The sequence below is a fragment of the Zingiber officinale genome, chromosome 6A (genome assembly GCF_018446385.1).
Source record: "Zingiber officinale cultivar Zhangliang chromosome 6A, Zo_v1.1, whole genome shotgun sequence".
Lineage (NCBI taxonomy): Eukaryota > Viridiplantae > Streptophyta > Magnoliopsida > Zingiberales > Zingiberaceae > Zingiber > Zingiber officinale.
Genome location: NC_055997.1, coordinates 91,785,621 through 91,857,709, shown reverse-complemented (window position 1 = coordinate 91,857,709; position 72,089 = coordinate 91,785,621). Strand labels below are relative to the sequence as shown.

General features: G+C 39.0%; 1 protein-coding gene and 1 long non-coding RNA gene across 2 annotated transcripts; both read left to right on the top strand.

The window, feature by feature from the left end:
• The first annotated feature begins 44,551 nt into the window (after positions 1-44,551).
• On the top strand, positions 44,552-44,962 carry LOC121994184. Its single transcript, XR_006115628.1, has 3 exons — positions 44,552-44,638; positions 44,713-44,839; positions 44,905-44,962. It is a non-coding gene; the product is annotated as an uncharacterized LOC121994184 (long non-coding RNA).
• A 6,882-nt stretch (positions 44,963-51,844) lies between these two features.
• LOC121994183 (pectin acetylesterase 7-like) lies at positions 51,845-54,367 on the top strand. Its single transcript, XM_042548305.1, has 11 exons — positions 51,845-52,045; positions 52,136-52,218; positions 52,519-52,645; positions 52,754-52,833; positions 52,921-53,007; positions 53,072-53,196; positions 53,270-53,330; positions 53,410-53,541; positions 53,631-53,736; positions 53,841-53,977; positions 54,077-54,367. Exons 1-11 carry the CDS (start codon positions 51,916-51,918, stop codon positions 54,182-54,184), a joined length of 1,176 nt encoding a protein of 391 aa, XP_042404239.1. The 5' UTR covers positions 51,845-51,915; the 3' UTR covers positions 54,185-54,367.
• The last annotated feature ends 17,722 nt before the right edge of the window (positions 54,368-72,089 follow it).

The following is a 72,089-nucleotide window of genomic DNA, read 5'->3' as shown; positions in this document are numbered from 1 at the left end:
TTGGTCGATTGGTACTCTTTATCAGTTGGCTGAATCTTTATTTCCTCTTTTACTGGATCTGGATCTGATATATGCCTATTTGCTTAAATTGGTTGACCGATTCATCCTGTTTGATCGATTGAACCCTTTGGTCAACTGAAGTCTTTGTTTATTTGAAAAACAAAATTAGCACAATAGATATTCTAAATATAATATTAATCCTGTGAAATAGAGCTAGAAACATATAAGTATATATGCATTAATCTGATAGTTAAATCATCTGATCTCGACTTAGAAACCTCCGTTGATTTTTTCAATTGGATCAATGCTTAAGGTTATCCTCAAAATGAGAACATGTCCTCACACCTTCTTTTTAGAAGGACTTCTCTTCTTGATATTCTCACCTTACTTACTCGCCGAACATCCTATTTGACTAATATGTTTGGACTTCTTCTTCTGCTCAATGTCCGATCGCCCCACTAGGACTTTCCTTATTTGATGTCTGGTCCAGTTGACCCATCAAGTGCTTTGCCAGATCAACTTATCTAGTGTCACGCCCCAGGTAGTCCCTGTCCGAAGAAATTTCGGCAGCATCTCCCCTGTACGGGTGACAATATGAACCCAGAATACATATATCTCTATACCTCGGCCACACACGGCCGGAATAATACAATACAAATAAGAAACATCCACGCAGTTATATTCAACATGTCCACACAGATATAATATGAACAATCCACGCAGTTATATAAAGAAAGAACGATATAGAATCCTCGAAGATATATGTAAACATCCTACTCCACTACAACGAAGAAAGACAAAATCCACGAAATAATGAAAATATATTCGCAGCGGAAAACCAAAAGTAGTAAACCCAAGTGTTCGATATAAAGTCCACAATACAAAACCCACATCACAAGTATATAAGATGCAAATGCAAAACAGATCCCGACAACAGGAAAGCCTCGCGATAAAGGGGCTAGCGACTGGAATCTCTCCTGACGGCCTCAACCTGAAAAATAGTAACAACGGGGTGAGTTCAAAGAACTCAGCAGGTAATCCAATAGATATGTACAACAACATATAACTACTAGCAATATCCTAAGGTACAGTCTCCTAAACCATAGGATCTATAGTACAGTTTCCTAACAGTACAATCTACGGTACAGTCTCCTAACAGTATAACAGATATGCATACCTGAAATAAACTGTAATAACCAACAATAGGCATAAAGTACAGTCTATAACAAGAATAATAAGAAAATGCATAACTGAAATAAACTGTACTCACCTGCGAGGCTTGGGCGAATGACTGTGGACATACACAGATAAAGATAGTCAGAGCAAATACGCATGTATCCTGTATGTATGTCAATCATATGCAGTCACCCAAGTGCACCATCCAATATGCAACAATCACAATAAATGCAATCTGTGCACATGATGCAATATGACATGGTCACCCCTGACGCTAGTCAGCATCTCACACACAATGGTGAGACCGCGTGGGTAGGGATGTGACATCGTGCACTCTGCCGTCACTACCCCTGAAGAGTGACCGAGTGGACGGGATGCACCAGAGTACACCTATCCTCCAACCTCAACTATAGTGAGGGAGCGTCATGCTCTCATCTCCCGGTACACAATGACGGGGAGGGACCCCTGTCTTGCTACTACGCTGCGTCACATTAACCCATGAGTGTACCAGCGGAGCCCTCGACAGAGCAACCTACCATACACACCCTGAGTGATGTGCCACTACCCATGTAGTGATCACGTGTGTAGAGGTCCATGTAGCCGGCCGACGAGCTCAACAATAATGGAGTCGTCAATCGCCCAGCATGCAATCATGCGATATGGTGCGTGCGGCTACAGTATGTCATACATGAACATATCCTCCTCCATATGCGTAGATGCCAATAAAACAAACGCATATATATAACAATGATATAAGCAATGCAAATCCAACAACATATAACAAGTATCTCTAGCTACTAATCAAGTGTAGATAAGCATCATAAACATCCATCTCTATGAACATATATACACATGGCAAAAGATAAAAGCATCCAGTTCTAAAGTAAAGCAACTAACGGAAGAAGCATGTGATAAGTATCAACTAAGGCAAGACCAGGGAAAAGATAAATCTACCATCTACCACTAGTAATTATATATAAACTATACATATCACAAGATAGTATCAAAAGATAAGTCAAAGAGTACCCGCCTCAAATAGAAGGTACAATCAAGCGATCCAAAGTCGAGACGACCGTCTCGAATCAGAGTCCTAAATTCCTAGCACTGTTCTGTTGATTCACACAAAGAAATGGTGCTGCCAAGAAAGGTAGCTGCTGTCGAAGAGTTGCCGGAACTAGAAATGCTGCTGTAAACCACTTCAATGACCACAATTCCAACATCACAGCAACACAACCTCGCTGCTCAAATCCTTCCTACTGATCGGATGAAGATAACATCTCAGGCGATCAAGAAATCAACACTATAGAAATGGAACAGAACCTCACCTTGCTGCTATCAATCGGATCAAGCAGGAGGTCAAGCGGCGGAGATCACCAATCAAGCAAGAACTCTCCTAGCCTCTGCCGACAGCTCAAATGATCCCATCATCTTCAACCGAGACCCCCACATAGTCGCCAGTAGAGGAGGACCAAGCTTGATCAGGGGAGAACAACAATACAATGATCCGAGACTTTTCCCTAACCCTGATAAGAAGAATCAACACAGAAATAGAACCCTAACCTCCAAGATCAGCGACAACCCGAGAGAGAAAAGAAGGAAATCAGTCGCTTACCTTCGAATCCATAACTGCCTCTCCACACCGGCGATCGGTGGATCTAGCTAGATCCCACAGCACTGGAACGGAACTAGGGCTTGGCAAGAACCATCGAACAGGATCGGAGAGAATCGGGACGAAGAAAACCAAAGGAGGGGAAAGGGAAGATCGATTGATTGGGAGACGGTGCAAATCAAACCTTCTGTTGATGCCCTAGCCGCCGTGCTGTCGACGCTCGCACAGAAACCTCCGAAACATATAGACTCTGCTGGTTTCGGTCGAGCTCCGGTGACTTCCCATGGCAGCCTGCAGCCTACGGTCAGTAATCGTCGAAGAAGAGAAGGCAGAGAATGGAAAGAGAGATCGGCGCTAGAAGAAGAAGGGAGAACTTGGCTTCGAGCAGAGGGGAATTCGGCGTCGGGGAAGGAGAGATCGGGATCGGCAGTGGTTTGGGGGAAACGGCGATTTGGGGAGGAAATAAAAGAAAAAGAATTATATAATAAAAACATTTCCTCCCTTAAACGGGTATCCCAACCAGGCTTTATCCGTACCCGAAATTAATCCCCTCAAAACTCGTCGTACGAGCTCCGAAAAATTCTCAGAAAATTTCTAAAAATTCCGAAAAAATTTTATAAGGCTATTTCTCAAATAACCCTATTTATTTTAAATTTTCCAAGATCTCACATCCTCCCCTACTAATAAAAATTTGGTCCCCAGATTTCGCTATAACCAACAGCCAACACTATAACATAATCAAACAGTATAAATGCTGAAGATACTCTAACTCACATACGTCAAATAAAAAGATGGGGGTATCGAGCTCGGATCGTATCCTCCAGCTCCCACGTAACCTCCTCGTCAGAATGATGCTGCCATCCGATTTTAACCAGTCGGACCGTCTTGTTCCGCAACTGACGCTCTCTACGGTCCAGAATCCGTACCGGAACCTCCTCGTAAGTAACATCAAGCTGAATAGGAACAGATATATCTGACAGAACATGTGTCAGATCGGATACGTATCTCCTCAGCATAGATACATGGAATACATCGTGAATGCCAGCTAGAGATGGTGGTAGCGCCAGATGGTAAGCTACTGCTCCAATCCTCTCCAAGATCTGGAATGGTCCAATATATCGGGGAGCTAGCTTACCTCGGAGACCAAATCTCTTCACCCCTTTCGTGGGTGAAACTCTAAGAAATACATGATCACCAATGGAGAACTCCAGGGGTCTCCGTCTCTGATCAGCATAACTCTTCTGACGGTCCTGAGCCTCTGACATTCTCCGTCTGATAGTGCGAACTAACTCTGCATCCTGCTGAGCTCTCTGAGGTCCTACCAACTAGGCCTCCCCAACCTCTTCCCAGAGGATGGGTGTCCGACAAGGTCTACCATACAACGCCTCAAACGGTGCCATCTGGATAGCCGAATGATAGCTGTTGTTGTAGGCGAACTCCACTAATGGCAAGTGGTCCTCCCAACTGCCTCCGAAATCCATAACGCAAGACCTCGAGAAGTCCTCCAATGTCCGAATAGTCCGCTCATCGCCCATCCTGCTGCGGATGGAATGTCATCAAACGCAGCAAGTGTGCCCAAGGCTGCCAGATCGCCGTAATCGGGCGTGAACCGTGGGTCTCTCTCGATAGAATGCTCAAAGGAACACCATGTAATCTAATAATCTCACGCAAGTATAACTCGCTAATTGATCCGGAGAATCGGTCTTCGGATTGCTAAAAGTGTATGCGGTTGGTTAATCGATCAACGACACCAAATCGCATCATGGCCTCGTCGAGTCCTAGGCAGTCCTACCACAAAATCCATAGTAATATGCTCCCACTTCCACTCTGAAATAGGGATCCTCTGAAGTAACCCAGCAGGTCTCTGGTGCTCAGCCGTCACCTGTTGACAGATAAGACATCTAGCAACAAACTCCGCGATGTCCTTCTTCATACCGTTCCACCAATAGGAACGCCTCAAATCTCGATACATACGGGTCCCACCTGGGTGGATAACAAATCTAGAACGATGAACCTCCTGAAGTAACTCCTTCATGACCGGGTGAGACTGAGGTACACATAATCTACCTCAGAAATAAACAATCCCCTCATCATCTCGTGTCAACTCGGTCTGCTGTCCGGAAGCTATCTGGCTGCTAATGAACTGTAAATGTTGATCTCCGGCCTGGGCCTCTCGAATCCTCATCCTGATCGACGACTGAGCCACCATGGTAACAAGAATACCCTGCTCTGTCCGTCCCTGCTCCTCAAGGCCCAACTCGGAGAATCCCTGAATCAAGTCCGTGACTAAAACTCGGTGACAAGCTAAAGTCCCTCTGGACTTCCTGCTAAGTGCATCAGCAACCACATTAGCTTTACCCGGATGGTAGCTAATAGTACAATCATAATCCTTCAGGAACTCCATCCATCTCCTCTGTCGGAGATTGAGTTCCTTCTGTGTGAAAATATATTTGAGACTCTTATGATCAATAAGAATCTCGAAAGTAATACCATAAAGATGATGTCGTCAAATCTTCAAAGCAAAGATAATAGCGGCTAGCTCTAAATCATGTACTGGGTAGTTCTTCTCATGCTCCTTCAACTGACAAGAAGCATAAGAGACTACCCTACCCTGCTGCATCAATACAGCGCCCAAGCCCTGAAGAGATGCGTCTGTATAAAGTATGAATCCGTCATCACCAGAAGGTAGAACCAAGACTGGTGCTGATACTAATCTCTGCTTCAGCTCCTGGAAGCTGGACTCACAAGCCTCTGACCACGTGAATTTCACGCCCTTCCGGGTCAGACGTGTCAATGGCATAGCAATGCTGGAGAAACCCTCAACGAATCGTCGGTAATATCCAGCCAAGTCCAAGAAACTGCGAATCTCCTGGACTGACTTCGGCTGCTCCCAGCTGGTGATAGCCTCGATCTTCTGAGGATCTACTGAAATACCTCGGCTAGAAACCACATGTCCTAGAAAACCAACTGAGGGAAGCCAAAATGCACACTTACTAAACTTCGCATACAGATGATGTCGTCGCAGAGTCTCCAAGACTATACGAAGATGCTGCGCGTGCTCCTCCTCGGAACGCGAATAGATCAATATATCATCGATAAATACAATAACAAACTGATCTAGGTACTCCAGAAAGATACGGTTCATCAGATCCATAAATACTGCAGGAGTATTGGTAAGCCCAAATGGCATTACCAAAAACTCGTAATGTCCGTATCTGGTGCGGAATGCTGTCTTCTGAATATCAGAATCTCTGACTCTCAGCTGATGATATCCAGACCGCAGATCAATCTTAGAATACACTGATGTATCTCTAAGCTGATCAAATAAATCCTCAATCCGTGGCAACAGGTACTTATTTCTTATAGTCACAGCATTCAGCTGCCTATAATCGATGCACAACCTCAGAGTATCATCCTTCTTCTTGACGAATAGTACAGGAGAACACTAAGGCGGAATACCGTGGGGTTCTCCACAAGGACACCGAAATGCTCCTGCCCATGCATGTCATATGCAGTTGCTGCAGGGGGAGCTATCCTCTGCTGACAATGTGAAGATTGGGCTTTCGGCCCGCCTCGCTGAGTCCCGGACTGACCAAACTATCCTCCCGGAACAGAAATCCCGGAAGCTACATGCTGAGCCTTCAGCGAACAGTCTTGGCTCAAGTGTCCAGACTGTTAGAGTGTATACTAAAAGCCTAGCTTTTGGTATAAACATTTATCTAGAAATAAGAATCACATAGGTCAAATGTCTACATTTGTGATAAATGTAGTTGTTCAATTAATTTATATTGTAGATAACATGGTGTGTGGTGTCACACACAGAGGATCATGTTATCAGTACCTTATAAATTATAAACAGTAGCTCACGACCAAGATGGAAAGGAACAAACCATTTGAAGGTCGTAGTGTAATTAGATATTAGTTTATCTTAACTATATAATTACACTAGTACACTTAGAGTGTATTGAGTAGGACCATTAGAGGTCGTTTCTTTTATACTAACTTTATAAAGAAACAAAGACCTCAGTTATTATGGAAGTGTGTGCTCTTAATCCTAATATAATAACAAGCACATATATTTGATATTTATTTCTTTAATTTGTCAATGGGTGAGATTTAGTTCGATGAATCAATAAGCCCGATAAGTTGGGAAATGATATCACTTATAGTGTGTGTTGTTGATTATAGAAGGAAACTGTGTCCTAGAAATACTAGGTTGAGAATGTCCCCAAGAGGAGCTCAAAAGGATTGTCATGTTAAACCCTGCAGGTGGACTTAGTCCGACATGACGATGAAGTTGAGTGGTACTACTCTTGGAGCTAGATATTAATTAAGCGAGTTGTCAGTAACTTACTTAATTAGTGGACATTTGTTATCTTAAACACAGGGAGACTAACACACTCATGATAAGAAGGAGCCCAAAATGTAATTTGGGATTGGTGCGGTAGTTCAATAATAGTTTTCTAGTGGAATGAATTATTATTGATAAAATTAAGTTGTGTGTTCGGGGCGAGCACGAGATGCTTAATTTTATCGGGAGACCAAAACCAATTCCTCCTCTCGGTCCCTATCGTAGCCTCTTAATTATAGAGTACTATACCCACCTTCTTACCCATCCTATAGGGGGCCGGCCAAGCTAGCTTGGAGACCAAGCTAGGGCCGGCCATGTTTTGGTTCATGGGTGAATTCATGTGGCCGGCCCTAGCTTGAACTCAAGCTTAGGTGGCCGGCCCTATTAAAATAAAAAGGAATTTTATTTTAAAATTTTTCTTATGTGGATAACATGATTTAAAAGAGAGTTTAAAATTTTAAATCTTTCCTTTTATAAGATTCTACAAAAGATTAAGAGAAGAGTTAAATCTCTTTCCTTATTTGTAGATTAAAAGGTTGATTTTAATTTTGGTAAAAACTTTCCTTTTAATCATGTTCATGATTTAAAAGAGAGTTTAAAAATTAAATATCTCTTTTATAAAGCTTCTACAAAGATTAAGAAAAGATTAGATATCTTTCCTTATTTGTAGATTGGAAGAGATTTTAATTTTTAAAGATAACTTTCTTTTTAATCCACATGTTTAAAAGAAATATTTTAATTTATAAAATTTCCTTTTTATTGACCATCATGAAGGGAAAAATTTTTAGAGAAATTTTTTATAAAATTTCCGGAAACAAATTAGGAAAGTTTTAATTCTTGATTGAATTAAATTTCCTTTGCTTGGTTTAAAGTGGTGGCCACATTGTTGATGAGAAAAAAATATTTTTTAATTAAATAAATTTTCCTTATCAATGGCAAAAGAATTAAGGAAATTTTTATTTAAATTTCCTTATTTGCTAAGGCCAAGGATTATAAAAGAGAGGGTAGAGGTGCCTTCATGAAAAACAACTCTATTATTTTTCCTCTCTCTTTTTCTTCCTTGGTGTGGCCGAACATCCTCTCCTCTTTTCTTCTCTTTGATGGCCGAACCTCATCCTTCTTGTGGAGACTCATATGGTGGCCGGATCAAGTTTAGAAGAAGGAGTGAAAGAAAGCTTTGTTTCTAGCATCCCTTGGAGCATGGTGGTGGTGGCCGAACCTCTTCATCCTAGAAGAAGTTTTGATGGCCGAAACTTGCAAGGAAGAAGAAGGTGCTTGGTGGTTCTCATCTCGGAAGATCGTTGCCCACACAACGTCCGAGGTTAGAAGAGGAATACGGTAGAAGATCAAGAGGTTTTTCTAAAAGGTATAACTAGTAATTTTTCTTTCCGCATCATACTAGTTATTTTTGGAATAATGCTAAATACAAGAGGCCATACGTTCTAGAGTTTTCGAATTTGTTTTCGATATAGTGTTCTTTTGTTTTTTTTTCCTTGTGATTTGATTGTTCTTTTCGGTTAACCTAAAGTTATTTTAGGAAATTAAATATTAGCTTTCTATAAAAGGTTTTGTCTAGTCGGTGGTGGTTGCTCCCATATCCAAGAAGGCCATGTGCCTCGCCACGTCAGTACTGGGAACCGATTATGGAAATTAATATTTAATGGAATTAATAACTTAAGGTGACTTGGGTCGAACGTGTTAAGTTCCGCAGGAGATCCAAGTCAAAACCTAAAAGAACAAATAGATTAAGTTTTGGATCAAACGTGTTAAGTTCCGCAGGCGATCCAAAATTTAATTTAAAAGAACACATGGTAGCTAGGAAAAGGTTCAGACCTTTGTACAAAATTTTTGTACAGTGGAACCTCTAGGCTTTCCGAGTAGCAACCAACAATTGGTATCAGAGCTAGGGTTTTGCCTCTGTGTATTTGGTATTAGTTTAATTATGCACATGTCATACATAATTTAGGCGGGATGATAGTAGGATGTGCTAACTTTGTGGATCAGGATCCAACTATTATGGCTTATAGTTTTATGTGTGATTGGACCCTTGGACATGTCAAGGGCATTTATATGTGTGTGCATGATTGTATTATAAAATACAGCAGGAGTTGTATTTAGTTTTATTAGGATTTTATTTTTGATCTAGATACATGTACATTCCTTTTATGGAATATAGGATCAAAATTGTAAAATTCTATTTATGTCGCGGATCGAATCTTGCAAAGCGTGGAACCTTCTAAGGACCAGAGGCGCAGCGGAACAAGGAGCAAGATGGATGCGACAGCTAGACCCGGTGGCGGTGGCCAAATATGGCAACAGCTTGGGATGACAACACACGGAGGACAACTAGAGATAAAAGCCATAATAGTTGAAAATTAGATTTTCTATTTATTGCTTTTATATTGTGCTGTGTGTGCATATTAGTTTACAAGTTTAGTAGGCTAGCATAGTTAAAATTCCTCATTAATAAATAACTAAATGGGAGAGGAATTTTTAAGTAAATCCCATGGTCTCCATTACTGGTTTGTAAGTGATGCAAACAAGCTTGCGTTGGCTCGAGTGCCTTCCTCCATAATGATGATCATCTCCCTCAGACTTCCATTTTGGATGACTGAATTAAAGAGCGTGTGATCTTCCCCAACGGAAGGGGCATAATCTTATTAATGGACTTAGTGTCAAGTAATGGTATACACTTAGACACATCTAATAGTATCCTCCCCATCGGAGTCACTTTTATTATTTGTGTGACCAAATGAAACCAACTATTAATTTGTCATAAAACTAGGTTGACAAGATAATAAAATTAAAGGGTTAAAACTCCTCTTACAAATGATTGATTTTGTATACGTCCACACTAACGTGGCATACAAAATTAACGGTGCTTGAGATAATTTTATTTGTCATAAAGTTACGTTGACAAGATAGTTAATGGGTAAAACCCTCCTCTTACAAATGTTGATTTTGTATACGTCCACACTAACGTGGCATGCAAAATTTACGGTGTTTTGAGGTGTTGGTAAATTTAAATAGTATTGTTAGAGGAATCAATATTATTTTAAATTTAGAAGTCTTTACCAGATATTTGATTAAAGATAGACCAACTATTAATTTTATTCGTCATAAAGTAAGGTTGACGAGATAATAAAATTAAATGATAAAATTTCCTCTTTGAATTTGTTTACGTCCACACTAACGTGGCATAGAAAATTCATGGGGATTTTTAAGGAGTTGGTCTTAACCAAATATTTTTGTGATTCTTAGGATGATGGTCAATCCCTAGCTGATATACTTTAGGATAGACTTAGTGGTCCCAATTATAATTGATTGGAAATAGGATTTGGACATTAAGGTAGACTGTCCTCTTAGAACTAAGAACAATATAGGTGTATTTTATTCATTAGTTGAAACATGTTTAGTGGTGTTATCTACCAGAACCTGGAGTGTAGATACAGATGTCATTAATCATGTCCACAATTCATTGCAGGGTTTCAGGAAATCCGACAACTAAATGAAAATAAAAACACCGTCCACATGGGCACTGCTATAAAAGTGGCAGCTGTTGCAGTGGGAGATGTTTATCTTTTGATAAAAATAAAACATGGATTTTTAAGTAATTGTCTTTACGCACCAAGTTTAGAAAGAACTAGTTTTCAGTTTCTAAACTATTCAAAGAACATGATATTCTGTCTCTTTTAATAACAAAGTTGTTATTAAGAAAAAGAGGGAAGTTATCTGTTCTGGTACATTGGTTGGCAATTTATAAATCCAATAACTCTCACGATGCAACAAATGGAAATTAGTAACACATCTTCTAACTTTAAGAGAAAGTAACCTTCGGAAATGAACCATTTATATCTTTGGCATCTAAGGCTAGGTTATATTAACTTGAGTATGATTCATTGGTAGCTGATGAACTTTTGGGTTCATTAGTAGTGGAAATCTTTCCAACCTGCGAGTCTTACTTGGAAGGAAAAAGAACCAAGAAGCTTTCAAGTCTAAGGGGTATGGAGTCAAAGATATGTTGAAATTGGTTCATTCTGATTTGTGTGATCCTATGACTATCCAAGCAAGAGGCTGTTTCAAATATTTTGTCTATTTTATAGACAACTATTTGATATACGGATACATTTACTTGATGTGCCACAAGTCTAAGTGCTTTGATTAGTTCAAAGAGTATGAGGCTGATGTGGAAAAATGTCAAGGTAAAAGTATCAAGACACTACGGTGAGATCGTAGTGGCAAGTACCTCTTGGGAGAATTTAGGAGTCACTTATCAGAAGTAGAGATTCAATCCCAACTAACTACACCTAGGTATATCCCAACAGAATGGTGTAGAAAAAGGAAGGTATAGGACTCTTATGGAAATAAGTAGATTGATGATGAGTTATTTAGAAAATTACCAAATTAATTTTAAGGATATACTCTGGAAATGGAAGTGAACATAGTACCTTCCAAATTCATAACTCTCTACTCATATAGAATTGCTGAATAAGCGTAAGCCTATTTTGAAGCATATTCGGATTCAGGTAGTCCAGCACATATGCTGAAGAGAGACAATGATAAGTTGGACAGGAATTCACTTGTTTGTGGGTTATCCTAGAGAAATGAAAGTAGGTTTATAGTCTTAAAAATCAGAAGGTCATTATTAGCATCAATGATCGATTTTTAGAAAAGAACTATGTAATAAACCTCATGCCCATAAGAAAATTTGTTCTTAAGGAAATAATAAAAGACATGTCTAATCTAGTACCAACTGTACAAGATGAGATACCACAAGGAAACTGCAACACGTATCACAAATGATACACAATTGCGAGAAAGTGCCTCATCGTAGTGGGAGGGTTGTTAGGCAACCTAAAAGATTTATGTTTTGGGAGAGTTTTGGACTCGATCCACGGAGGACATGAATCGATCTCGGACATATAATGAGCACTCAAGATAAAGATACAATATCTTGGCAAAGAGTAATGAATAAGAATTAGAATATATGTATTCTAATAAAATCTGAAGCTTATATAACCACCAAATGGTATAAAAGCCTTTGGGTGTAAAAGATCTATATTAGGAAAAGAGGATAGACAGGAAGGTAGAAACTCTCAAAGCAAGGCTAGATGAAAAGGAAACTTTTTCACTGGTATAAGTCTATCCGGTTCTTTTATCTATTTGGCAAGTGGATGTCAAGACGGCATTCCTTAATGGAAGTCTTGAAGAAAACATCCATATAAAGCAACCGAAGGGTTCATTGCAAGGGCTAAGAGCATCTTGTGTGTAAGCTCAATCAAGTCTATGGACTGGGCAAAGCTTCAGGTCTTGGAACATCCGGTTTATCAAGTAATCCGGATCTATGGAGTAACCGGATAAGTCTTGTGTATACAAAGATGTGATGGAAGCGTGGTGGTATTTCTTGTACTATACTTAGATAACATTTTTGGTAGTTGGAAACAATATCAAAATGTTGTCGAAAGTAAGGGTATGGTTGTCCAAACAATTCGATATAAAGGACTTGGGAGAATGTATATATTCTTGAGGTCAAAGTAATAAGGGATCGCAAGAAAAGAATATTTTACTTATCCCAAGCTTCATACATCGGAAAAACCTTGCTCGTTTAAGCATACAAAACTCAAGAAAGGTTTCTTACCTTTTAGGATGGAGTAACTTTATCTAAAGATATGTCTGTAGACATCAAAGGAGATAAAGGAAATAAAGCAGTTCTTTATGCTACGGTTGTTGGAAGCCTAATGTATGCTATACGACAGCAATCTGTTTTGCCAAGGGCATAGTTAGCAGATATCAAAGTAACCTGGACAAGGACAATGGACTGCAATAAAGCATATATTGTAGTACCTTAGAGATTATATGCTAGCTTACAAGACAGATTAATTTAGTCCTTGTGGGTTGCATGGATTTTGACTTCAATCGGATAGGGGCAATAATAAGTCAACCTCGGGGTTTTGTGTTTACTTTGGAGGTAAAGTCATAACTATGGAAGAGTGATAAGCATAGGTATTTTTGGACTCCACCATAGAAGCTTAGTATATGGCAAGCCTCGAGGTAGCCATAAAAGTGAATGACTCAATAACCTCAAGATAGACTTAGATATGATTTGTTTGTCAAAATTATTACAATTTATTGTAATAATGTTGGTGCGATAACAAACTCGAAGAAACCATAAGTCTATAAGGCAAGTAAACACAATAGTCAAGTACCACCCAATACGAGGAATCGTATAAACGAGGAGAAGTTGTTGCCGCCTAGATTGCATCAGGTGATGACCTATAGATCCTTTCACTAAGGTCCTTAAGGCAAGAGCTTTTGATGGGCATGTTGAAGGGATGAGAATCAGATGTATGGCAGCAGATATGGCAGCTTAGTCTTTTAGTATAAGTGGGAGATTGTTAGAGTGTATACTAAAAGCCTAGCTTTTGGTATAAACATTTATCTAGAAATAAGAATCACATTGGTCAAATGTCTACATTTGTGATAAATGTAGTTGTTCAATTAATTTATATTGTAGATAACATGGTGTGTGGTGTCACACACAGAAGCTAATGTTATCGGTTCCTTATAAATTATAAACAGTAGCTCACGACCAAGATGGAAAGGAACAAACCATTTGAAGGTCGTAGTGTAATTAGGTATTAGTTTATCTTAACTATATAATTACACTAGTACACTTAGAGTGTATTGAGTAGGACCATTAGAGGTCGTTTCTTTTATACTAACTTTATAAAGAAACAAAGACCTCAGTTATTATGGAAGTGTGTGCTCTTAATCCTAATATAATAACAAGCACATATATTTGATATTTATTTCTTTAATTTGTCAATGGGTGAGATTTAGTTCGATGAATCAATAAGCCCGATAAGTTGGGAAATGATATCACTTATAGTGTGTGTTGTTGATTATAGAAGGAAACTGTGTCCTAGAGATACTAGGTTGAGAATGTCCCCAAGAGAAGCTCAAAAGGATTGTCATGTTAAACCCTGCAGGTGGACTTAGTCCGACATGACGATGAAGTTGAGTGGTACTACTCTTGGAGCTAGATATTAATTAAGCGAGTTGTCAGTAACTTACTTAATTAGTGGACATTTGTTATCTTAAACACAGGGAGGCTAACACACTCATGATAAGAAGGAGCCCAAAATATAATTTGGGATTGGTGCGGTAGTTCAATAATAGTTCTCTAGTGGAATGAATTATTATTGATAAAATTAAGTTGTGTGTTCGGGGCGAGCACGAGATGCTTAATTTTATCGGGAGACCAAAACCAATTCCTCCTCTTGGTCCCTATCGTAGCCTCTTAATTATAGAGTACTATACCCACCTATACCCACCTTCTTACCCATCCTATAGGGGGCCGGCCAAGCTAGCTTGGAGACCAAGCTAGGGCCGACCATGTTTTGGTTCATGGGTGAATTCATGTGGCCGGCCCTAGCTTGAACTCAAGCTTAGGTGGCCGACCCTATTAAAATAAAAAGGAATTTTATTTTTAAAATTTTTCTTATGTGGATAACATGATTTAAAAGAGAGTTTAAAAATTTAAATCTTTCCTTTTATAAGATTCTACAAAAGATTAAGAGAAGAGTTAAATCTCTTTCCTTATTTGTAGATTAAAAGGTTGATTTTAATTTTGGTAAAAACTTTCCTTTTAATCATGTTCATGATTTAAAAGAGAGTTTAAAAATTAAATATCTCTTTTATAAAGCTTCTACAAAGATTAAGAAAAGATTAGATATCTTTCCTTATTTGTAGATTGGAAGAGATTTTAATTTTTAAAGATAACTTTCTTTTTAATCCACATGTTTAAAAGAAATATTTTAATTTATAAAATTTCCTTTTTATTGACCATCATGAAGGGAAAAATTTTTAGAGAAATTTTTTATAAAATTTCCGGAAACAAATTAGGAAAGTTTTAATTCTTGATTGAATTAAATTTCCTTTGCTTGGTTTAAAGTGGTCGGCCACATTGTTGATGAGAAAAAAAATATTTTTTAATTAAATGAATTTTCCTTATCAATGGCAAAAGAATTAAGGAAAATTTTATTTAAATTTCCTTATTTGCTAAGGCCAAGGATTATAAAAGAGAGGGTAGAGGTGCCTTCATGAAAAACAACTCTATTATTTTTCCTCTCTCTTTTTCTTCCTTGGTGTGGCCGGCCATCCTCTCCTCTTTTCTTCTCTTTGATGGCCGAACCTCATCCTTCTTGTGGAGACTCATATGGTGGCCGGATCAAGTTTAGAGAAGAAGAAGAAGAAGGAGAGAAAGAAAGCTTTGTTTCTAGCATCCCTTGGAGCATGGTGGTGGTGGCCGAACCTCTTCATCCTAGAAGAAGTTTTGATGGCCGAAACTTGCAAGGAAGAAGAAGGTGCTTGGTGGTTCTCATCTCGGAAGATCGTTGCCCACACAACGTCCGAGGTTAGAAGAGGAATACGGTAGAAGATCAAGAGGTTTTTCTAAAAGGTATAACTAGTAATTTTTCTTTCCGCATCATACTAGTTATTTTTGGAAATAATACTAAATACAAGAGGCATACGATTTTAGAATTTCGAATTTGTTTTCGATATAGTGTTCTTTTGTTTTTCTTTTCCTTGTGATTTGATTGTTCTTTTCGGTTAACCTAAAGTTATTTTAGGAAATTAAATATTAGCTTTCTATAAAAGGTTTTGTCTAGTCGGTGGTGGTTGCTCCCATATCCAAGAAGGCCATGTGCCTCGCCACGTCAGTACTGGGAACCGATTATGGAAATTAATATTTAATGGAATTAATATCTTAAGGTGACTTGGGTCGAACGTGTTAAGTTCCGCAGGAGATCCAAGTCAAAACCTAAAAGAACAAATAGATTAAGTTTTGGATCAAACGTGTTAAGTTCCGCAGGCGATCCAAAATTTAATTTAAAAGAACACATGGTAGCTAGGAAAAGGTTCAGACCTTTGTACAAAATTTTTGTACAGTGGAACCTCTAGGCGTTCCGAGAAGCAACCAACACAGACAGTTTGCAATAATAGCAAACTGACTATCCCAGGGTGCATGCAGAGGTGATGTGATCTCGGAACCCGCATCTAGTGCAGTGAGAGTCACCGGTGGACAGTTTTCGGTTCTACTGAGAAGACCGAAAACGTCCTGATGAAGATCGTCTGGACTTCTAGGGTCGGCCAAATGACCCTGAAGTACCCTGACCCATCTGAGTGCGACTGCTCTGCTGTTGTCCCGTAATCTGTGGCTGCTGGATCTGTCTGAAAGTCTGATCAGTCTGCTTCCTCTTCTTGTCCGCATTTGCTCTCCGATGAGTAGACTCAATCATGAGAGCTCTATCCAGTGTCTCGGTGTATGATGAAGTACTAAAACCAGAAATCTTCAGCTGAAGATGCCCGTCCAGTCCTTGGAGAAACTGAAGCATGCGAGATCTATCCTCGACAATTAACTCAGGACAGAATCTTGCCAACCAATTAAATTCAGCATTATACTCCATCACTGAATGGTTATTCTACCGAAGACTCAGAAAATCCTGCCGTCGTGTCATCTGATACGCCCGGGGAAAATACTGACTCTCAAATGCCTCCCTAAATCTCGTCCAGGTATGTTGCTCGCCTATAATCGAGCACTACGTGTCACACCAGATCTCTGCCTCATCTCGTACCTCAAGTACGCAGTAGTAGGCACGACTGGAGGGGGTGTCAGGTATACTGAAGGTGATACCACTAATGGTACAGTCGAGGTGTGTACCTCTGATGTCGAAACCGTCGGGGTCTTATAATCCGACGTGCCTATAATATCCTGACGAGTCTGTCCCTAACGGACAAGCTCGACCCTAGCAGATCTCTCTGGAGACTCTATCTCCAGAGATTCTATCGACCTCTTACGTGGATGACCACGTCTCAGTATCGGAACACGTATATGTACCATATCTGTAACAAAATGTTACCTAGATATCACTACAGGAATGAAAACTATAAAATTACCTCATTTACCTATTTGCCGTCTGGAGATGTCATGTCGCTGCTTAGCCCCAAATAGAACCAATAAAACCTCGTCAAAATACCTTGAAATTCCGAAACGAGAAAATCGACGGAAATCCGGACAAATCCGAAAATATCGAGAAAGGCTCACGAAAGTAAGCATCGTAAATCCGAAACCCGACAAGTAGGTATCGCAAAACTTTACTCTGATACCAAATAAATTGGTATCAGATAAAATCCCAAAAATCCAGATACGCTCGCAAACTCCAGGACACAAAAATCTGAAATCGGAGCCTAGCTCTGATACCAAATAAATTGTCACGCCCCAGGTAGTCCCTGTCCGAAGAAATTTCAACAGCATCTCCCCTGTACGGGTGACAATATGAACCCAGAATACATATATCTCTATACCTCGGCCACACACGGCCGGAATAATACAATACAAATAAGAAACATCCACGCAGTTATATTCAACATGTCCACACAGATATAATATGAACAATCCACGCAGTTATATAAAGAAAGAACGATATAGAATCCTCGAAGATATATGTAAACATCCTACTCCACTACAAAGAAGAAAGACAAAATCCAAGAAATAATGAAAATATATTCACAGCGGAAAACCAAAAGTAGTAAACCCAAGTGTTCGATATAAAATCCATAATACAAAACTCACATCACAAGTATATAAGATGCAAAAGCAAAACAGATCCCGACAACAGGAAAGCCTCGCGATAAAGGGGCTAGCGACTGGAATCTCTCCTGACGGCCTCAACCTGAAAAATAGTAACAACGGGGTGAGTTCAAAGAACTCAGCAGGTAATCCAATAGATATGTACAACAACATATAACTACTAGCAATATCCTAAGGTACAGTCTCCTAAACCAAAGGATCTATAGTACAGTTTCCTAACAGTACAATCTACGGTACAGTCTCCTAACAGTATAACAGATATTCATAGCTGAAATAAACTGTAATAACCAACAATAGGCATAAAGTACAGTCTATAGCAAGAATAATAAGAAAATGCATAACTGAAATAAACTGTACTCACCTGCGAGGCTTGGGCGAATGACTGTGGACATGCACAGATAAAGATAGTCAGAGCAAATACGCATGTATCCTGTATGTATGTCAATCATATGCAGTCACCCAAGTACACCATCCAATATGCAACAATCACAATAAATGTAATCTGTGCATATGATGCAATATGACATGGTCACCCCTGACGCCAGTCAGCATCTCACACACAATGGTGAGACCGCGTGGGTAGGGCTGTGACACCGTGCACTCTGCCGTCACTACCTCTGAAGAGTGACCGAGTAGACGGGATGCACCGGAGTACACTATCATCCAACCTCAACTATAGTGAAAAGCGTCATGCTCTCATCTCCCGGTACACAATGACGGGGAGGGACCCCTGTCCTGCTACTACGCTGCGTCACACTAACCCATGAGTGTACCAGCGGAGCCCTCGACAGAGCAACCTACCATACACACCCTGAGTGCTGTGCCACTACCCATGTAGTGATCACGTGTGTAGAGGTCCATGTAGCCGGCCGACGAGCTCAATAATAATGGAGTCGTCAATCGCCCAGCATGCAATCATGTGATATGGTGCGTACGGCTACAGTATGTCATACCTGAACATATCCTCCTCCATATGCGTAGATGCCAATAAAACAAACACATATGTATAACAATGATATAAGCAATGCAAATCCAACAACATATAACAAGTATCTCTAGCAACTAATCAAGTGTAGATAAGCATCATAAACATCCATCTCTATGAACATATATACACATGGCAAAAGATAAAAGCATCCAGTTCTAAAGTAAAGCAACTAACGGAAGAAGCATGTGATAAGTATCAACTAAGGCAAGACCAGGGAAAAGATAAATCTACCATCTACCACTAGTAATTATATATAAACTATACATATCACAAGACAGTATCAAAATATAAGTCAAAGGGTACCCGCCTCAAATAGAAGGTACAATCAAGCGATCCAAAGTCGAGACGCCCATCTCGAATCAGAGTCCTAAATTCCTAGCACTGTTCTGTTGATCCACACAAAGAAATGGTGCTGCCAAGAAAGGTAGCTGCTGTCGAAGAGTTGCCGGAACTAGAAATGCTACTGTAAACCACTTCAATGACCACAATTCCAACATCACAGCAACACAACCTCGCTGCTAAAATCCTTCCTACTGATCGGATGAAGATAACATCTCAGGCGATCAAAAAATCAGCACTATAGAAATGGAACAGAACCTCACCTTGCTGCTATCAATCGGATCAAGCAGGAGGTCAAGCGACGGAGATCACCAATCAAGCAAGAACTCTCCTAGCCTCTGCCGACAGCTCAAATGATCCCATCATCTTCAACCGAGACCCCCACATAGTCGCCAGTAGAGGAGGACCAAGCTTGATCAGGGGAGAACAACAATACAATGATCCGAGACTTTTCCCTAACCCTGACAAGAAGAATCAACACAGAAATAGAACCCTAACCTCCAAGATCAGCGACAACCCGAGAGAGAAAAGAAGGAAATCAGTCGCTTACCTTCGAATCCCTAACTGCCTCTCCACACCGGCGATCAGTGGATCTAGCTCGATCCCACAGCACTGGAACGGAACTAGGGCTTGGCAAGAACCATCGAACAGGATCGGGACGAAGAAAACCAAAGGAGGGGAAAGGGAAGATCGATTGATTGGGAGACGGTGCAAATCAAACCTCCCGTTGATGCCCTAGCCGCCGTGCTGTCGACGCTCGCACAGAAACCTCCGAAACATATAGACTCTGCTGGTTTCGGTCGAGCTCCGGCGACTTCCCATGGCAGCCTGCAGCCTACGGTCGGTAATCGTCGGAGAAGAGAAGGCAGAGAATGGAAAGAGAGATCGGCGCTAGAAGAAGAAGGGAGAACTTGGCTTCGAGCAGAGGGGAATTCGACGTCGGGGAAGGAGAGATCGGGATCGGCAGTGGTTTGGGGGAAGCGGTGATTTGGGGAGGAAATAAAAGAAAAAGAATTATATAATAAAAACATTTCCTCCCTTAAACGGGTATCCGAACCAGGCTTTATCCGTACCCGAAATTAAACTCCTCAAAACTCATCGTACGAGCTCCGAAAAATTCCCAAAAAATTTTTAAAAATTCCGGAAAAATTTTATAAGGCTATTTCTCAAATAACCCTATTTATTTTAAATTTTCCAAGATCTCACATCTAGTCTTCTACTTGATATTTGTTCCTTCTGATCCACTAAGACTCCTTGCCTAGTGTCCGATCTTCCTAATCCACTAGGTTTTTCAGATGCATAATGTCCGGTCTTCATGACTTATTATGACTTTCCATGTTAAGTGACATGTACACTTAACTAACATATCAAATATATAATGTATAATTTTAAACCCTTTGCAAGATATCAAAATGCAAGTTTAATTATCGATGTTGATGGTACCAACACTAAAAATATATTGATAGTGTTGATTAGTGAGTATTATTGTCTTATACTTTATAATAAACCATGATAAATTTTATTAAATCTTTATAAGTTTTTAGATTTACTATTATCAATTTATATACTGAATTCAGGTGCGAGGACATGGATACATTAAGGAAATTTCTAGAAATACATTGATTTTGATTTAAGTTATTCGGAGTACTAGTGGACCTAAAAAATTCTGAATCACATCAAACTAAAACTAATATACTCCTATAAACCTCCTTAATGTATTCATGTATTTAGATTTGAATTCTATAGTATAAGTTGAGAGCAATAAAGTTTTAAAAACTTAAAAAAATTTGTGCAAAAACTATAGAGATGCACGTATGTAAATCTATGTAAATATTTCATATAAAGGAATAAGGATATAAAGGAAATGTATTATATATTTTTGCAATTATAAAAATTAAATACGGATAATATCGAAAGTTTTTTTACATAAAATGCTGATTTAAAATTAATACGTTCAAAAAGTTACCCTTACAATTAACTATTTTTTTTTTAGAAATCTAGGTATTTAATTTTTATAGTCGGACTAATTTTGAAAATGATCAATTTAGTTATATGAAGATTTTTTATTGATCATTAAGATAAATTAAAAATATAAATGGATCATGACAGATAATCCAACCTCATAAGTTTTTAAAATTCCAGTAATGTGTTCTGAATGATATTTGAACCCTCGTTATCAGAGTTAGTCTCACTTTTTATCACAACTTGGGATAATTACTACTGAGCAATTAAAACTATCGACATATTCGTACAATAGACTTATATTATTTAATAAAAGTAACTTAGGGTCAACGATGTAGTTGTTAGACTATCCAAATAGTTAATTAGACATTTAATGATCAAATTTCAACTACGGTGTACTATAAAGATTTTTCTCTAATAAGATAACAATTCTGAATGCTAGACACTTAGGTGAGTTTTACAAGTATTTCTTTATTTACCTTGATGATCAAGTTGATCATCTTCAAGATTAATCAATTCCAAAAGTTGAATATTTAGATTTAAAAAAACAAAAGCTTGTCTTTTGGGAAGCAGAATTTCTTGGATCACTTTTTATATTCCAGGGGATGTGCCACTCGTATTTGCGGTCGGATCGTGATCGTGATCGCGATCCGACCGTAAATGGTTGCGATTTCTTCTTGGGTTCACCGTCCCCATCAGGTTATAATTTTTGTTCGGAGCGGGTGGTCGGAGGCCATCCGGAGGATACCCTTGTTCGGCGCCCAGTAACCTGACCACTTATCCACCACCGAAGGCCTCCGGGCAGCCTCCGATCGTCCGCTTCGAACAAAAATTATAATCTGGTAGGTACGGTGAACTCAGGAAGGGATTACAACAATTTGCGACCAGATCGTGGTCACGATCCGGCTATAAATACGAGTGACACATCCTTTAAATTATAAAAAAAATAATCCAAGAGACCTGTGCTCGTCCTTTGGCCATTATCACTCTCATGACTTGCCATTGCTACATTACGTGCAACATAATTCTCTGTCACCAACGTCAGTACTCTCTTTCTGCTCTTTGGAAACCTTGGAGCTTCTATAGCCGATCGAGGTTGCGGACGATGTCATCGTTGCTGCGGAGGCTGCAAATAAGCAATCACATACTCCGGAATCAGGCCAACTTCAGTCCTTGGCTCATATATGTGTTCCTCTTGTTTGTGATCCTCCTGGTCATCCAATACTCGTTAAGTGTCTCGGGAGTTCCCTCAACCTTTTCCTAGCTAGGAAGATAAGCCATCACTCAAAATCTGCTGCCATCCAGACATTAGACATCGAACAATAGAGTACAGAAATTATAAATCAGGATATAACATTTTAAAAATAAATTAAATTAAATATAACTGAACTCTAGAATAGAAGAATCAAGTGCATGTAATTGGATCCCCCTCTTCGGGAAGCATATACAGGTTAATGGTAAATATGTTGAAATTAATATATAGAGAAAAGAAATAATATAAAGTGTTTTGATAATCTTATTAACGTCAATAAACTTATTTATATAAATTATCTAAAATAATAATGAAAAAATTAAATAAGACATACAATTATAATAATTATAAACATAGTAATATAATAGATTTAGAAATATTATTTTTCCTATTTGATTCATGTCGATCTTGATTGTGTGCCAAATATAATAAATCTCAATTGATTGAAATCAATTAGAGATTATTTTCATTATTATTATTACCCTCCGACAAACTCAACGGGAGTACTTGAACGTTGAATTTGAGTGCTAACTTGGTAAAACGTTGTCTTGCTAACGACTTGGTAAATATATCAGCAATTTGATCTTCTGTAGAAATATAAGAAACTGAAAGTTGTCGAGTCATCACACGCTCGCGAACAAAATAAAAATCAATCTCTACATGCTTGGTACGAGCATGGAAAAACAGGTTTTGCCACAAGATAAGTTGCTTCAATATTATCACATCATATTTTGTGAGATCACAAAAAATTTAAATAATAGGATTATTTGGAAAATAGCCTTATAAAATTTTTCCGGAATTTTAGGAATTTTCTGGGAATTTTTCGGAGCTCGTATGATGGGTTTTGAGGGGATCAATTACGGGTACGGATAAAACCTGTTTGGAATACCCGTTTAAGTGAGGAAAAGTTTTAATATAAATACTTTTCTTTTCTTATTTCTTTTCCCTAAACCTATCGCCGAACCCGAGCTTCTCTTCTTCCCCGTTCCCTTTCTCTGTTCTCTCCCTCTCTCACGGATGAAGTAAATCCGATGGACTTCCGGCGATCGTCGACCTCGACCCAGTGGAGCAGTCGCCGGACGGACTTCCGGCGATCGTCGATCTCGACCCAGGGGAGCAGTCGCCAGAACAGATCCGGACGTGGGTGATTTTCTCCAGCCCTAGGTGAGAGCGCTGATCTTCTCTCGGCGTCGTCGGCGCAGATCGGAGCTCGGAGCATAAGGGTTCCGATCCTCTCCTCCTCTGGTTTCCTTCAATCTCCGATTTCTTTCTTCTCAGCTGAGTCTGCCGATCCTTTTCTTCCCTGATCGACGCCACTGGATCGACTCGGTGCCAACCCGATCGTCGGCGAGGGCTTCTACCGGAGGTTCGAGATAGGGGCTAGCTTCACCTGAGTCATATTCCTTGCATAACCGTGACCTAGATCTCCTCTGTCAGCTCCGATCAGTCATCGCGAAGGCAGAGGTGTGCCCTAGCCGTAATCTTGAAGGTAAGACATCGCCGATTTTTATTGATCCGATTGATTCCAATCTTGATCTCACCTTGATTCGAATGGTAGGGGAGAAGTCCAGCAGGGAGGTTGTGTGTCCTGGAGGTGATCGATAGGGATCTTGGACCTTATCTTCCTTGCTACTGATTGAGGTCACGATTGAGGTAGATTAGGTTATTGTTTGGATTATGTGATCTCCATTTCTTGATCTCACTTTGAGCTGATCAGTGAGTTTGTTCTTGAGCTGTTGGGCAGAGTCTAGGGTTGTAATTGATCAGTGATTCCATCATCCCGATCCGATCCAGTGCGGGTTTGTGAAGGTGATCTTGGTTTCCAGCAACTTCATTGGTTTCGGCAGAACCTGCAAACCAGCAACATCTCCTTCTGGCAGCAATATTACTTGGTGCTGTGGATCAACAGGACAGTAGCTGGGAATTGAGGTAAGGTGTAGGGTAATTGTTTCATGTATTGATGAATTAGATTCATGTATTGGATTAGGAATACATTGGATTAATCCATGATTAGTTGATACATGATGTGTAGATTTGAATTAGGGTTATGTTGATTGTGATTAGATGTAATTGCTTAGATTAATCTAATGGAATAATTAGGGTTAAGACACTTAACCCTAGTCAACTATTAGATTTAATCTAAGTTTAGATTTCTAATCTATTGGTGATTAGGGATTAGGTAACTAATCCTAATTAACCATTAGATTAATTAGGTAGATTGAGGTTATGTTGATTAGGGTTTTGCCCTAATTTAGTTTTAGGGATTTTATTTAGCTATTCATTTGATTTAGCTAAATAAAACTGTTTGTTTGACACAGGACTCTGATTCGAGACGGGCGTCTCGACTTTGGATTTGGATTGTACCTTCTATTTGAGGCGGGTACCCTTTGACTTATCTTTTGATAGTGTCTTATGATATGTGCAGTTTATATATATTTACTAGTGTCGCTACTGTTGTCTGCTATACATTAGTCTAGTATATATATGACTAGTGGTATTGGTAGCTTTAGCACCTCCCTGGTTTAGTTATTTGATACTTGATACATGTTGCTACTGTTATCTGCTATACTTTCGTCTGGTATACCTTTACTGCTTACCATGTGTATGTATGTTTATAGAGATGGATATTTATAGTGCTTATCTACACAGGATTTGTTGCTGTAGATACTTGTTATATGTTGTTGGATTCATGTTGCTTATATCTTTGTTATATATGCGTTTACCTTTTTGGCACCTACGCATATGGAGGAGGATATGTTCAGGTATGACATACTGTAGCCGCACGCACCATATCGCATGATTGCATACTGGGCGATTGACGACTCCATTGTTGTTGAGCTCGTCGGCCGGCTACATGGACCTCTACACACGTGACCACTGCATGGGTAGTGGCACAACACTTAGGGTGTGTATGGTAGGTTGCTCTGTAGTGCTCCGCTGGTCCGCTCATGGGTAGTGTGACTGCAGCGTGGTAGCAGGCAGGGGTCCCTCCCCGTCATTGTGTACCGGGAGATGAGAGCATTGCGCTCCCTCACTATGTCTGAGGTAGGAGGATAGGTGTACTCCGACAGCATCCCGTCCACTCGGTCACTCATCAGGGGTAGTGATAGCAGAGTGCACAGTGTCACAGCCCTACCCACTCGGCTGGTTGACAGGGGTGACCATGTCATATTGCATCATATGCACGGATTGCACTCTTTATGATTGATGCATTTTGGTGATTGCATATGATTGCCATGCATACAGGATACTTGCTTTTGCCCTGACTATTTTTATCTCTGTATGTTGACAGTCAGTTGCCCAAACCTCGCAGGTGAGTATAGTTTATTTAAGTTATGCATTTTCTTATTATTCTTGCTATAGACTGTACTTTATGCCTATTACTGGTTATTACAGTTTATTTCAGCTATGCATATCTGTTATACTGTTAGGAGACTGTACCGTAGGTTGTACTGTTAGGAGACTATACTGTAAGCTCTATGGTTTAGTGTACTGTACCATAGGATGTTACTGGTGGTTATATATTGCTGTACATATCTATTGGATTACCTGCTGAGTTCTTTGAACTCACCCCTTTGTTACTATTTTTCAGGTAGAGGCCGTCGGGAGATATTCCAGTCGCTAGCCCCTTGGTCGCGAGGATTTCTCGATATCGTTTTCTGTATTCGCTCTTATATGTATACTTGTGATGTGGGTTTGTGTTGTGGACATTGTACATTCGGGTTTACTACTTTTGTTTTCCGCTGCGGATTTTCTCACTACTTCGTGGATTTTGTTTTCTTCGTTGTAGTGGAGTAGGATGTTTACATATATCTTTGAGGATTCTATATCGTTTTTCTTTATATAACTGCGTGGATTGTTCATATTACATCTGTATGGAAATGCTGAATATAACTGCGTGGATTGTTTCTTATTTGTATTGTATTATTCCGGCCGGGTGTGGCCGAGGTATAGAGATATATGTATTCTGGATTCATATTGTCACCCGTACAGGGGAGATGCCGTCGAAATTTCTTCGGACAGGGACTACCTGGGGCGTGACAATATTTTTGGTATCAGAGCAAAGTTTTGCGATACCTACTTATCGGATTTCGAATTTACGAGGCTTACTTTCGTGAGCATTTCTCAGTATTTTCGGATTTGTCTGGATTTCCGTCGATTTTCTCGTTTCGGAATTCCGAGGTATTTTGACGAGGTTCTATTTGGGGCTAAACAGCGACAGGATATCTCCTGACGGCAAATAGGTAAATTAGGTAATTTTATAGTTTTTATACCTATAGTAATATCTGGGTAACATTTTGTTTACAGATATGACACCTACACGTGTTCCGATACCGAGACGTGGACGTCCACGTAAGAGGTCGATAGATTCTCTGGAGATAGAGTCTCCGGAGAGATTTGCTCGGGTCGAGCTTGTCCGTTAGGGACAGACTCGTCAGGATATTATATGCACGTCGGATTATAAGACCTCGATGGTTCCGACTTCAAAGGTATCTACCTCGACATACCACTAGTGGTATTACCTTCAGTATACCCGGCACCCCCTCCAGTCGTGCCTACTATTGCGTACTTGAGGTACGAGACGAGGCAGAGATCTGGTGGGACACTCAACGCTCGATTATAGGCGAGCAGCATATTATTTGGGCGAGATTTAGAGAGGCATTCGAGAGTTAGTATTTTCCCCGGGCGTATCAGATGACACGACGGTAGGATTTTCTGAGTCTTCGGCAGAATAATCGCTCAGTGATGGAGTATAATGCCAAATTTAATCGGTTGGCCAGATTCTGTCCTGAGTTAGTTGCCGAGGACAGATCTCGTATGCTCCAGTTTGTCCAGGGACTGAACGGGCATCTTCAGGTGAAGATTGTCGGTTTTGGTAGTTCATCATATACCGAGACACTGGATAGAGCTCTTATGATTGAGTCTGCTCATCAGAGAGTGAATGTAGACAAGAAGAGAAAGTAGACTAATCAGACTTCCGGACAGATCTAGTAGCCACAGACTACTGGACAGCAGCAGAGTAGTCGCACTCAAACGGGTCAGGGTACTTCTGGGGCATCTGGTCGATCCCAGAAGTCAGGACGATCTTCATCAGGACGTTCCCGGTCTTCTCAGCAGAACCGGAAACAGACCACTGGTGAACCTTTCTGCACTAAATGCGGATCCCGAGATCACATCATCTCTGCATGCATTCTGGGACATTCAGTTTGCTATTAATGTAAACTGCCGAGGCACATGAGCCGAGACTGTTCGCTAAAGGATCGGCATGTAGCTTCTGGGATTTCTGTTTTGGGAGGATGGTTTGGTCAGTCTGGGACTCAGCGAGGAGGGTCGAAAGCCCAATCTTCGCATCATCAGCAGAGGACAACCCCTCCTGCAGAAGCTACATATGGCATCCACGAGCAGGAGCATTCTGGTGTCCTTGTGGAGAACCCCACGGTATTCCGCCTTAGTGTTCTCCTGTATTATTCGTCAAGAAGAAGGATGATACTCTGAGGTTGTGCATCGATTATAGGCAGTTGAATGCAGTGACTATCAGAAATAAGTATCCCTTGCCACGGATTGAGGATTTATTTAATCAGCTCAGAAATACATCAGTGTATTCTAAGATTGATCTGCGGTCTGGATATCATCAGCTGAGAGTTAGAGATTCTGATATTCAGAAGACAACATTTCGCACTAGATACGGACATTACGAGTTTTTGGTAATGCCATTTGGGCTTACCAATGCTCCTGCAGTATTTATGGATCTGATGAACCGTATCTTTCTGGAGTACCTACATCAGTTTGTTATTGTGTTTATCGATGATATATTAATCTATTCGCGTTCCGAGGAGGAGCACGCGCAGCATCTTCGTATAGTCTTGGAGACTCTGCGACGACATCATCTGTATGCGAAGTTCAGTAAGTGTGCATTTTGGCTTCCCTCAATTGGTTTTCTAGGACATGTGGTTTCTAGCCGAGGTATTTCAGTAGATCCTCAGAAGATCGAGGCTATCACCGGTGGGGCAGAAGTCATCCGGAGATTCGCGATTTCTTGGGCTTGGTGGATATTAACGATTCGTTGAGGGTTTCTCAAGCATTGCTATCCGTTGACACGTCTGACCGAAGGGCGTGAAATTCACGTGGTCGAGGCTTGTGAGTCGTTCCGGTGGCGGAGATTAGTATGCGGCTCTTGGTTCTACCTTGAGATGATGAATTCATACTTTATACTGACGCATCTCTTCAGGGCTTGGGCGTATTGATGCAACATGGTAGGGTAGTCTCTTATGCTTCGTCGGTTAAAGGAGCATGAGAAGTAACTACCCATGATTTAGAGCTAGTTGCTATTATCTTTGCTTTGAAGATTTGGCGACATCATCTTTATGGTATTACTTTTGAGATTCTTACTGATCATAAGAGTCTTTTCATTCAGAAGGAACTCAATCTCCGACGGAGGAGATGGATGGAGTTCTGAAGGATTATGATTGTACTATTAGCTACCATCCGGTAAAGCTAATGTGGTTCTTGATGCACTTAGCAGGAAGTCCAGAGGGACTTTAGCTTGTCACAGAGTTTTAGTCACGGACTTGATTCGGGGATTCTCGAGTTGGGCCTTGAGGAGCGGGACGACGAGGCGGTATTCTTGTTACCATGGTTGCTTAGTCGTCGATCGGGATGAGCATTCGAGAGGCCGGGCAGGAGATCAGCATTCTGATTCATTAGCGGATAGCTTCCGGACGTGATGAGTTTACACGAGATGATGAGGGGATTGTTTATGTCCGAGGTAGATTATGTGTACCTCAGTCTCACCCGGTCATGGAGGAGTTACTTCAGGAGGCTCATCGTTCTAGATTTGCTATCCAACCAGGTGGGGCCCGTATGTATCGTGATTTGAGACGTTCCTATTGGTGGAACGGTATGAAGAAAGATATTGCAGATTTTGTAGCTAGATGTCTTGTCTGTCAGCAGGTGAAGGCTAAGCACCAGAGACCTGCTGGTTTACTTCAGAGGATCCCTATTCCAGAGTGGAAGTGGGAGCATATTACTATGGATTTTGTGGTAGGATTGCCTAGGACTCGACGAGGCCATGATGCGATTTGGGTAATCGTTGACCGATTAACCAAATCCGCACACTTTTTAGCGATCCGGAAGACTGATTCTCTGGATCGATTAGCTGAGTTATATTGTCGAGAGATTATCAGATTGCATGGAGTTCCGTTGAGCATTATATCTGATAGAGACCCACGGTTCACGTCCCGATTCTGGCAGAGTCTGCAGCAGGCCTTAGGCACACAGCTTCATTTTTGCACGGCATTCCATCCACAGACAGATGGACAGTCAAAGCGGACCATTCAGACTTTGGAGGACTTACTGAGGTCTTGTGTTATGGACTTTGGGGGTAGTTGGGAGGACCACTTACCATTAGTGGAGTTCGCCTACAACAACAACTATCATTCGGTTATCCAAATGTCACCGTTTGAGGCGTTATATGGTAGACCTTGTCGGGCACCCACCCTTTGGGAGGAGGTTGGGGAGGCCCAGCTGCTAGGACCTCAGAGAGCTCAGCAGGATGCAGAGTTAGTTCGTACTATCAAATGGAGGATGTCAGAGGCTCAGGACCGTCAGAAGAGTTATGTTGATCAGCGACGGAGACCCCTGGAGTTCTCTATTGGTAATCATGTATTTTTTAGAGTTTCACCCACGAAAGGGGTGAAGAGATTTAGTCTTCGAGGTAAGTTAGCTCCACGATATATTGGGCCATTCCAGATCCTGGAGAGGATTGGAGCAGTAGCTTACTGTCTGGCGCTACCACCATCTCTAGCCGACATTCATGATGTATTCCATGTATCTATGCTGAGGAGATACGTATCAGATCCGGCACATGTTCTGTCGGATATATCAGTTCCTATTCAGGCGGACGTTACTTACGAGGAGGTTCCGGTACGGATTCTGGACTATAGGGAGCGTCAGCTCCGGAACAAGACGGTCCGGCTGGTTAAAGTCGGATGGCAGCATCATTCTGACGAGGAGGCTACGTGGGAGCTGGAGGATACGATCCGAGCTCGATACCCCCATCTTTTTATTTGAGGTATGTGGGTTAGAGTTTCTTTCAGCATTTATACTGTTTGGTTATATCCTAGTGTTTGCTACTGGTTATAGCGAAATTTGGGGACCAAATTTTTATTAGTAGGGGAGGATGTGAGATCTCAGAAAATTTAAATAATAGGGTTATTTGGGAAATAGCCTTATAAAAGTTTTCCAGAATTTTAGGAATTTTCTGGGAATTTTCCGAAGCTCGTACGATGGGTTTTGAGGGGATCAATTACGGGTACAGATAAAACCTGTTTGGAATACCCGTTTAAGTGAGGAAAAGTTTTAATATAAATACATTTCTTTTCTTATTTCTTTTCCCTAAACCTATCGCCGAACCCGAGCTTCTCTTCTTCCCCGTTCCCTTTCTCTGTTCTCTCCCTCTCTCGCGGATGAAGCAAATCCGATGGACTTCCGGCGATCGTCGACCTCGACCTAGTGGAGCAGTCGCCGGACGGACTTCCAGCGATCGTCGATCTCGACCCAGGGGAGCAGTCGCCAGAACAGATCCGGACGTGGGTGATTTTCTCCAGCCCTAGGTGAGAGCGCTGATCTTCTCTCGGCGTCGTCGGCGCAGATCGGAGCTCGGAGCATAAGGGTTCCGATCCTCTCCTCCTCTGGTTTCCTTCAATCTCCGATTTCTTTCTTCTCAGCCGAGTCTGCCGATCCCTTTCTTCCCCGATCGACGCCACTGGATCGACTCGGTGCCAACCCGATCGTCGGCGAGGGCTTCTACCGGAGGTTCGAGATAGGGGCTAGCTTCACCTGAGTCATATTCCTTGCATAACCGTGCCCTAGATCTCCTCTGTCAGCTCCGATCAGTCATCGCGAAGGCAGAGGTGTGCCCTAGCCGTAATCTTGAAGGTAAGACATCGCCGATTTTTATTGATCCGATTGATTCCAATCTTGATCTCACCTTGATTCGAATGGTAGGGAAGAAGTCCAGCAGGGAGGTTGTGTGTCCTGGAGGTGATCGATAGGGATCTTGGACCTTATCTTCCTTGCTACTGATTGAGGTCACGATTGAGGTAGATTAGGTTATTGTTTGGATTATGTGATCTCCATTTCTTGATCTCACTTTGAGCTGATCAGTGAGTTTGTTCTTGAGCTGTTGGGCAGAGTCTAGGGTTGTAATTGATCAGTGATTCCATCATCCCGATCCGATCCAGTGAGGATTTGTGAAGGTGATCTTGGTTTCCAGCAACTTCATTGGTTTCGGCAGAACCTACAAACCAGCAACATCTCCTTTTGGCAGCAATATTACTTGGTGTTGTGGATCAACAGGACAGTAGCTGGGAATTGAGGTAAGGTGTAGGGTAATTGTTTCATGTGTTGATGAATTAGATTCATGTATTGGATTAGGAATACATTGGATTAATCCATGATTAGTTGATACATGATGTGTAGATTTGAATTAGGGTTATGTTGATTGTGATTAGATGTAATTGCTTAGATTAATCTAATGGAATAATTAGGGTTAAGACACTTAACCCTAGTCAACTATTAGATTTAATCTAAGTTTAGATTTCTAATCTATTGGTGATTAGGGATTAGGTAACTAATCCTAATTAACCATTAGATTAATTAGGTAGATTGAGGTTATGTTGATTAGGGTTTTGCCCTAATTTAGTTTTAGGGATTTTATTTAGCTATTCATTTGATTTAGCTAAATAAAACCTATTATTGTGACACAGGACTCTGATTCGAGACGGGCGTCTCGACTTTGGATTTGGATTGTACCTTCTATTTGAGGCGGGTACCCTTTGACTTATCTTTTGATAGTGTCTTATGATATGTGCAGTTTATATATACTTACTAGTGTTGCTACTGTTGTCTGCTATACGTTAGTCTAGTATATATATGACTAGTGGTATTGGTAGCTTTAGCACCTCCCTGGTTTAGTTATTTGATACTTGATACATGTTGCTACTGTTATCTGCTATACTTTCGTCTGGTATACCTTTACTGCTTACCATGTGTATGTATGTTTATAGAGATGGATATTTATAGTGCTTATCTACACAGGATTTGTTGCTGTAGATACTTGTTATATGTTGTTGGATTCATGTTGCTTATATCTTTGTTATATATGCGTTTACCTTTTTGGCACCTACGCATATGGAGGAGGATATGTTCAGGTATGACATACTGTAGCCGCACGCACCATATCGCATGATTGCTTGCTGGGCGATTGACGACTCCATTGTTGTTGAGCTCGTCGGCCGGCTACATGGACCTCTACACACGTGACCCTTTGCATGGGTAGTGGCACAACACTTAGTGTGTGGTAGGTTGCTCTGTGGTGCTCATTGGTCCGCTCATGGGTAGTGTGTTGTGGTGTGACGGGGTCCCTCCCGTCATTGTGTCTGGGAGATGAGAGCATTGCGCTCCTCACTATGTCGAGGTAGGAGGATAGGTGTACTCCGGAAGCATCCCGTCCACTCGGTCACTCGGGGTAGTGATGGCAGACACAGCCCTACCCACTCGGTCTCACCATTGTGTGTGAGATGGCTGACTGGTTGACAGGGGTGACCAACTCATATTGCATCATATGCACGGATTGCACTCTTTATGATTGATGCATTTTGGTGATTGCATATGATTGCCATGCATACAGGATACATGCTTTTTCCCTGACTATTTTTATCTCTGTATGTTGACAGTCAGTTGCCCAAGCCTCGCAGGTGAGTACAGTTTATTTCAGTTATGGATTTTCTTATTATTCTTGCTATAGACTGTACTTTATGCCTATTGCTGGTTATTACAGTTTATTTCAGCTATGCATATCTGTTATACTGTTAGGAGACTGTACCGTAGGTTGTACTGTTAGGAGACTGTACTGTAAGCTCTATGGTTTAGTGTACTGTACCATAGGATGTTACTGGTGGTTATATGTTGTTGTACATATCTATTGGATTACCTGCTGAGTTCTTTGAACTCACCCCGTTGTTACTATTTTTCAGGTAGAGGCCGTCGGGAGATATTCCAGTCGCTAGCCCCTTGGTCGCGAGGATTTCTAGATATCGTTTTCTGTATTCGCTCTTATACGTATACTTGTGATGTGGGTTTGTGTTGTGGACATTGTACATTCGGGTTTACTACTTTTGTTTTCCGCTGCGGATTTTCTCACTACTTCGTGGATTTTGTTTTCTTCGTTGTAGTGGAGTAGGATGTTTACATATATTTTTGAGGATTCTATATCGTTCTTTCTTTATATAACTACGTGGATTGTTCATATTACATCTGTATGGAAATGCTGAATATAACTGCGTGGATTGTTTCTTATTTGTATTGTATTATTCCGGCCGGGTGTGGCCGAGGTATAGAGATATATGTATTCTGGATTCATATTGTCACCCGTACAGGGGAGATGCTGTCGAAATTTCTTCGGACAGGGACTACCTGGGGCGTGACATATTTTAGGCGTAATAGTTGGAAAAAAAGTGTAATTCTGAAAGAAGAGATTGTAGCCAAATAATTTCTGACGTTGCGTTAGCGATAACTTTATATTCAGCTTCAGTACTCGAGCGAGAGATTGTAAATTGCTTCTTTGAAAGCCAGGAAACAAGATTTCACCCAAGAAATATAGCATATCCACTAGTAGAACGTCTATCTTCGGGAGATCTAGCCCAATCTACATCACTGTAGGCAATCAACTCTTGTGAAAACTGACGATACACTACAAAAAAACTTAATTTTGGGGACAAAAGTTTGGAACGAAAATAATTCGTCCCAAAATTGGGACAAATTTAGGGCCGAAAATAAATTTCGACCCAAATAACCAACAAAATTTGGAACAAATAAATTTCATTTCAAGTTTGCAACATAAAAAAAATTCGTTGCTAAATTCGTCCCCAAATCTGGAACGAATTAAAAATTTGTCGCAAAGTTAGGGACAAATCCTGGATTCGTCCCAGATTTGGGAACGAATCGAGAATTCGTCCCAAAATTTGGGACGAATCCAGGATTTGTCCCAAATTCTGGGACGAATCCAGGTTTCGTCCCAAAATTGAAAATATTTTTAAATAAATAAAATCAAACACCTAAGGCTTAAATATGGACCTAGAGACATCGGAATTTGATGAAACAAGTTTCTATGCATCCATATCGTTGAGCTGATCGTAAATACGTCATCATCCATAATTTTTAATTAATATTTTCAGCTATTTGAATTTTTAACACCAAATTAGGTCAAATTAGGATTAAAAAATTCCAAAAATATATATATTTGGTAAAAAATATTTTTATTGATAGATTTACGATCAGGATAAAGATACGAGCACATAGAAACTTGTTTCATCAAATTCTGATGTCTCTAGGTCCGTATTTAAGGCGCCCAATTTTGTTTTTTTTTTTTAATAAATAAATTTTTGGGACGAATCTCTGGATTTGTCCCAAAATTTGGGACGAATCCAGAGATTCGTCCCAAACTTTGGGACGAATTCCTGGATTCGTCCCAAAATTTGGGACGAATCCAGTATTTGTCCCAAAATTGAAAATATTTTTAAAAAATAAAATCAAACACCTAAGGCCTAAATATGGACCTAGAGACATCGAAATTTAATGAAACAAGTTTCTATGCATCCATATCGTTGAGCTGATCGTAAATACGTCATCATCCATAATATTTAATTAATATTTTCAGTGATTTGAATTTTTAACACCCAATTAGGTCAAATTGGGATTACAAAATTCTAAAAATAAATATATTTGGTAAAAAATATTTTTATTTATGTATTTACAATCAAGGCAACGATACGAACGTATAGAAACTTATTTCATCAAATTCCGATGTCTCTAGGTATATATTTTTTAAAACATATATACGTTGATAATAACTAAAAATGTGTTGTGTAGTGAACGGTTGTAAATTAGTGTCCGAAATCTTAAATATGGACCTAAAGATATCGGAATTTGATTAAACAAGTTTCTATGCGTCCGTATCAATGAGCTGATCGTAAATTCGTCATCATCCATAATTTTTAATTAATATTTTCAGTGATTTGAATTTTTAACACCAAATTAGGTCAAATTGGGATTAAAAAATTCCAAAAATATATATATTTGGTAAAAAAATATTTTTATTGATAGATTTACGATCAGGATAAAGATACGAGCACATAGAAACTTGTTTCATCAAATTCCGATGTCTCTAGGTCCGTATTTAAGGCGTCCAATTTTGTTTGTTTTTTTTTTAATAAATAAATTTTTGGGACGAATCTCTGGATTCGTCCCAAAATTTGGGATGAATCCAGCGATTCGTCCCAAACTTTGGGACGAAATCCTGGATTCGTCCCAAAACTGAAAATATTTTTAAAAGATAAAATCAAACACCTAAGGCCTAAATATGGATCTAGAGATATCAGAATTTGATGAAACAAGTTTCTATGCGTCCGTATCATTGAGCTGATCGTAAATACGTCATCATCCATAATTTTTAATTAATATTTTCAATGATTTGAATTTTTAACACCAAATTAGGTCAAATTGGGGTTTAAAAATTCCAAAAATATATATATTTGGTAAAAAATATTTTTATTGATAGATTTACGATCAGGATAAAGATACGAGCACATAGAAACTTGTTTCATCAAATTCCGGTGTCTCTAGGTCCGTATTTAAGGCGTCCAATTTTGTTTTTTTTTTAATAAATAAATTTTTGGGACGAATCTCTGGATTCGTCCCAAAATTTGGGATGAATCCAGAGATTCGTCCCAAACTTTGGGACAAATCCAGATGAATTCCTGGATTCGTCCCAAAACTGAAAATATTTTTAAAAAATAAAATCAAACACCTAAGGCCTAAATATGGACCTAGAGACATCAGAATTTGATGAAACAAGTTTCTATGCGTCCGTATCGTTGAGCTGATCGTAAATACATCATCATCCATAATTTTTAATTAATATTTTAAGTGATTTGAATTTTTAACACCCAATTAGGTCAAATTAGGATTAAAAATTTCTAAAAATAAATATATTTGGTCAAAAATATTTTTATTTATGTATTTACAATCAAGGCAACGATACGAACGTATAGAAACTTGTTTCATCAAATTTCGATGTCTCTAGGTATATATATTTTAAAACATATATAGGTTGATAATAACTAAAAATGTGTTGTGTAGTGAACGGTTGTAAATTAATGTCCGAAAGCTTAAATATGGACCTAGAGACATCGGAATTTGATGAAATAAGTTTCTATGCGTCCGTATCATTGAGCTGATCGTAAATACGTCATCATCCATAATTTTTAATTAATATTTTCAGTGATTTGAATTTTTAACACCAAATTAGGTCAAATTGGGATTAAAAAATTCCAAATATATATATATTTGGTAAAAAAATATTTTTATTGATAGATTTACGATCAGGATAAAGATAGGAGTACATAGAAACTTGTTTCATCAAATTCCGATATCTCTAGGTCTGTATTTAAGGCGTCCAATTTTGTTTTTTTTTTTAATAAATAAATTTTTGGGACGAATCTCTGGATTCGTCCCAAAATTTGGGACGAATCCAGAGATTCGTCCCAAACTTTGGGACGAATTCTTGGATTCATCCCAAAACTGAAAATATTTTTAAAAAATAAAATCAAACACCTAAGGCCTAAATATGGACCTAGAGACATCGGAATTTGATGAAACAAGTTTCTATGCATCCGTATCGTTGAGCTGATCGTAAATATATTTTCATCCATAATTTTTAATTAATATTTTCAGTGATTTGAATTTTTAACACCAAATTAGGTCAAATTGGGGGTTAAAAATTCCAAAAATATATATATTTGGTAAAAAATATTTTTATTGATAGATTTACGATCAGGATAAAGATACGAGCACATAAAAACTTGTTTCATCAAATTCTGATGTCTCTAGGTCCGTATTTAAGGCGTCCAATTTTGTTTGTTTTTTTTTTAATAAATAAATTTTTGGGACGAATCTCTGGATTCGTCCCAAAATTTGGGACAAATCCAGAGATTCGTCCCAAACTTTGGGACGAATTCCTAGATTCGTCCCTAAATTTGGGACGAATCCAAGATTCGTCCCAAAACTGAAAATATTTTTAAAAAATAAAATCAAACACCTAAGGCCTAAATATGGACCTAGAGACATCGAAATTTGATGAAACAAGTTTCTATGCGTCCGTATCATTGAGCTGATCGTAAATACGTTTTCACCCATAATTTTTAATTAATATTTTATGTGATTTGAATTTTTAACACCAAATTAGGTCAAATTGGGGTTTAAAAATTCCAAAAATATATATATTTGGTAAGAAATATTTTTATTGATAGATTTACGATCAGGATAAAGATACGAGCACATAAAAACTTATTTCATCAAATTCCGATGTCTCTAGGTCCGTATTTAAGGCATCCAATTTTGTTTGATTTTTTTAATAAATAAATTTTTAAAACTGAAAATATTTTTAAAAAATAAAATCAAACACCTAAGGCCTAAATATGGACCTAAAGACATCGGAATTTGATGAAACAAGTTTCTTTGCGTCCGTATCATTGAGCTGATCGTAAATACGTCATCATCCATAATTTTTAATTAATATTTTCAATGATTTGAATTTTTAACACCAAATTAGGTCAAATTGGGATTAAAAAATTTCAAAAATATATATATTTGGTAAAAAATATTTTTATTGATAGATTTACGATCAGGATAAAGATACAAGCACATAGAAACTTGTTTCATCAAATCCGATGTCTCTAGGGGTTTATTTTTTTTTTATAAATAAATTTTTGGGACGAATCTCTGGATTCGTCCCAAAATTTGGGATGAATCCAGAGGTTCGTCCAAAACTTTGGGACGAATTCCTGGATTCGTCCCAAAATTTGGGACGAATCCAGGATTCGTCCCAAAACTGAAAATATTTTTAAAAAATAAAATCAAACACCTAAGGCCTAAATATGGACCTAGAGACATCGGAATTTGATAAAACAAGTTTCTATGCGTCCGTATCATTGAGCTGATCATAAATACGTTTTCATCCATAATTTTTAGTTAATATTTTCAGTGATTTGAATTTTTAACACCAAATTAGGTCAAATTGGGGTTTAAAAATTCCAAAAATATATATATTTGGTATAAAATATTTTTATTGATAGATTTACGATCAGGATAAAGATGCGAGCATATAGAAACTTGTTTCATCAAATTCCGATGTCTCTAGATCCGTATTTAAGGCGTCCAATTTTGTTGTTTTTTTTAATAAATAAATTTTTGGGACGAATCTCTGGATTCGTCCCAAAATTTGGGATGAATCCAGAGATTCGTCCCAAACTTTGGGAAGAATTCCTAGATTCGTCCCAAAATTTGGGACGAATCTAGGATTCGTCCCAAAACTGAAAATATTTTTAAAAAATAAAATCAAACACCTAAGGCCTAAATATGGACCTAGAGACATCGAAATTTGATGAAACAAGTTTCTATGCGTCCGTATCATTGAGCTGATCGTAAATACATTTTCATCGATAATTTTTAATTAATATTTTCAGTGATTTGAATTTTTAACACCAAATTAGGTCAAATTGGGGTTTATAATTCCAAAAATATATATATTTGGTAAAAAATATTTTTATTGATAGATTTACGATCAGGATAAAGATACGAGTACATAGAAACTTGTTTCATCAAATTCCAATGTCTCTAGGTCCGTATTTAAGGCGTCCAATTTTGTTTGTTTTTTTTAATAAATAAATTTTTAAAACTGAAAATCTTTTTAAAAAATAAAATCAAACACTTAAGGCCTAAATATGGATCTAGAGACATCGGAATTTGATGAAACAAGTTTCTATGCATCCGTATCATTGAGCTGATCGTAAATACGTCATCATCCATAATTTTTAATTAATATTTTCATTGATTTGAATTTTTAACACGAAATTAGGTCAAATTGGGATTAAAAAATTCCAAAAATATATATATTTGGTAAAAAAATATTTTTATTGATAGATTTATGATCAGGATAAAATATGAGCACATAAAAAATTATTTCATCAAATTTCGATGTCTCTAGGTCCGTATTTGTTCCTTTTGATTTTGTTCCTCTTTTATTTAAAAAAAAAATTAAATTCTGGGACAAATTTCTGAATTCGTCCCAGATTTTGGGACGAATCCAGGATTTGTCCCAAAATTTGGGACGAATCCATGGATTCGTCCCAAATTTAGGGACGAAATTGGGAACAAAATATATTTGTTCCTAAAAACCCTAGTCTAAAAAATCAACCCGATTCTTTTTCCCTTCCCTCATTTCTTTCCTCTCACCCCCGTTCCCCTTCCCAGCTGCGATTTCCAGGATTTCGGCCACATCTCCGACCGGCGACGGCGTGATCTGCGACGATCGGCGGTGGAAGGTTTTCGTTTGGTAAGCCCTCTGCTCTCGGATCTCTCTCAGTCGGCGTCGCGGGGCTGCTTGCCGGTTTGGGTTGGCCGCGTGAAGGCGTTGCCTGGCCACCGCCAGGCGCTGCCTGGCCTCCGGCAGGTCCTGCATGGCCTCCGGCAGGCCCTTCCTTGCCTACGGCTGGCTCCGTCTGGCTGCCGGCAGTCCTTGTCTGGCCGCCGGCAGGCCGCTGCCTGGCCGGCGTGTGGCTGCCCGCTGCCTTGCGATGGCTGGACGACGTATGGCCGCCGCCGTGCACGCACCTTCTGAAATTTAAGTTAATTTTCGAAATTTACTGTCTTAATTGATCATAATGTTGTTTGTGCAGGTCTTATTTTGGCGTGATCTCAGTGTAGTTGAAGGCAGCTGTATTTGTTGACCTATTTTCGGTATTCTTAAGTTCATTATTATGCATTTACTAATTTGTATATAAAGTTAGCTTTAAATAATTAATTATATTATAGTTGATTAATTGCGTTCCTTCTTTTTGATTAGCTGTTGTTTTTGTTTTGTCTTCAATGATAAGATTTATCTATAGTAACTTTTAATAATGTTTAACTGAATAGTTGAATTCAGGTAAAATGCAGAATGTATAACAAATTTGCCTAATCGTCAGGGGTTAACTCCTGAGTTTATCACTGGACTGAGGCAATTTTTAAATTTTGCATCTACTCAAATTATGTATATGGATGGCAAGAAGATAAGGTGCGCGTGTAGAAAATGTCACAATGGAAAATTTTTACCCACCGATAAAGTTGAAGAACATCTTTGTAGATTTGGTTTTACTCCGAATTATTATAATTGGACAAGTCATGGCGAACCGTTCATATCTGATGAGGATTATGGACGGAATTTTCAAGCCTCTGCTAGTGGGGATCAGAGTTATTATGAACAATTCAATCCATATCAGAGGATGGTAATTGATGCAAGTTGTCAGAATTATATTCCCGAGACGCTTGGTGCAAGTTCTAGTTTTCCTCCAACAAGTGAACAAATGTTTGCCACTAATACATTGCCGTTGGAGGAGCCTGATGTACCATGTCTGGATGAACTATATTACAAATTTCAAGAAGTATTGAGCGCTGCAAATGAACCATTATATTCCGGTTGTGACAGTTAGACTAAATTATCTCTCACATCCAGATTATTAAATATAAAGGCAGATCATAATATGTCGCAAGATTGTTTTAATGATATTGTTCAAGCGTTTGACGATACATTGCCACGTGATCACAATTTGCCTCTTGATTTTTACAGTATGAAAAAACTGGTGAAAGATTTAGGTCTTCCAGTTGAAAGAATTGATGTTTGCAGAGATGGTTGTATGTTATATTGGGGAGATGATGCAGATGTAGAGGTTTGTAAATTCTGTAATCAAGATTGGTATAAGACAACCAGAAGGAGTCAACAACGACGTAAAGCACACAACCAGTTGTTTTATTTACCTTTAACTCCTAGGTTACAAAGATTGTATGCATCAAAGGCAACTGCGGAACACATGACTTGGCATGCAACTCATCAAACAGAAGAGGATTTAATGTGTCATCCATCAGATGCAGATGCGTGGAAAAATTTTGATAGAACATATCCAGATTTTGCAAAGGAGACTAGAAATATTAGATTATGTCTTTGTGCTGATGGATTTGCTCCGTTTGGTAAATCAGGAAGAAATTATTCTTGTTGGCCAGTTATCTTAACGCCGTATAATCTTCCACCTGGGATGTGCATGAAAACACCTTATATGTTTTTAACATTGGTTGTACCAGGTTCGCAAAATCCAAAGAAGTTAATAGATATTTATATGCAACCTCTGATAGCAGAACTTAAACAACTATGGGATGAAGGTGTTCCTACATACGATGTTCATTCTAACCAGATGTTTATACTGAAGGCTGCTCTTCTTTGGACCATATGGTATGCTATCAGGTTGGAGTACTGCTAGGATCTTGGGATGCCCAATATGTATGGAGAGATCAAAGTCATTCAGATTGAAACACGGAAAGAAACCAAGTTATTTTGATTGTCACAGGCAATTCTTACCCACAAATCATAAGTTCAGAAAGAATAAAGATGAATTCACTAAAAATAGGATCGAAAGAACACTTCCGCCATTGAGATTGACAGGTCAAGATATTTGGTACAGAGTGCATCACTTTCCCTCTGTTATTGAACAACCATATGGTACAACATATGAATATGGGAGTACACATAAATGGACTAAACGAAGTATATTTTGGGATTTACCGTATTGGTTTAGTCATTTGATACATTATAATCTCGATGTAATGCATATTGAGAAGAATGTTTTTGATAATCTGATAAATACTGTGATGGATATCACCGAAAAAACAAAAGACAATCTCAATGCAAGAAAAGATATGCGACTCATATGTAAAAGACCCACTCTTGATGTCGATGAAAATAGTAGAGGACCAAAGCCAAAGGCAATTTATACATTAAATAAGGATCAAAGACGTGTCCTTTGTGAATGGTTGAAATCTTTGAAATTTCCAGATGGGTATGTCTCTAATCTTGGAAGATGTGTCGATATGAAAGAATAGAAGTTAATCGGTATGAAAAGTCATGATTGTCATATCATAATGCAAAGACTGATTCCTATTGCTTTTAAGGAACTCTTACCACAATTTGTATGGGGAGCGATTACGGAGTTAAGTATTTTCCTACATGATATTTGCTCAACAGTTTTGAGATGTTCACACATGGAGAAGTTAGAGAGAGATATTCCAATCATTTTGTGAAATTTGGAAAGAATATTTCCACTCTCTTTTTTTGACTCCATGGAGCATCTTTTGATTCACTTGCCATATGAGGCCAAAGTTGGAGGACCCGTCCATTTTCGGTGGATGTATCCATTTGAAAGGTAGAGTGTCTTATTTGTATAATTCGACTGTTTGAATGCAAAAAAAAAAATACTTCTACTCCTGGATCATTTATATATATATATTTAATATATTTTTATATATCTTCAATAGATTCTTATATCATTTGAAGAAAAAGGTGAAAAATAAAGCACGAGTTGAAGCCTCTATTGTTAATGCATACATTGTGGAGGAAGTCACCACTTTTGCATCATATTATTTTGAACCTCATGTTCAATGCAAAAGGTGAAGAGCGGGCAGAAATGATGAGGGTCCTATTGATCCAAATGTTACTTCATTTTCAATTTTTAACTACCTTGGTCGACCAAGTGGACCATGTAAACAAAGATACTTAACTGGTAAAGAATGGCGGGCAGCCCAAACATATATTTTACTAAATTGTCCAGAAGTATCATCATATTACGAGTAAGTATATTTTTTTATTTTTTCAATTGTTTGTGTAACAATATGTTTTTTTGAGTAGGATATTTACCAACTTATATTCTAAATTATCGACACAAGAGTTCGATCGATTTTGTGAAGAAGAATTTGCTTCATGGTTCAAATCATATGTAAGTAAAAAATCTATATTTTGTTGATACATATGCATACTTTTAACAATTTGTGTTTTGACCTTAGGTTCAAGCTAATCAAGCTTACCTTGAGCAAGAATGGCTAATCCATCTGTCATGGGGTCCAAATTCATGCGTACGCACTTGGCCAGCATATTTCATAAATGGATATAATTTTCATACTCAAGACTATGGAATGTGCAAGAATACCATGAATAGTGGGGTGTGCGTATCGTCATCCAATGAAGGAGGTGCAAGCAATGATTTTTATGGTTTGTTGGATGAAATTATAGAAGTAGAATACCCAGGACCACAAATGCAAGTTATATTATTTATGTGTCGCTGCTTTGACCCTGTTAGAGGGATGAAAGTGCATCCACATTATAATTTAGTTGAAATAAATCATAAGAGATTTTATAAGAGATATGAACCATTTGTGTTGGTACAACAAGCAATTCAAGTATTCTATTCTTCATATCCGAGTTTGAAACGCGATAAGATTGATTGGTGGGCTGTTTGTAAAACTAAAGCACGAAAAAAAATTGAGGCACGTTGGGAAAACATTGCATATCAACAAGAGGAAGTTTCAAACACCTTTCAGACTGAGGAATATATTATTCCAACTTTACGAGATCCCAACGGTGTAGTAATCAACGTAGATAGAAGTGAAATTGATGATGATGAGGAGGAGGAGGAGGAGGAGGAAGGAGAGGAGGAGGAAGAGGAAGAGGAAGAGGAGGAGGAAGAGGAAGAGGAGGAGGAGGAGGAGGAGGAGGAGGATGATAATGACAATGATGACTTTGATTTTTGATGATGGGTAAGTTTTGTTAGCTTATTTAAAGAAATTTCCCATATTTTATTGTATATACTGTCTCTTTTATAATTTGATTTACTTTATCTGTTAACACATTTTATTTGTTCCTACAGGTCATCAGAGGTCACATTTCATAAATTTCCCCTCCACCCTTTTCCATAATATTTACATAAAAATGGTAAGTTTTTAATTATCCTTTGTTATGTATCAGATCTGTAATTAACTTTATTAAATTATTGAAATTTCCAGCATATATTTCGACGTGGTGGACGTAGACGGTGACCACAGGACCAGACACATCCATCACCTGCCAGTGAACCTATGCCACCCCCTACTCAGGCAGACCCATCCCATGTGTCTTCTCCACCGGCATCATATTCCCCTGCCAGTGTACCTATGCCACCCCTTCATCAGCCGGGCCCATCTCATTTACCTTCTGCACCGGTTTCATATTCGCCGTCACAAGAACCTTACCCAGAGCAGTTACCTGTCCACTCAGATCCTCCTGACTCAGCAAGAAACTCATTTGCTGAGTTTAGGAATGATAGAGCTCCTTTAGTCCCCATCGGTGATTCGTAAGTACTATAAAATATTTTATTTTTAGACCTATCTTAATTATTTAACATCGTTATTTTATAATTTAATGCAGCTTTGAAAATCCGGTACAAGTTGTTCGAGAAAGAAATAGAATCGTGAACAACCATTGGGGAGGGGATTCTTTGACATATTCAAGAACTCCACCAGCCACAAAACAACTTTGGTGGAGCGAGTTCAAAGTATATTTTCTTGAGTTTACTTCAATTTTATAGTGATTATATAATAAAATAAATTTCTATTTCAGCGCTTAAATAATTGGGACCCGAATGACGAAATGGAGATACGAAGAATATTTAAAAAGAAATGTGACGATCACATTAGACATGTATTAAGTCACGCAAAGAGTCAGGGGAAAAAGCCAAATTTCATCACTGAAGAAAATTGGGAGAGGATCACTATATTTTGGGCAACGGAGGAAAGTAAACAAAGGAGTGACTTGAATAGAATGAATCAATCTCACAATTCTGGTGACTCAAGTGCTATATATGCGGGAGGCTCCATTAACATAGATGAGCATAGACGGAGAATGATAATTGTTTCACTCTTTCACAACTTTTTAATATATATCAAATTATTTCATTATTTGAAATAATGTTTTTTTAGACCAAGGAGACTGGGAAGGAGCCTTCTTTCATTGATACTTTCACTCACACTTTAAAAAAAAAAAGATAACACATGGAGTGGGGCGAGAGCAAAAGCAGTCAAGGTAATATTTATTTTACCTTAATATATGGTTTAAATTTAATTAGTTAGCTACCATTATTGTCTTAATATTATATGTGTTTCTATTATATCTAATCAATATCGTATGTGTTTTACAAAACAGGAAAAATATGATCAACTTGAGCTAGCTCAAACATGCTCACAAGCTGGTGTCGATAGTCAGGGGTCTGAGGAGTCTGTTGGCAATAATTTGAGTCTATGGTTAGAGGCCAGTGGAGGACCAAAAGGGGGAAGAATATTAGGGATGAGTTCCTTGAGTAGAACCCAAAGATTAGTTGGAACTTCTTCCTCCACATCAGCACTTACGACCCAAATAAATACCTTGACTGATGAGGTTAGCCATCTGAAGGAAATAATATCGCAAAGAGACCAAGAAAGGGTGCAAAGAGACCTAGAACGGGCTAATTTGGAGAAAGATATTAGAGATATGCGCCGACAACAAGAATTAATCATGAAACACCTTCAGTTGAGCTCCGCTCAAAGTCAAAATCCTCCCAATGACGACGATGATGATGCCTACGATGATAACGATGATGGCGGTGATGATTTTTGATGATTTTAATAATGTATGATGAATTTTTTTTCTCATGTTTACTGCTTTACACATTAATCAATGGTTTTTTAACTTTTCAACTCTGCCATTTGTAGGTTAAGTCTGTTGTCTTCTTGCACTATTCCATTGTCAATGTATGAGATGACTTATCTTTGACGTAAACTAATCTATGATTCTTAGTTGTGTACCAGTAACAAAATTAAAGCATAACTAGGCAATATGAATGGAGTCTCTAATACTCTAACTTTATTTTTGTCCTGATTTGATAATGTTGTTTGTGCATGTCTCAATTTGGTGTGATCTCACTGTAGTTGAAGACAACTGTATTTGTTCACCTCTTTTCGGTATTCCTAAGTTCATTAATATGCATTTACTGATCTATATATACAGTTAGCTTTAAATAATTATGTTATAGTTGTTTAATTATATAAAGTTAACTTTAAATAATTATGTTAAAGTTAGCTTTAAATAGTTGTTTAATTGTGTTCATTCTTTTTGATAAGCAGCTCTTTCTTGTTTTGTCTTCAATGATAATGATGCATAAAAGTTCTGAATTTGATCTATATACAGTCTCAAAACTATGTGGATACATAAAAGTTCTATATTTCATCTAGAATTACATCACACTATTCTAAAATTCTTTACTAGATAACGATGCATCCTCCTACCTTAATATTTTGCAAAGAGTTGTTAAAAATGTGCTAAAGTTATTCATATGAAATTGTCAACTAGTTAACACAATGAAAGGAACAATTATTTTAAACATCCTTTAGTTTACATTAAATACCAACCAAAGACAAAACTATAAATTCAGCAAATTAAAATGAAAAATAAAGTTAACTAAGTGAGAAAATTTGAACCCTAATACCATACTTCACAATATCTCTCTCTCTTTCTCTCTATATGATGTGCCAATTATATTAGGTTGTATCATAGTTACGATACATGTACTTAGCTTCAAAATAATGCTTATAATTTTATTTACCGTTGCTATGACATGGATGATTCATATCATTGGTAAATATGACTTTTATTAGAATTAGGGCTTTTATTAGAATGTTTAAGGAATTTCATATTTATGTTTTGTTTCCAATTATTCTTTTTACATGGCCATATCGTATAATATTTACAATCTTTCTTGTTACACATAATCTAGTTTATTTGTTTGTTGTTATGTAGGCAAAGGAGATTTGATGGGGATCAAAGATTTTGTGGCACACGAAGATGACTATATGTATTCTTAGTGTTGTTGGATGGATAATGGACTTATAAAACATTGGGTTGTTGAACTTGTAAACTTTGTTGAACAAGATGGATCTTGTAAACTTTGTTGAAATCTTTATATTTCTTGAATTATGAGTTGATGTGTTGAATGTTAAATTAGGATGTGTTGAATGTTAAATTAGGATGTGTTGAATGCATATTATTTGTTATTTGTGGTTTTTATGTATTTGGATTGTATTGCAGAAATAAATTGAAGCTGGGAAAAAATATTTGATATAGGGACGAATTTAGCAACGAAAATGATTTGTCCCAATTCTATCGTAATTTGGGACAAAATTATTTTCGTCCCAAAATTCGTCCCAGATTCTGGGACGAATTCTGGGACGAATCTACAAAATTCGTCCCAAAATTTGGGACGAATTCTGGGACGAAAATTTATCTTATGGTTATCAAAGAATTTGGCAAGTTTTTGTTGCCAAATTCGTTGCTAGTTTTGCAACAAATTTATTATTCGTTGCAAACTTAGGAACAAAAATGACAACAAAAAAAATTTTGTCACCGAATTTGTCCCCAAATTCGTTGCAATATTAGGGACAAACTTGGCAACAAAATATAATTTGTCACCGAATTCGTCCCCAAATTTGTTGCAAAAATAGAGACAAATGTGGCGGAAAATTTATGTGAATTCGTCCCCAAATTCGTTCCTAAGTTTGCAACAAAAATAATATTCGTTGCAAATTTGTATACTTTTTTGCAACGAATTTGGGGACGAAAATTTTATTCGTCGCCAAATTCGTCCCCAAATTCGTTCCCAAATTTGTAACAATCAATAATTCGTTCCAAAAGTTGGCATCAACCATTTTGGGACGAAAAAATTTTCGTCCCAAATTTTGTCACTAAATTTTTTGCAACGAATTTTTTATTAAAATTCGTCCCCAATTTTGTCCCAAAATGCCTTATTTTTTGTAGTGGATATAAAAGAAGACTGTAGAATATTGTCTTTGAGATATCGAAGAATTCGCTTAACACCTTCCCAATGATGTTCAGTAGGACAATGCATAAATTGATAGACACGATTCACAACGAAAGCAATATCGGGTCGTGTAATTATGACATATTATAGAGCACCAACAATTCTACGGCAGATCTAGGGTCAGACATCGAAGAGTAGGTTGAAGATGCAGCGAAACCACCCTCAATGATTGGCGTAGAGATAGGACGCACACCATCCATTTTAGCTCGTTGTAGGAGCCCAGTAATGTATTTGCTCTGAGAGAGAAGACAACCTTCAGAATGTGAGAGAAACTCTATGCGAAGGAAAAAACAAGCATTGCTAAGATCCCGAATAGGAAACTCTTGACGGAGAAGATGTAGTAAAGTAGTAATATCATTTTGATCACTACCAGTTATTAATATATCATCCACATAAATCAGAACAAATATTGAAAATTTCTCATTACAATGATGAGGATAAATTCAAAGAACACATTATTATCAAGAGTAAACTGATAGATGGAAAACAAATTTTTAGTAATAGAAGGAACATGAAGAGTGTTGCACATGCGAAAAGTACGACCGCATGAGTGAAAAGATGTATTTCCAATGTGAGTAATTTGCAAACCTGCGCCATTATCTATCTGTACCATGTCGGGTCCATCATAATGCAAAGCTTCTGTGAGAATATTATATTCCGATGTAACATGATGAGTTGCTCCAGAATCCGAATGTCATCCTGGGTTCTCAAGAGTTGATGAAACTATATTAGGAGAGATAGAATGTGAGAATGTTCCAGAATGAGATGACTGGGTTGTAGAATGCCAAGAAGATGGTGGTCGATTTGAAGATGCGTGCTCTTCTTGTGAATAGTTGGTTGTCCCAATGCTACAAGATCACCAACAAAATTTGACTCAAATCTTTTAGGACATTGAATACCAATATGTCCAATTCTGAGACAAATTTGACATTTTCTCTGACTATAAGACCAATCAAATCTTCTAAAGCAGTAAATACCAGTATGATCAACGACGTGACAAATTTGACATCGATCTAAACTTTGCTTTTGGTCACTTTGATGTCGTTCAGTATCTGACATCGAAAATAAATAACTCGTCCCTTGATAGTAATAGACCTCACTGGAAGAATTTTCGGTGGTTGGAAATAAAACTTGGCACTGGAACCTTGCTGTCCAACGAAAGTGACAAATCAGAAGCTTGGTGGATGGTGGCGGCCACGTGTTATGGATGACATACTAACTTTTTCAACGGCGATAAGAAAGCAGAGGGCTTTTCTGTGTTGGTTTAGGTAACTATCGGTGGTGAATAGAAGCACTTGCTATGATGGAAATGAACAACAACATAGAATAACAAAACTAATTAATAAGAGAATAATGTCAGGAGAAAAGATAGAAAAAAGAGAGAAAAATAAGACTCTTTTTTTCTTTGTTTTTTTTTTTTCACGTTTTTTTTCTTTTTTTTTTATTTTTATTTTGCTTTTGTTTTTTTAAAATAGAAACGGAAGAGAAAAAAACAGAGGAGGGAAAAAAAATACAAACACACACAAAAAAAAAAGAACAAATAATAACTTTGCCTTTCTACAATTAATATTATCAAAGTTACTACATCGATTAAAAAAACTGTTGATGAAAGGAGAAGAAAAGTTGTTATTGCCAAAGTTACAGCACTGTAGATGATGATATCAAACTTCGATATAGATATTCAACTGTAACAAAAATTCGAAAGAGGAAAATTAAGAAGAAAAGAAGATAACTCTGATACCATGTTGAAATTAATAGGTAGAAGAAAGAAATAATACAAAGTTTTTTTATAATCTTATTACTAAAATCACTATGTTTATTTATATTTATTGTCCAAAATAATACTGAAAAGATTAAATAAAGCATACAATCTTAATTGTGTACCAAATATAATAAATATTGAAATCAATTAAAAATTATTTCCATTATTGTCATTAAAATCCTCAGGTTTTCAAGATTAACGTTGACAAAATTTTGTCAAATGATTATGTGCTTACAATTTGATTTTTTTCAAACAAGAAGACAATCTCCCCCTCTTCCCCTCTTACCAGAGAAGTTTCATTTTTGTTTAAGAGATTTATTTTTTTTTAAAAGAGAGAGCTTTGTCTTGCACATTTGTGAATCCAGATTGTAAGAAAATTCTCGAGAATTTTCAATGCTTTTGATGAGTTTGAGAGGGTGCTAACTAGTTAGTTTGTGATTTAGGAATATGAGAACTTTGAAAATCATTTGAACGTACTTAAGAATCTCACTTAACAGAGGCAAATCTCTTCTCATTTCTTTAGCATTCTTTAACATGCCCCTTGGGGCGTAGCATTTGGACGTATGACATCTCTGATGATCAGGAATTGACAATATATGATTACCCCCGCTTAATATTTGTATATATGTATTAAACTCTCTCTATATTTATGGGACTGCTACAAAAAAGACTGTTAAAATTAAGAAACTATTTTTTTTTAAGTACTCTTTAACATATCTATTTCCTTTGCTCAGCTTTCTCTTGCGTAGCTTTCTCTCGCGTGGCCAGAGTTCTGGCTTCTACTTCAAATTATGCTAACTTTATTTTTTTATTTGATGTATTTTTTCGTATTATTCTTCTTTATTCGATTACGGGCTCATGTGTCCTTAACCATGGTATTAAGGCTCATAAATGATTGTATTTTTTGCAAGATTGTATTATCATTACTAAATTCCATACAAATATTATTATTCCTAAGACTTATAAATGATTTATAATTTACTTTCCGGATTTTCTTAAGAAGTAAGATCACTTTTGTTTTTGTTCAATGTAATTCATATATGTATATTTATCAAGTATTTTCTATATTATTTTTCGTATCTTATTAATTTTTTAGTTAAAAATTATCTAGAGTATGGTCAAAAGAAAAAATGTTTTTATTTATCGGATTATATAGGAACTTTTTCATGATAAAAGCTTGAAATTAATAGATAAACAAAATTAAATAAATAATTAAAGCTATCCAGGAAAGAGTGGGAATATGATATACGTACTCTCCCAAAATGAATCTTTTTTTATTTGGGTACCATTTTTAATTTAATGATGAATTTACTTGGAAAAAAATTTAAAAATGAATTGCGTTGATGAACCTTCCTCGATTTCATTCCTTTTGCTATGGAAAACAATAATGTTATTATGATTTATATTAATTAGATGCTTAAATTTCCACTTGCTTTCTTTGCATTCTATTTTCAAATGAAATAAAAGAGATAAATATGATAACGAGCAATTGTTTTCCCCACCTTATTTTTTTTCAAAATAAATAACAAAATTGACAATTGTATTTTTAAGTTATTTTAAAAAATATTTTATTTTATATAAAATATTTAATTTACCCTTATAAATTATAATGCAAATTACTCAGGAAGAAAATAAAATGAAAACCCCGGGTATTTTGGCTAATAAAATTATGAATGGTATTTTGAGAACTTTACGGGCTATTTTACAAATGACCCATATTTGGTTAAGTTAAGTAACTGTCCCGAATTTAACAATCGATTCTGCATTAGCTTCTAACAGCTACCCTATAAAAGCAATCTTCCTAGAAGAGACCTCTGTCACTGTGGACAGAATAAATTCTTCCTTCCTTCCCAATTCCAAGTTCTCTCCCTTTTTTTTAGAAGGTTCAAGTGTCTCTCCATAGTTTGCTTCAGCCTTTTCTCTGTTCTTGGTGCTTACGAACTCAATAAACATCTGCAGGATGTTTGATCCTAAATCAAGAGCATGGATCGTTCCTTCACTCTGCTTAATCTCCTTACTGGTCTCCCTAGAAGTCGACGGAAGTCCTGCGCCAATGATTCTCTTAGAAAGTGCAGTGGCCAAAGGAGCAGGTATACTTTGCTAATCAGCCTTCATTTTCCAACGTTTTGGACGTTCGATTTGGTTTTGCCTGCCCAAATATTTTTCTTTCATTTTTGCAGTATGTCTGGATGGAAGTCCCCCAGCATATCATTTTTTACCTGGTTCTGGTTCTGGTGTGAATAGTTGGTTGGTTTTCATGGAGGTCAGATCCTTTTTTTTTGTTTTATCTCCTTGCAAAGTTGCAGTTGCTTGGGCATGTTGAGTAATCTTTCTATCTTTAACCATGAAGTTTGTGCTAGAAAATGAAAGAGGCACTACTGTTAGGCTGTGAATATCTAGCAATAAAAAGTCTCTAGAGTAACATAGAAATGACAGTACGAATAGGATCACAAGTGTCTCTGACATAGCCTTACGTAGAGTTCAGTAAAGGGAAGGATAAAGTTCATGCAGTCGATTTCTATTTAATAATCTCAAAGAATAACACACTTTCTACCATATTCAGGGAGGAGGATGGTGCAGGAACGTTACAGAGTGTGTCGAACGAACAGGTAATTTCAGAGGTTCATCTAAGTTTATGAAGGAGCTCTCATTCTCTGGCATTTTAGGAGACAATCAGAAAACCAATCCTGGTTAGTGAAATTTTAGTCTGCTCTTCTTTGTTTATGTTTAGATTTCTTCTGAATTTAGTGGCACAATGAAATGTTTATTCTGATTTGTTTTCATCTTATACTTGCAAGACTTCTATAACTGGAATAGGATCAAGATTCGATACTGTGACGGCTCATCTTTTACTGGGGATGTAGAAGCAGTCGATCCAGTAATCTTCTTAACCCATATTGCATCATGATGGATGAGTCCTGCGTGCCACATTTAGTGACAATTTTCCAATGTAAATTTTTGTCAGGCTACAAATCTTCACTATAGAGGAGCCAGGGTTTGGCATGCCATTATCGACGATCTATTAGCAAAGGGGATGAACAAAGCCGAAAATGTAGATAGAACTTGTGAAGGTTCATCATGCAACATCTCATGCTAATGTTGCTGAATGCTTGCAGGCACTACTTTCTGGTTGTTCAGCAGGGGGACTGGCTTCCATTCTACACTGTGACGACTTCCGCAGTCTTTTACCATCAAGCGCGAATGTTAAATGCTTTTCTGATGCTGGTTACTTTATCGATGCGTAAGTTCAATCATGGTTACCTTGTTTGGTCAATATGATGCTAAGGAAATTAAACCATAATTGCTTCCAACAGGAAAGATATATCTGGAGCAGACTCTGTCAAGTCCCTTTATACTGATGTTGTCAACCTTCATGTATGTTGAGAATGAGTGATTCCATGCTGAAGTAGTCAATCAAAGGATACATACTCACATATTGTTTGTTAATTCTCAGGGGTCGACGAAGAATTTGCCGTCTTCTTGCAATTCGATGGAAACTCCAAGCAGGTGCTTCTTCCCACAGTATGTGATGCCTACGATGAGCACTCCCCTTTTCATACTTAACTCAGCCTATGATTCATGGCAGGTAACAAATCCACGAGAAGCATTTCTCTTTTTTCCCCCAGCCCCTTGATATGTGTATTTAATTATATATGCATGTTTGTCTCGCTGCAGATCATGAATATTTTAGTTCCAAGTTCTGCGGATCCTGGACAAGCTTGGGCAGAGTGCAAGCTTGATATTAAGAAGTGCTCTTCATCTCAACTGCAGACATTGCAAGGTTAATTTTGGCAGTTCTGATAACTTTTAACTGGAAATGGCCTTTTAGAATAGAATCTCTTTTTCCCTGAAACTATCTGATCTCGTAATGCTTGATTAATTCAGGTTTCAGGTCGCAGTTTCTGCAAGCATTGCCAACCAGCAACTCCACAGGCATGTTCATAATCTCCTGCCATACTCATTGCCAGTCAGGAGGTCGGCCAACATGGCAAGATGTTGATTCTCCAATGATTGAAAACACTGTGAGCTCTCAAACTACAGACAAGAAGAAACTTAATTAGACCATATATATATATATATGCCAATCCATCTATAACGGGATCGAATTTGACTATCTGCAGACGATTGCCAAAGCTGTAGGGGACTGGTACAATGATCGGAGTGCCGTGAGAAAGATCGATTGCGAGTATCCATGCAACTCTTCATGTCCAAACATCACTAATGAGTGAACTTTAGCTCCTCCCCCGATCCATGAGCATTCCGAAAATATGCGTGGGAGGAACTCCGTTCGCCCTCTTGTCCAACTTGCAATGACGTTTACCTTGGCTGTGTACTTTGTTTGAAGATGAGAAAAATAACTAGCTGTATGATTGAAAAATTCGATCGTGCAAAGAAAAGATATTGATTCTAAAGATATTGATTCTAATATTCTCTTTGAATAATGTCTAATAAAAATTAAAGTGCATTTTCAAACATACAAATTAGACGAAAAGTCCTAGGCTGAAATTTATGTTATAGATTTATTATGAATTATATAGAATATAATAGGTTATTATTAATTTTTTAAAAGTCATAAAATAATTTATTGTAAATAGAAGGGAATCTTTTTATGGGACTCATTCGCATACAGTTAGACATCTACAGTTTGTTGAGGCGGACGCAGGCAAACGAACGAGCATGGTGACGGCTGTTGAGCGCGTTCGAGTTTGATCGGTTCCTGGTGCTCCTGCCTTGCTCTCCGTCCTCCCACTTCGCTCCTTTCTTCTTTACCATCTCCTACCCTCTGTCTCCTGCCAGAGTTCCGCGATGGGTTGGCCCCCGCACGGCGGCGGACCCGTCTTCCGATTCACTCAGAACGAGGTATACGCCGACCTTTCTCCTTCCTTCTGGCTATTTCGTCATCGTCATATTCTGTTTATGTTTTATGGCGGTAGTATTTTACGGTTTTGTGAGGATGAATTGTCGTGATAGATGTCGAATAATTTCAATTGGATGGAAGACTGCAATGTTTTCGTTTTTTCTTCTTCCTTCCGGTCTAATTTGGTTTGCTTCGGCGTTAACCATTTCCTGCATAGATTCGCTGCTAGGATTCATCCATGGTTATAGACTTGCCAAAGCTAGAAACAAGTAGCGTATGGGTAATCTCGTATTCTTAAATTCTAGTGAAGGTCTGATACTATTGTGATACTCCGTGGCCGGGGGGAATGCAGATGGAAAACAAGGAACGGAAACCATGATTCCATTTTTTACTTGGACCGAAAATATTTGGAGAGAAATCTGTAAAGAAAACTGATCCGGTTCAAAAGCAGAAAAGATGATAAATTGGAGATGTGAATCGTAGGTTGATAAAGTGAAGACTCTATGCCGTCCTGTAACACAGAGTCGTTAGTGCCGAGCTGGGAAGGAATTTCCGACGTTGACCCTCAGATGCTCAAATCAATTTCCGATAATGTAGAGAATAGCTGGAATGACATAGTAGCGAAGTGCGTGTGAAATAATGAAATTACACATACTTCTGCCCGTAAATGAGATCCCCTTTTATATCATCATTGTAGTATCTGTGCACGCATCTCAAGGCATGACATGTTTGGAATCCAAATGTCCTAGGAAAAGACCTGACAAAAAGTGCTCTTGACACCTCTTCTTAAGCGAGCATGCAAATCGCTGATGTGGCAGGCTAGAAGCTTTCAAAGTATGATTTTCTCGCAGAATATGCTCTGTTGTCAGTGGCGCAAACCTCCAAAAGAATACGAGGAGATACATGGGTGGGTCCCGCTATAGGTCGATCGACGTCCGATCGGTCGGGACACCTTGCTTGGTCGTGTTAAATAGAGCAATCTCCCTTCGCTCGATTTTCTTGTTGTCAGAGGGCTGCCTTTTTCTCGGACCGACATGCCGCCCGCTCGGTGAGGACAACGGTGGGGTGATGCACTGTTTGTTTATCCCTTAGTCTTATGCTGCCGTCTGGCCTTGCTCGTTCGCTCAGACATGTCGTCCTTTCAACCATAACTGGCTCGCTCGGCCAACTGTGACACCTTCCTTGATTTTGACCTTCATGTTAGCTGACTTTTCTTGACTTCGACCTCCACATCAGCTGACTTTCCTTGACTTCGACCTCCACCTCAGCTGGTCTTCCTCACTTTGACTTGCCTCTAGTGGAGCCCTTCTTCATTATCGTATCACAAGCCTTCCCCTCAAGTCTAGTCGAAGGAGGTTGCAAGGTCGACTAACTGGACGATTAGTGTGCTCTTGAACTCCTTCTTCCCGACCGAATGTCCTTAGAGCCGTCGCTCGATTGTGATACTTTCTACCCAAGAGTTTATAGCCGCCGCTCAGCTATTGTTGTTGCTGTCTTCCAACATAAGAGTTTATAGTCATCGCTCGACTGTGATGTTAACTGCTCAAAGGTTTATAGCCACCGCTCGGTTGTTGTCGTTGCTGTCTTCCAGTGCAAGAGTTTATAGCCACCGCTTGACTGTGATGTTAACTATTCAAGGGTTTATAGCCGCTGCTCGGTTGTTGCCGTTGCTGTCTTCCAGTGCAAGGGTTTATAGCTGTCGCTTGGCTGTGATGTTAACTGCTCAAGGGTTTATAGCCGTCGCTCGACTATTACCGTTGCTGTCTTCCAGCGCAAGGGTTTATAGCTGCTGCTTAGCAATGATGTTAATTGCTCAAGGGGTTATAACTGTCGCTCGGCTTATCACGACCAACACTTAGCTATTTTTTTTTCTTCCTTTTGATCTCTGCTCTGACCGCTTATTTCACGTACGTAGTGTCTTTTAACTATCGCTGATGCCACCATGATTTCTCGAAAGTCGTTCAAATCCCCAACAATTAATATAAAGCACGCTTGACCATGCCCTTTAATTGTCTTCTGCTTCCTCATTAATGCCACCTGTAACCGAATATCACATGTCGCACCCTCCTCTCTGCCATATGTGTGATGTGACAAGTGACTATTTGGCTATGATGCGACATCGCCTCTTTGATTCAACGACCCAGATTAAATCCCGTTTTCCAAAACCCTGGATCAGACAACCCAGGGAGGCCACCCACAGGGTTTTTAAACCCTTAACTTTTTCTTCCGCTCCATTGCATTCCTCGTCTTCGTCTTCCTCGTCTCCTTGTTCCTCCTTCTTTGTTCGTGGCTGTTGATCTCTCCTTTTCTAGTAAGCCCCTTCTTTGTTCTCCCTTTTGATCTTCGATTCTTCCTCTTTTTATTCAATGGTGTGGCCTACTTCTCCCCTCGGGTTATGGTACACCTTCACCGAGTCCGACTTTAATGGCGATGAGGTCGAGCAAATGAAGATAACCTACTATTTTCCTGACAATTACTCCATTGCCATTCCTTTTGCTTATGCTCACCCCCATATGCCTCCAACCGGCTTTCTCCCCTTCTTTAAAGACCAGTTCCTCACCATCCTATGCTTTTTTATTCATCCTTTCTTCTAGGAAGTTTATAGATATTTTCACATTCGATTGCATCAATTAGTGACTAATTCTTTTAGATTATTGTGTGGAGTTGTTGTCTTATTCTGTCTATATGAGATTCCTCTTGTGTCTCACATTTTCCACTACTTCTACTACCCGAAGCTTTTCGAGCCGGGCACCTTTCTTTTCCAAGTCCGAGTGGACATTGTATATTTTGACAAAATACCCTTCTCGAATAAGCACTGGAAAGAACACTACTTCTTCATTCGTCTTCTCAGTCGGCCTGCCTTTCGACCGGCTAGCAGATTGAGTTGTCCGAACCTCCTTCGTTGGGGAGATATAGAGGCAGTTGGCTTACCTTCAAGCAGCCTTAAGTTTGGTTGGTCAGAAGTACCAAATACACTGGCTACATCTGGAAGGAGTTCTGTATGTGTTCGGGCTAAGCCCGATCTGCACACGGCTGCCCATCTTTTTAGGTATGCCTTTTTTCTTTTTTTTTTGCAGATCAAATTATAAACTGAGCATTGGTGAGCGATAAGTGTAGGCTCTCCGATGTGGACATAAATGCTAAAGGAGTAACCGAGCTGGAGAGTCATGACCTATTGTCGGTCGAGCACTTCGAAGAGTTAACTGGCGAGGCAGGAGGGAGTCGGGCGGTGGCTAGTGAGGTAGCCACTTATACTAGTGAATCGCCGCTCGAGCATCCCTCCATGGTGCTGGTAGTGGTTCCATCTGAGTCCGCTACCTTTGGCAAGCCACTTATCTAGCACTATAAGCGATATCGAGCGGAGTCCTCCTACTGCTTGGCCACCTATGCTCTCCAGGCTCCTGCTCGCGCGGCGACTTCCCGACCTCCATCTTGTTGGTGCGGTTAGCACTAATAGTCTAACTCAAATTTTGATGAATGACAAAGTAGGTTAAGTTAGTTTCATTGTGACCTAACACTTTGACCAAGTGTGAAGAAGAAGCCCAGACAGGTCGACGAGCAGACCGGATGTCTGGCACGAAGCCCAACTAAGTCGACCGGATAGCTGACACGAAACCCAACTAGGTCGACGGGTCGACCGAATAGTTGGTACGAAGTCCAGACGGGTCGAAAGGCTGACCGGACATCTGGCAGGAAGTCCAGACGGGTCGAAGGGTTGACCGGACGTCTGGCACAAAGTCCAGACGGGTCAAAGGGCAGACCAGACGTCTGGCAGGTAAGTTGAGGCAAGTCACTAGAGGGGAGTGATTGTGAGGACGCGTTCTCGGGAAGGGAACTTGTAGGGTCGTTGCGGCTGGCTAGAAGGGGGGGTTGAATAGCCCTATAAAAACAAAACACAACCCTTCCTGACTTTTTCAAACTAACACTTGCATATAAAATAGAAAAGCAATAAATCGAAACAGAAAAAGACGAGGCACCAGATGTTTACTTGGTTACAACCGGGGAGGTTGTTAATCCAAGGAAAATGATCGCACTACTATCTCCTTCAGGCGGAGAAGCCTCTTTTACAACAATGTAGGCACAGAATGAAAGAAACTAATCTAAACAGTGGAAGCGCACAAGCGTTGTTACAATTTATGAACTGATTGAAAAGCTTCTGGACCAAGGCTATATTTATAGCCTTGGTCGGGGCGCCTGGAAGGGTTCCGGGCGCCCTGGGGGGATAAAACTTTATCCCCCAACGTTCAGATCGAGATTGACACGATCTGGTCAAATTTCACGGTCCGGGCGCTCGGAAGGGTTCCGGGCGCCCCGGGCTGGTCCGGGCACCCCGGACTATTCCGGGCGCCCTGGACCCCCAAGTCAACAGATGTTGACTTTTCTCCGTCGGGACCTTTGCTCCGGTTCGGTCCGCCTCGGTCCGGGTCTTCTACTCCGGATCCGCTTATTTGGGTGATCTCTGCCATCTGGAAAAGGGCTCACCCGAACCCAACTTCTGGTCTTCTCGAGCGGGCTTCCCTCCGGCTTCTCGTCCATCGGAATCGCCGCGTGTTTCCTTCTCGTCCGCCGGCGTACTCATCCGAAGTCTTCGTCCCTCGGACGCACCGTGTGCCGTCCTTCTCGCTAGCTGCGTCTCTTGCTCCTCGAGCAGTCTTCCGCTCCGGCTTTCGTCCCTCGGAACCACCGCACGTTTCCTTCTCGTCTGTCGGTGTACTATTCCGCAGCGCCTCGTCCCTCGAACGCACCTCATGCCATCCTTCTCGCTAGCTGTGTCTTCCACCCGACTACCTGTGCTCCTAAGCTTCTGCACACTTAGACACAAGGTTAGAAATACACAGGACCTACCTTAACTTGTTGATCACACCAAAACAACCTTGGGGTTCCAACAATCTCCCCCTTTTTGGTGTGAGCAACCCAAGTTAAACTAGGGTAAAAATAGACATAAAATAAACTTAACTAAATTTGCAATTTAAGTGCAAAAATAAAACAAGTTAAATTTAAATTTTTGATCTACCTCCCTCTAGACTTATACTTTTTCTTCTCCCCTTTGATTACATAAAAAATGGGGTTCTAAGGAAACATCTAAGGGTAAAAACTTAGAAATTTTGAGATCCTTAAAAATTTTTTTGCAATAATAAACAGTCTCTTTAAAAAATTTTTAAGTAAGATTTTAAGAAAATTTTCTAAGTGAAATTAAAAAAAAATTTAAAAAAAAACTTAAGCAGAAATTTTCAATTTCAGAACAGCTTTTAACTTAGGCAAAAAAAATATCTTCTGAAAAATTTTTCTAAGTATAGAATAGAATTTTTTTTAAGAAAAAGATATCAAAATTTTTTTTCCTAAGTAATATATATATATATATATATATATATATATATATATATATATATATATATATATATTTTAAATTTAAGTCTTTGCAAAAATTATAAAAAAAAATCTTAAGATTTTTCTAAGTAAGATTTTCTAAGTAAAAATTTCACGTAAAAGTATTTTTCTATAAAAATATTTGAAAAAAATATTTGAAAAACTTTAAAAGCATTAATTAATTCTAATTTTAATGCTTTGACAACAAGTTAATTAAACATTTATTTCAATATTTTGGCTTCCAAGTCGTGGTGAGACACTAGGTCTTCTTGATTATTGGTGCAACAACTACTTCCTTAGTCAAAGCCTCATAGAGAAATTCATTGTTTAATTTTCTCACTGAAAGCGCTAATTTTTATTAATATTTAGACTAAGCAAGATTTAGGAACCCAATAAAGGTTCCATCCTACTGGATTGATTAAAAATTTCTTAGGGACATATTTTCTAGAGATATTCCTAATTTGTCCCTGGTGATATTTAAAGTACCAATTTTAATTATTAAATCTTCTAAAATTGGTTTTAGGTGAACATGCATAGTTTTTCAAGTTGTCTATTTGAATTTTCTAATTGTAATATTTCATTTTCTAATTTTGATTTATCTAATTCTTCTAAAGGACAGGATTTAGCTAAAATTATTTTTTAAATTTTGATTTCCTTTTCTAATTTAGAGCAGTCTTTAGTTAATAACTTAACAAACTTAAAAAGTTTATCGGGAGGAAGAGAACGTACCTGACTTACCTCGTCGAGCTCGTTGTCCGTTTCTCCCCCTGAACTGCTGCTTGCTTTCGACGTGGCTCCCCCTTCATCGATGCTCTCGATGCTCATTTCGGAAGAGCTTAACTCGCAGTCATCGTCTTGATGACTTGCCATTAGAGTAAGTCCGGAGAATGCCTCGACTTCCGACTCCGATGACATATCGTCCCACGTCGCCTTTAGGGCCTTTCGATTTTGGATAGACTTCTTAGCCTTCTCCTTGTCCTTGTTCTTCAGCTTGGGGCAGTTGTCCTTGACGTGCCCTTCTTCATCGCAGTGGTAGCAGCGGATCGTCCTTTTCTTCTTCACCTGCGGATGGTTAGTAGATTTGAATTTACAAAGTTTCTTGAATCTTCTTACCATCATTACCATTTCCTCGTCGCCGAGAGAAGATTCCGACTCTGGTTCGTCTCTCGAAGCTTTGAAGGCGACGTTGTTCTTGGGCTCCTTCATTCCTGCGCATCTTGACTCATGCACTTCAAATGTTGAAAAGAATTCTTCTAACGAAGTTTTTTCTAAATCTTTAGAAATGTAAAAGGCATCTACTAATGATGCCCATTTGATATTTCTAGGAAAGGAATTCAGTGTGTACCTGAGTGAATCTCAGTTACTTACCTTTTCTCCGAGATTCGAAAGTCTGGTAATAATTTCTTTTATTCTCGAGTGTAGATGCGCGACTGTCTCGTCTTCCCCAAGTCACAGGCTGGTGAGTTGATTGCGAAGCAGATCTCTTATGACGAGCTTGGCTTCGGACGCCCCTTCATGTAGCTTGAGGAACTTCTCCCAAAGTTCCTTTGCCGAGTCGTAGTGCCCGATCTTGTTGACTTCTTGAGGTGGAAGAATGCTTAGCAGATGATATTCTGCTTTGCCGTTCGCCACGTATTCAGCCTGCTCCTTTTTTGTCCATTGACATTTTTCCTTACCTTCTGGAGCTACAAAGCCAGATTCCATTGTTAAAACTAATTCAAAATCTGTTGTAAAAAATACCTGCATCAATTTTTTCCAGGTGCCGAAGTCCCCTTCGTATTTCGGCGGGTGGATGCTTGGTCCGGCCATCTCGTTGCTTCGTTCGACGGTTAGTCCTCCTGAAGTGCCTTGGCTCTGATATCACTTGTAGGACTGTTGCGGCCGGCTAGAAGGGGGGGAGTTGAATAGTCCTGTAAAAACAAAACACAACTCTTCCCGATTTTTTCAAACTAACAGTTGCATATAAAATAGAAAAGCAATAAATCGAAACAGAAAAAGACGAGGCACCAGATGTTTACTTGGTTACAACCGGGGAGGTTGTTAATCCAAGGAAAATGATCGCACTACTCTCTCCTTCAGGTGGAGAAGCATCTTTTACAGCAATGTAGGCACAGAATGAAAGAATCTAATCTAAATAGTGGAAGCACACAAGCGTTGTTACAATTTCTGAACTGATTGAAAAGCTTCAGGACCAAGGCTATATTTATAGCCTTGGTCGGGGTGCCTGGAAGGGTTCCGGGCGCCCTGGGGGGAGGGATAAAACTTTATCCCCCAATGTTCAGATCGAGATTGACTCGATCTGGTCAAACTTCACGGTCCGGGCGCCCGGAAGGGTTCTGGGCTCCCTGAGTTGGTCCAGGCGCCCCGGACTGTTCCGGGCGCCCCGGACTGTTCCGGGCGCCCCGGACTGTTCCGGGTGCCCCGGACCCCCAAGTCAATAGATGTTGACTTTTCTCCGTTGGAACCTTTGCTCTGGTTCGGTTCGCCTCGGTCCGGGTCTTCTACTCTGGATCCGCTCACTTGGGTGATCTCTGCCATCCGGAAAAGGGCTCACCCGAACTCAACTTCCGGTCTTCTCGAGCGGGCTTCCCTCTGGCTTCTCGTCCCTCGGAATCACCGCGTGTTTCCTTCTCGTCCACCGTCATACTCATCCGCAGTCTTCGTCCCTCGGACGCACCGCATGTCATCCTTCTCGCTAGCTGCGTCTCTTGCTCCTCGAGCAGTCTTCCGCTCCGGCTTTCGTCCCTCGTAACCACCACACGCTTCCTTCTCGTCCGCCGGTGTACTCTTCCGCAGTGCCTCATCCCTCGGACGCACCTCGTGCCGTCCTTCTCGCTAGCTGCATCTTCCACTCGACTACCTGTACTCCTAAACTCCTGCACACTTAGACACAAGGTTAGAAACACATAGGACCTAACTTAACTTGTTTATCACACCAAAACAACCTTGGGGGTTCCTACAGAACTTATGGGTCGATCCAACTTAGAACTATTTCAGAACTCTAAGTTGAGATCTTGATTAGATTCCGGTCTCGGTGAGACAAAATCTAATTAATACTCTATTTGTTTAGTATAACTGTGCTAACACCTTATTTTACAGGGTAATATTATTTATATTTTGCCTCGGACTAACTCTTTCTTGTAGAAGAAGGACTTTCTAGAGAAGAGTGGTCTGGGCGCCCGGAAGGAATCTGGGCGGCCGGAGTGCAAATATTATCTACTCATCGCTTCGCCAAGTGGAGCTTTATGGTTGGCTGGACTACATCACACTCCAGACACCCAAAGCCTCCTATATAAGGAGGATGCACCCTGGAGCAAAGAACAACTCACAACAAGACCTTCCAACGCTTGCTCTGCTATGTTGTGCTCCTGCGACACTGAAGCTTCTCCGACAACGCACACTTTCTTTTATTTTTATTATTGTTGGTACTTCATCTCTTTTAGCATTTCCTGTACTTTCAATTTGTAAAAAATTATTCAAATTGCTAGTGGATTGCCCAACAAAAGCATTCGACAAGTGCGGGCCATAGAGTAGGAGTCGACCAAGGCTCCGAATCAAGTAAATTGGGTCTTGTTAGCATTGCTCTATTTTTTTTTTCCGCTGCATACTCGCTTGAATGTTTTTCGATCAATATTCATCCCCCTCTATCGACTTTCACGATCCAACACATCCAAGCACAGTGAGACCTCTTCCTTCGCGCTTCCAAAGGGGGAGGCTGTCTTGCTGATTCCCCCATCTTCTGATCGAACCCCATCTTTGTCAACACTGCCGGTCGGGACAACAGTCGCTCAGCCTATCGCCTATCTTCCACCTCCGCCGGTCATAGGGGAAACATTCCTTTCCATTATTCACTCCTCCCGGATATCTAAATCCAAGGGCCCGGCCACCTCAGAACCTTCCGATCCGAGTGACCGTAGGCACGTCAAGGCAATCCTCCGTGCATGTACCCCCATAGTAGTTTTGATGTGATCAACCAAATCAAGTTAGGTCATGTTATGTTTTGATGCCCTGTGTTTGAGTGTGCAGGAACTTAAGAGCACAGGAGGTCAAGCGAAAGACGCAGCTAGTGAGAAGGATAACAAGGGTGAGAGTCAATGGGATTAGTGCATCTGAAGGACAAGACATTGCGAAAGAGTATGCTGGTGGATGAGAAGGAAGTGCGCGGTGGTTCCGAGGGATGAGAAGTTAGAGCAGAAGGTTGCTCGAGAAGGCCAGGAAATAGGTTCGGGTGGGCCCTATTCCGGATGGCCGAAATCATCCAAGCGAGCTAAGCCGGTCTGGGCACTCATACCACTTTAGGTGCCGAGGGTGCCCCTGAGGGCACCCTCGATTGCAGATCAAATTTAACAGGGTCTGTGCGCCTGGAGCGGGTCCAAGAGTCCAGACCAGAAAGTTTATCGAAACACCACCTGTTGCGATCCGGTGCGACATGGATAAAGTTTTATCCACGTCCAGACGCTTGAAACACTTCTAGGCACCCCGATTAGGGCTATAAATACAGCCCTGATCCCAGTAGCTAAAAACAACACTTGTAAACATTCTACCTTCAGTTTAGCTTTATAATTCAGTGCTTTAACTTTTGTAAGAGGCTTCTCCGTCTGAAGGAGACTTTAGTGAGATTTCAACGTCTTAGATTAGCAATCTTCCGATTACAAACTAAGTAAAATCTTTGTGCCTCTTTCTCTTGTTAATTTGCTTGCTATTTCTTTTTTTGTACAAGTGTTTATGTTGATAAAGGTATAAGTCGAGAAAGATGTTCATTTTTTTTCAAGCTATTCACCCCCTCTAGCCAGCCACAAGGGACCAACACTCCGCTTGCCGATCGACAACTGGAGTCATTCAGATAACGCTGACTCGTGATCTCCCCAGCATCAAATTACAATCCAAGGCCCTTTAGCTCAGATCTAGGCGGACGCTAGGGTCTGAGCGACAACCATACCGCTGGGGGAGATCGTTAACGATATTACCTAGAAATCCACTGGGGTAAGTTTTGTTGGGATCTAGCGCACCAAAAGGGGCAGAAACGCAGCGAAAAAATTACTAGATCCTCTTATCCAGCGGATCCATGCGAAGGGAAGAAACAATTTTTGCAAACTAATCTATGCTAAACTACATGATAGGATTATACCTTTGTTGCGTGCCCTTCGCAATCCCGACAGCAACCTTTTCTTCTAGATCTAGATCTCAACGCGTTCAAATGTCCGCGCCTCTATGGTATCTGCACGAACAAGCCTTATCTTTGCTTGTTTCACAAACAAAGACAAGATGGAGAAGAAAGCACACAAGGTTGTGCTAGCAACCTCAATTGTGTGTTTCGGCCAAGATGAGGAAGGAGGAAGAAGAATACCAAGGGTCTTTTCATTCACATCTCATAAAAATCACTTCCAAAATAATTTATATATTCATCCCATGGCATACCAAGAGTCTCCACCCTTTCATATTCTAATCCAATGGCTCAAAATCAACCATCCAATCCAATGGTTGAATTTTGACCATTCAACTTCCTTTGTGAACTCAAGTTCACCCAATGAGTCTAACCCATTGATTCCCTTGCAATTGAACTCAATCCAACAATTGGATCCCTTTGAGTCTAACTCAATGAGTCAAATTTGGATTACACTTAATCCATTGATTCATCACATGAACCCATCTCCAAATCAACTTGTTCTTTGTGTGTAGCCCTGTAGGCTCTTGTAACGTTGGCAATGTATCCAAATCAACATTTGTGATACATAAACAATGAGTGACATCTAGCAAGGCATTATTGCTACCCAAGTGACGAGAAAGTCATGATCCGACCTAACCTTTCCGTGGCTATCATATTGTATGACTTGGTCTCTCTATCCTTGATATCTAGATTGATCAATGAAGCATAGACCGTGTCATCCTCTTATCAATCTTTGTGTTTCTTGATCTCCAAGTAGACACATTTAATCAAATAAGATCAATATCTCATATCGACTTATTTACGCATGGCCATGTTTTCTGGTGTCCTACTAATCAAGGGACCCACAGATATCGCTTCCGTCATATGGAAGGGATAGATCCCATCTACATCACTCACATCCCTCAGCATAATTCATTGTATACCCAGTGCTCGACTTTATAGTCCACCCTGTTACAGGTGACGTTTCACGATACCAAAGTATACAACTCCTTATGTAGGGAACCGTAGTGACTTCAGGTCTAAGGACTATTCATACCAATAGTCACATGAGAATATTTATGACACTCATACGACGATCCATGAAACATTCTCATGACGGGTCATTCAGTATATATTCTCTAATATATACCCATGTGTCAACCTGATATCTCATATCCATGACTTGTGAGATCAAGTCATCCGTTGACCTACATGCTAGTCTTAACGCATTAATATTGTCCTTGTATATTAATGCTCGACTAGGAATAGTTAAGAGTAGTGTTCTCTACAATATCTCACTATCAATTCAATCAATTGATATACTGTAGATAAGAACCTATTACCCATGGACATTATTATATTTATTCAATCGACACTGAACTGCAATAAATATAATAACCATAACCTTTGTCTTTTTATTAATAGTGATATATGATACAAAATGAGCCCTTTACAATCATCTCATAATTGGTACTATGGCTAATACTAACAATCTCCCACTAGCACTAGTGTCAATCACTGAGGTATCCAATGCCCATTGACCTAGTGTGACCATCTTGCTTTCCCTGTGTTAAAGCCTTGGTCAAGGAATCCGCAATGTTAGCATCGGTCGAGACTCTGCATATCATCATATCTTATATATCGATGATCCCTCAAATCGTTGTAGTATCCAATACCTAAGACCACCATTTAAGTACAATACATGCCCTAACTGCGATCTTGAATCATCTTTGTCAATTTGGAAGCTTATACCACTGTAACCCTTTACAACAACAGCTGTAACCCTTTACAACAAGCTCTTTATCGCCTCCAAAGATCAATAAATAATCTTGAGTCCTTCTCAAGTACTTAAGAATATTCTTGACTGCTGTCCAGTGACCTTCACCTGGATTTGACTTGTATCTGCTTGTCATGCTTAACACATACGAGACATCTGGGCGAGTATAAAGCATGACATACATGATCGACCCTATAGCAGATGCATAAGAGATCTGATCCATGCGGTCCCTTTCTACCTTAGAAGAGGGACATTGAGTCTTCGAAAGACTCACACCATGTGACATAGGCAGAAATCCCTTCTTGGAATTCTCCATGGTAAAACATTTAAGCACCTTATCAATGTATGTACTCTGACTTAGGCCAAGTAATCTTTTAGATCTATCTCTATAGATCTTAAGACCTAAAATATAGACTGCTTCACCTAAGTCTTTCATTGAAAAACAATTCCCAAGCCAAGTCTTCACTGACTGAAGAGTAGGGATATCATTTCCAATGAGTAGTTTGTCATCTACATACAAAATGAGAAAGATAACTGCGCTCCCACTAACCTTCTTGTAGACACAAGGTTCATCTTCATTCTTAATGAAACCAAATGTTTTGATTGCATCATCAAATCAAAGATTCCAGCTTCTAGAAGCTTGCTTCAATCCATAAATGGATCTTTACAACTTACAAACCTTTCCAGCATGCTCTGGATCTACAAAACCCTCAGGTTGTGTCATGTACACATCCTCGAGCAGATTTTCGTTAAGAAATGCGGTTTTGACATCCATCTGTCAGATTTCATAATCATAGTAAGCAGCAATAGCAAGCATGATCTGAATGGACTTGAGCATCGCAACTGATGAAAAGGTTTCATCATAGTCTATACTATGAATATGCTTGAATCCTTTAGCCACCAATCCCCCTTTGTAGGTATGCATATTTCCATCCATGTCAGTCTTCACCTTAAAGACCCACTTACACCCAATGGGTTTGATCCCTTCAGGTGGATCAACCAAAATCCATACTTGGTTAGTGTACATGGATTCCATTTCGGATCTCATGACCTCTAGCCATTTCTCAGAATATGGGCCCTGTACAACTTCCTGATAAGATGTAGGTTCATTGAGACCAATAATCTCTACATCACCGTGGTCAGACAAGAGAAATGAATATCTCTCAGGTTGACGACGATTCCTATCAGATCTGCGTAGAGCATGTGCTACTTAAACAGGTTGTTGTTCCACAACTTCTTGTGGTGTAACAAGATCCTGATCCACAACATCTTGTGGTACATGTTCAATTTCCATCACAGTGTCAGTGCTAGTATCTTGAACTTCTTCAAGATCGACTTTACTCCCACTAGTTTTTCTAGAAATACACCAGTTCTGGCAACAAACACCTTGCCATGTGTGGGATTATAGAAGTAATATCCCTTTTAGATCTATCTCTATAGATCTTAAGACCTAAAATATAGATTGCTTCACCTAAGTCTTTCATTGAAAAACAATTCCCAAGTCAAGTCTTCACTGACTGAAGAGTAGGGATATTATTTCCAATGAGTAGTTTGTCATCTACATACAAAATGAGAAAGATAACTGCGCTCCCACTAACTTTCTTGTAGACACAAGGTTCATCTTCATTCTTAATGAAACCAAATGTTTTGATTGCATCATCAAATCAAAGATTCCAGCTTCTAGAAGCTTGCTTCAATCCATAAATGGATCTTTGCAACTTACAAACCTTTCCAGCATGCTTTGGATATACAAAACCCTCAGGTTGTGTATGTACAAATCCTCGAGCAGATTTTCATTAAGAAATGTGGTTTTGACATCCATCTACCAGATTTCATAATCATAGTAAGCAGCAATAGCAAGCATGATATGAATGGACTTGAGCATCGCAACTGATGAAAAGGTTTCATCATAGTCTATACTATGAATATGCTTGAATCCTTTAGCTGTTGGAATGTATACTAAAAGCCTAGCTTTTGTAAACATTTATTTTGAAATAAAAGAATCATATTTGGTCAATATATACATTTATTTGTTAAATGAGATTGTTCAATTAATTTATATAGTAGATAACATGGAGTGTGGTGTCACACTCAGAAGATCATATTATCGGTTCTTTATAAATTATAAACAGTTGTTCACGACTAAGATGGAAAGGAACTGTAACGACTACCCTTCTTACTATACTATACTACTCTCTAAGGATGACCGTTACTTAACTACTAACTCTACTTAACCGGTACGATCGAAATCACGAGGAGTCTCTACTGAAAAATTTCGACAAAGTCTCCCCTCTACCGGTGGCCTTAAACTGAGATACAAACATAGTATACATCAGCCACAGGCGGTTGGAACATTTATTAAACACCCACGCAGTTAAATAAGTATCAAACACACAAATATCTACTTACTAAACTGAACTCATCCTACATGCAACCTAGAACAAGAATAAACTCGAATGACACGGAGTGTAAAGTACAGTCTCAAATGTTTACAATAGCTAAAATGCGGAAACAAAAAAAAGAATAAGGAAAGAAGACTAAAGGAACTCCTTTCTAGTCCCAAGACTTCCATAGTCCTGGCATCACACATCATCTGCGCCACCTTGTTGCCTTCCTTTATCTGCAGTAAGAGGAAATGCAATCTATAAGCAAAATGCTTAGTAAGCGCTATCTAACTCACAAAAACTCGATATGCATGTGAATATACTGAAAACTAAAACTGAATGCTCAAAAGGAAAACTACTCATGTTCATCTACTAGTAAAAGAAACAAAGCATACTGAAATGCTAAACATGTAAAGCTACTCATGCTCTTCTAATAGCAAGGAACAGTAAGCTAATTTAAATAACATGCTAGCATAAAAGAAAACTAAACTTGCTGATTTTAAAACAAAGTGAAACTTAATTCATTTGTTCTAATCTTATTCTTTTATCTCACTTGTTTAAAACTTATCCTTTAATACTTTTATACTTATGTGAAACTTATTTTACTTGTTCAAAAACTTATACTTATAATACTTCAAAATAATAATCAACTTTCTTCTTGAGCCTAGGCATAGTACCATCTTATGCGCGTTCCCTAATAGGTTGGGGTAGCGAGCCACCAATCCTAAAAGAGCAGACCTCAGTCTATCAGGGCCAAGACCTCAGAATTGGACACCTGGATTTGTTTAACGACAACCTTGGAAGTCGGGTACTAGCCTCTTAAATAAAGTAAAATATCTTATTATCTTAATTACTTCTTTAAATGCCTTGGTATTTTAATAAGCACCTTGTGTGCCAAAATCCCTAAAGTCTTGACTTTGGGATCTACTTAAGGCCTTGGCCTTTTCCTTTCTTCTTTTTATCTTTCTTATACTTGTTAATACTTCTAAAAGAATATTTCTTTAAAACGAAATTGAAATGTTTAAGCCAATTCTAACTTTGAAATGCTTAAATCAAAATCTGCTTACTATACTTATAAAATCTGCATACTATTCTGCATACTATACTTGTAAAGATCTGCATATATAACTAACAAACATCTGCACTACATTACGCCAATCAGTTTCTGCAAGTATAACAAAATTTACTATCCGAACTGAACTGCTAAACTACATGCCAATCTAAAACTGCTTATATAAGAAAACTGATAATGGAAGGTCTAAGGCACGGAGGATAGAGCTCTTCAACCTACAGGAAGACAATGGCACAGAACAACCGAAATCTTAAAGCATACTACAGCAGCAATGCAAAGAGGAAATAAACATTGGTCTCTTTCTATTATAGCTACTTATAATCACCTAAAGGTTAGGAACATGCACAATTTACAAAGGCCAAAACATAATATCATTAGCATGGAAACCAAACCAAACTTACAAGCTTTAGAAATCCTGATCTAACCGCAAAAGAACTAGATGCAAAAAGGGAACTAAAATTCTGCGCTGCTAAAGAGATGAACTGCAAATAAATTCCTTTACCACAAAATCCAGAGGCCAAAAGACAACCCCCAGCATACCTACTGGAAACCAAAACCAAGGCATCTATTCTTCATGCTTAATGCTACGGTAAAGAAAAAGTCCCAAAGCATAACTATACTTCATGCTACACAAAGCTATTCAAACTAAAGTGCTATACGAAATTCCCAAACTAAACCTGTTCATACCCAAACCTAATAAATTCTGAATCTGGTAGCAAACCAAAGTCTTTAAGCATGTTACACCATATATGCAAGGGAGAAGGAAAAGGAAACTTGAATCTACCTTTAACTCTCTAACAAATAGGTTATGTACAGCCTATTCAAACATCCAATAGAAGACCAAACCCCTTTGCATTTCACAATTCTCTACAACTAAAAATCCGAAAGCCAGAATACAATCTCCCTGTTCAGTGGCACAGTAGGAAACCAACAAAATACTCCTTATGCTTAATCCTTCCATGTTCTTCCTTTAGAATCTCACAGCAGCAATCATCTAAAACAACAAGATGGGTATAGGGCCACAACAAAATCTACACTGAATTACTAAAGCCACGACACAACGGGAAACAACGGAAGCAATCAAATCTCGAAACTGCTCTAGGGTTTTCAACAAGCTCCGAAAGAAACAAGTAGCTAACAAGAAATCCGAACTACTCCTACTGCAGGTGAGAAAGTGCTTACAGCGTGTTCTTGGATTCATAGCCGGAGAGACAGCTTCTAGGGTTCGGACCACTCGAGCTCTCGGTGATTCTTCTGTGTTCGCGTGCTCCCCTCGACGAGACGACCGAGAAGGTGTGAAGACCCCATGGAGAAGGTGCTCGCCGGCCGCCAGGGACGAAACCTAGCTTCGGTTTCATTTCCACCCGAGAGAAATCGCCGACGTTGCGCACGCGTGAGCGAGAGGGGAGGAAAGAATTTAGGTCACGGGTAATCAATCAAGCCCTAAGTTCTCCTCTTTTATAACTTCAATATCCAGTTAACTTCTTTAAATAAATTTGCTATCAATTCTAAACAGAACCGATGGCCTGA

What these genes read in the sequence shown, in the direction of transcription:
- LOC121994183 (XM_042548305.1), top strand. Translation starts at nt 51,916, where the DNA reads ATGTTTGATCCTAAATCAAGAGCATGGATCGTTCCTTCACTCTGCTTA. An exon ending in TGCAGTGGCCAAAGGAGCAG is followed by an intron (nt 52,046 to 52,135) that starts GTATACTTTGCT and finishes TCATTTTTGCAG; the next exon opens with TATGTCTGGATGGAAGTCCC. An exon ending in GGATGAACAAAGCCGAAAAT is followed by an intron (nt 53,008 to 53,071) that starts GTAGATAGAACT and finishes GAATGCTTGCAG; the next exon opens with GCACTACTTTCTGGTTGTTC.